Source organism: Glycine max, chromosome 3 (genome assembly GCF_000004515.6).
Source record: "Glycine max cultivar Williams 82 chromosome 3, Glycine_max_v4.0, whole genome shotgun sequence".
Lineage (NCBI taxonomy): Eukaryota > Viridiplantae > Streptophyta > Magnoliopsida > Fabales > Fabaceae > Glycine > Glycine max.
Genome location: NC_016090.4, coordinates 3,556,681 through 3,620,596, shown reverse-complemented (window position 1 = coordinate 3,620,596; position 63,916 = coordinate 3,556,681). Strand labels below are relative to the sequence as shown.

Genomic DNA, 63,916 nt, shown 5'->3' with positions numbered 1-63,916 from the left:
AAAAGAAAAATTAAATAAAAGAGAAAGAAACTTACACAGGTAAAAAACAGCACATCATGATGGACATATTTTTATTTACGTGGGAGAAATTATTTGATACATTTTTTATACATTATTTTTAGCAATTGATACATTTTTAATATTTTTTTATTAATAATAAATTTTAAATTTTAAATAAATTTTATCAAATAAGGAATAAATTTATATAATTTTTTATAAATTTTAACAAATAAAAAAATGCTAAATATATATAATACTAATTGATAAAATAAGTTATGTACTATCATTTAATTATAAATAATAATTTTATTAATTTTTATAATAATTATTTTTATTGATTAACTATAAAAAAAAGTTTTTACGCTAAAAATACATTATCATTAAACTCTTACCTATGTTTTTTCTATATTTTTTAACAAATATATTTTTAATATTTTCTATATAAACAAAATATAATATATTTTTATCTATATTTTATAATTAAAATATAATATATGGTATACAATAGATTAAAAATTAAATATTATCCATAAGGATGGGACCAATTAGTATGATTTTGAATATTAGAGTCAATTCAGTCTCCCACTATTAAGTTTATTTTTCTAAAAAGAAATCATAAAGATGGGAGTGGGACCAGTTAATATGGTCATGATTTTGAACATTGAAATGACGAAATTACCCTTCCATTCGATGCTCTGTATGTAAAATGTAAAATATTTTCCAAAGATCAGAGACAATCAGTGTCCCACGTTGTTGCGATTGCGACTCTCTCTTCCTACGATAACCGTTTCCTCTCGCCGGAAAACCGACATTGATCTCTCTCTCCGGCGATCCCCGCCCATCCCTCCGCCATGAGTTCCGGCGAGCTCCTCCACATACAGCCCCAGGAGCTGCAGTTTCCCTGTGAGCCTATTCAGATTCAATAAAGATTTTCACTTTTCTCTTCAAAATTCAATTTTTCGGTTTTTTTTATTCGGTTTCTGTTTCTGGGTCTTGTTCTAATTTCTTGTTTCTTCCTTTTTTAATTTTTCTGGGTTTTGGGTTTGTGAAAATAGTTGAATTGAGGAAGCAGATCTCGTGCTCTTTGCAGTTGTCTAACAAGACTGACAACTATGTGGCTTTCAAGGTACCAATTTTACTCTTTATGTTTCTTTTCTGATTCACTTTTTTTTTGTTCTGAGTTTTTTTTTGTTTGTTTTATAATTCATTTTTATTCCCTTTTTTTTTTGGTGTAGTCGTTTTTTCCCCCTTCAATTTTTGTGTGTTTTGGAGACTTGTAATTTTGATTTGGGGGTGCACTTCATGGTTTTGCAGGTCAAGACAACAAATCCTAAGAAATATTGTGTTAGACCTAACACTGGAGTTGTGATGCCTAGGTCTACTTGTGATGTCATAGGTTTCTTTTTCTCACTCTATCTTTCTATCTTCCCTCCCTCATTCTCCCTTTTCACACAAAAGCACAATTGCATGCAAAGAGAATCTATCTTTTACTGGATTTGGTGGGTTATATATGGTGAAATATTCTATATTTGTAATTTTTTGAGTTAAGTGTTGCTATAGCTTATAGATTTTTTGTTTTTGTTTTTCCCCCCTTTTTTCTGTGCAATATTTTTTTTTGAATAAATAATATATAAACTGACAGTGGAATTCAATCGCAAACCGCATGGTAAGTTTGTTGAATTTTATAATAACAAACTTAAAGTCATACCGATAGTTATACCTAAAAAATTTTACATTGACAGTGTATGCCTATTGAACTTATATTGTTAAGTAACTTTCTTCTCTATGTATTGACTGTTAGTGTCTTATTTATGCATTCAGTGACAATGCAAGCCCAAAAGGAGGCACCTCCTGACATGCAATGCAAGGATAAGTTTCTCCTTCAAAGTGTAGTTGCTAGCCCTGGGGCAACCACAAAAGATATCACTCCAGAAATGGTATCCATTCAACAAATAATATTGTTTCTTGATAGAATAAATACATGTGTGACATGTTGCTTAAGTTGATGGTTTTCTATGCTCATTTTTACAGTTCAATAAAGAATCTGGTCATGATGTTGAAGAGTGCAAGTTGAGAGTTGTTTATGTTGCTCCTCCTCAACCACCATCCCCAGTTCGAGAAGGATCTGATGAAGATTCATCCCCTCGTGCATCTGTATCTGAGAATGGGCATTCAAGTGCTGCGGAATTTACAGGGGTGAGTGACCAGTGGGTTTCTCAATATATTTTCAAACAAATTTTCATCTTTTTGGTTAATTAATTGTTGTGATAAACATGCATTATAGGCTTCAAAAGCTTTCAATGAGCGGGGTGAACATCAGGATGCTTCCTTTGAGGTGACATACATATATAATTTCTCTTTGATTTGCTTTCTTCGTCAATTAAAAGAAAACCGGCTAACATTATAATTTCTATCATTCTATTCTATGTGACAGAATACTTTTTAATTTTGGAAAAATCTAATGCTTGATGTTGGTTGTTGACCCCTACCTGAGCATGCATGTAATAACATCTCTTAATCCCAACCCAGAAGGACCAGTTTGCATGTCGTTGTAGAGAATTCAAATATCATGATAACTCTAATTTAATTTTTGGAGGTTGGAATTACTTTTCAAATGTTTTTGAAACACATAAATTTCTAAGCTTTCAAGTCTATGCATCGATTTATATTACTGTTTTGGCCTTTTGTCAGTAATTTTTTCTTCATAGCCTCGATGTACTGTGATTTCATTTATTTTTTATTTAAGCATGTTGTTTGGAAATGCTCCTGATGATAAACTGTTTGAAGTGGATTGAGTCGAGTCATTCATTTGCATTGAAAATTTTATTATTTGAAGAAATTTGCTGGTAACCCGATTGAAGCAGTTGTCTCAACTGCCTCAAAGAAGAGCTCATGATCACTCTTAGTGATATATTAATAATAATTAATTAAAGAAAAATGGTGCTCATTTTGAACTTATTTTTGTTTCAGGCAAGAGCTCTTATTTCCAAGGTAACTGAGGAGAGGAATTCTATTGTTGAGCAAAACAGAAGACTTCAGCAAGAACTGGTGTGGAATTCATTCTGAAAAAAAAATCTTTTAAGCATGTTTATACATGTGTTATGTTGAATGTTTCTACTTCCTACTTCCTATAGATCTTGATTGTTCACATGTTATGTTATGCATTTATTAGGATGAACTGAGTTCAATATCCTTCTCATTATGTCTGAATTTACAGTTTGGGAAAGAGGAGTTCATCTTAGTCATGTGTTCATGAATCAAAGTGTATCTGAATATCTTAAAATCTTGGCTGATTTTGAGTGATTAAGGATCAGGAAAATAGAGGCAGGGAAACTGAAAGGAACCTGTTCTGTTTGCTGCTTCTAAACTAATTTTTAATTTTATTTTCAGATCAAAATAAATAGTAAACTGAACGAACATATGCTACTGTGCCGATTCTTGAAAGCTTTTGGTTCAGTTTCATGTTAGCCATATCCATAGGCTTAGTCTACTATTCATTTTGCTAAACTGAGTATATTAGTATGGTTGTTGGATGGTTTGAAAATCAACCCTCACAAACCAATGGACATCCTGAAATTCTCTACATCCTTAATCAATCACCTTATTTTGCATGTAGTTTTATATGCCTAGCTATTTTATCACCTATCATAGAAATAGAAAGGAGAATTGTTTAGATGGCTTGTTGTAGTATTCCTATGGTGACCCTTCCCACTGAAATCATACCAGGAAGGTGGGACTTGTTTGATGCCTAACATGTTTTGAATCTTTTGACTGCTAAATTAGAAGCCATGATAGTCTTGCACTCTAAATTCACACTCTTCTTGGTTCTATGTTCTGCTTTTCTGATCACTTCAGATTCATTTTTACTCCTCAGACTAGATGCCTGTTTGGCTAACACATACAATCAATTCTTTCTACCGTGCCACATGCACCAATGTAAATTTGTGGTTGAAGTTAATCTAGGCACGTATCCCAAATTCCCAATTGTTTTGTCCTGAGTGGATGAGGTGATGAATTCAGGCTAGAATGTTGTCTGGTCCAAACTGATTGTTGACTTGATTGAACTGAATTCTTGATCGTCTGAACTCTAATTTCAATTGAGACTCTGGTTTCTCTAAAGTATACGAGCAATGTATACTTGCAAAAGACATTCTGACCCTTAAGTTAGTAATGACGAGATGTAACAAATGTATATCTTTCATCATGATGGTGGTGGTGTATGTATAGGTGTTAGATCTGAGCAAGAATCCTTAGCATAGGGCCCAAGGCCCCTTATGGGTGAATATACGTTACTTTGGGTGTGTACTCCTAGTGTTGACTTTGGTCAAAACTAGGTGTGTGGGATGAGTAAAGAGATGATGAGTTGGGCTTTAAGACCAATCTGGGTTTAAGCTCAGTTCACATCACCAATTACATTCAACTAATTCTACTCAACTTTAAAACAAACGCATCCTAGATCATTTTTCATTAGAGTACTAGTAGTGCAGTCAAACTTTAGTCATTACTTTTTCTTTTTTGAAGTAAAACTGTAGTCATTACTTGCCATGATGGTTAAATGTTTGATGAAGAAGTCAATAAATACATCACATGCAATTATTATTCTCATGGAAAATAATGGATTGGTTTGGAATCTTTTGTGTGCAGGAGCTTTTGAGGCGTGATGCCGGCAGAAGCCGCGGCGGTGTACCATTCATTTACGTAGTTCTTGTTGGCATCATTGGACTCATCTTGGGTTTCCTGTTGAAGAGGACGTGACCTGAGTGATGGCCAAGTTCTCCAAAATGAGATCAATTGTAGAAAGCAACAAGAAATATGTGCGATGATGTGGAAAAACCAACTTGTTGTCTTATTGTCATGTATTGCTCCTACAAATTTGGAATGTGTGGTCAAAAAATAGGTACTTGTATCAGCCATAGCAATCATAGACAAGTGGACAAATTTGTATCATGGGAAGTGTATTGTTATCTGCTGTGGTACATGTGATCAATTCTTTAGCAGCTCCTATTTCTCACCACGACCCCTTTGGTTGTCTAATTGCTTAATCATGGCACCATGATAGTGCGTTTTTGAAGCTATTAAATTCTTCGTGGTAACACAAAATTATTCTCAAGTAAAATATATAATCAATCAATTGGGACTATTTACTAATCTAAGCACAAACTGGCTACGTGTAAGCTTTTCCTCAATTACTATTTTCTTTTTTATTGAGTATATTATACTTACACCCTCTTAGATTTTTCCAAATAGTACGTAAGCATCCTGTTTTCTTAACGTTTACAACCTTCTTTATTGTGGTATTCGATGTAATATTTTTAAATAATTAAGGTGTTAGTACATGGGTGTTAGTGTAATATTTTTCAAACAATTAAGGATATTGTAGGGATAGAAAAAGGAGAATTGTATGCAATTTGAAAGCCTCTAGTATATGCAATATTGTTGACATTCTTGAAAAAATGGCACAATGTTTTTCCGGTACAAACTGTTTTTGGAGTTAATTTGTAAATGGATAAGAATATTTTTCGCAATAATTGATCACGAAATGAAACTAATAGATTTAGTTGTGATAATTGATGATTAATTCAGGGAAGTTGAATCATTTTATGATTCTCTTTTTAAAAAATTATTCGTCAAAATGAGATTCTAAGTACTAAGTTATGTTTTTCATACATCTGGATTAGTATTTCTTGTAACACAGGGTATCAATTCTAGTTGTTTTAAGGTTTGAGTTAGCTTTTCGATACACAGTTGAATGTTAATAATTAACTCATCGCCTTCCTCCTTTGGTCCTGTGTGTTCGATTTGTAAATGGTTTTCATTCATTATTAAGTACACCAATGGTCAATATATGAATATAATCCGTGCGAAGGCACAAATACTATACTATCTAAGGGTTCAAATTCAAAGATACCATAATGAAATAGTAAGAAACATTAGGAGATTGAAAAGGTATCAAATTACAGGCTGCTGAATTACATTTTACGTTATAAATGAACACATAGCTCATGAAAGTTACAAAGTATACAGAAAAGGAAAAGCAGCACAGTACAATATAAGTTATATATAGTGATAATGGGATACAAGGAATACTAAATCTGTCACTCCATGAAATATATATATATATATATATATATATATATATATATATATATATATATATAACAGTCCTTGTAATATCTTCCAATGTGCTATCATCTCTGTCTAACCATGATTCTATCAAGATTTTCAAGACCCTTTAATCAAGTTGCAACGAACAACAATCTTCCGGAAATCATCAAGGCTTAGCTGCAACAGAGCCAATTATTTTTAACAATAATAATAACAACGACAACAACAATAATCAAACATAGTGCACAAAATTTTTCATGGTAATTTTCCACAATTTTGATGCTAAGGGATCAAATTCACCAATTTTCATATTTCTCAAAAGATGTAAGAAAGAACTATGCTTTCTGACCTTGAAGTTATACTGAAAAATATGAATAAAGTGAAAGAGATTAAACTGCTCAGTAAGTACTTGCAATCAACAAAACATATTTGGACTAGTGTAAGAACTAAGAATCCTAAAGAATACATTCTATAGTTCAAAAGGTTTTAGCAATTATCCGCCAAAATTCAAATTGAAAGTCATAAAAAGCCTATAGGTTTTCTTCCTGACCTCCTGCCAGAAAAACAGAATCAGAAAGACCTTCTGATCCTTACCTTTCCATCTCCATCACTATCAAAGTAGCGAATCATATCAACTAACTCTTTGTCTGTCCATAAAAAATCATGAGCTGTAGCTGCCCTTTGTATATCCCTTACACTTATAGTTCCTTTTCCTGCTTCTGCATGCCACAACTTCCTTGTCAATTACAAGTTTACAACAGCTTGCACATGAATTAAGCAGCAAAGAAAAAGAGGGAAAAGACTTCTTTATTCTCCTATATATCAAACCAGAACTTAATCTAGATAAAATAGCTAGATGTTGTTGATAGCATTATTGAATCTCTTGGCATCTCATTATTTATTAAGAGCTTAAGTAGTGACTTCTCATATTTTAATTTTATTTTTGGTTTAGAAAAGGAGGGAGTATTTGGTGTGATTTGCCATCATATCAAATTTTCAGGTAAGCACTAGTTTGTGCAAATATGAAAAATCCCGAAATAAATAATGGTTAAAAACTTTACATGTAAGTTGTGTTCATCTTAAAGAAAAAAAAAAGGAAAAGGAATCTGAACTGATAAAAGTAACATTGGGTCAAATAAAACTATCAGAAACAAAAACGGATTTTGAAGCTGATCCATACCAATGTCAACTATCTAATACTTTAAACACCAAATATGCAAGCAGTTATACGTTCAAATAATAGAGTCCTTCAAACAATAGTCCTCCTATGTAAGCAAATCAATAGATGCAAATGAAGAGAGCAATTAACTACAACACTATAGGCGCAAGAACGTGGCTTCTTAAACCATGCTGCTTTTTTGTACTTGGTAAAAGTTAAAAAAAATCTCCAAATATTCATAAGTGAAAAGTGAGGACAGATCATTGTTTCCCATTTAAAATTAAATGGATCAAAATGGCTGGCTTACATATAACTCTAATCATCTCAACAAGAGCAGTTTTTTATGTTGGCATGATATACCAAAACGTTAAGGGAAGACAAAGTTCCTATTTGATGAATAATAGATGGAGATTTAAGTATGACTGTTCCAATTAATCTCTTGCCATTGCTGTTTGTTCTTAAACAAATAAAAAGTAGCAAGTACAGATATTATCAAATTACCATCTAGCTGGAAGAAGTGTACAATGAGCTCATCCTCAGTCAGTTGCAGCCGACTAGCAAACTGTTGATGTTGAAACAGTCATATATTAAAATATAAAAAAGATCCAATATAAACTAAAGAGTTATAAACAAGGAAAGAGATAATTTGAATAGTGAATTCAATACAAACCGATTTTTTGTTCTTCTTTCTTCCCTTATCTTCTTGAACATGACCACTTCCCTTTTTCTCGGTCTTGCTGGTGTTCACTACATTCTTGTCAGGCAAATAAGAACCTTCTGCAGAGTCTTGCAAGGAAAGAGCAATTGCCTATGCACAGACATCATACAGTTACAATGCTGCTCAGCATCATGGCAAAAAGCTTAAAATGTATATCAGAAAAAACCAACAGGATGCAAACATCAAAACTACCTGCCTAAGAGCTTCATCATCATCGTAATCAATGTACTCTGAATTACTAGCATGCTTCTTCCCAGAGACTCTGGCTTTCTTTTTCAAACTTTTGATCTTCACCTGGAGTTGGTATTAGGCAAAAGGATCGTGATTGTAAATGTCAAAATAATTCTTAAACCAGAAGTGAAGTGTCTATGCGCCTAACTTACCAAAACAGCACAATGCCAAAACATCTTATTATTCATATCAAACCAAACAATGATTACTGCAAAATACAGAACACTTTTCGTCTTTACCAACAAAAATAACTTAATTTTGCAAAGGAGTACACACAGAGGAAAAAAAAATCCCAATAACTCAGTTTCATTAAAGTCGAAACACTACAAGATTTTTTGTTAATTATCAAACAATTTAGTTAAAGTGCTAACTAACTCATTCACACTTTGCATGAGGTTCTAGGTTCAAACCTCACTGTCTCCATTCTACACCAAAAACAAGTCAAAGTGTCATCTGCCAACTCATATTGTTCTAATGTTTAAACTTTAAACAACTTGGTAAATTAAACAAAATTATAAGCAACTATCAGCATTATCCGATGAAATGGTTTAAGGAGAAATGCAAGTGACACCAACAAATTGTGGCCACAGTACCATAAGTTCAAAATGCAAGTGAGGAGTGCCATAGAATAACATTTTGTAAAACGATTTATTCTAAAAGATACATTGTGTAGGGTGCTTGGGTGAGTTTATCTAAACTTAATTCTTGAGAAAAACACTTATTTTAATAAAATAAGCAGCTTTCCGTTTTCTTAATGTGTTTGTCTAAACTGTTTTTGCTTTAAAAAAACTGTTTTCTACTTATTTTGAGAAGCAAATCCTATTTGCTAATTAAAAAAGTGTGCTTATTTTAAAATTGTTTTTTTTATTTTAAAGTTTGAACAAACCAGCCCCCTATCCATTTATAGAGCTTATTTGTAAGTTGTAACAAACTAATATTCCTAATTAGTTACTCTTAACAGCAACATGTCAAATAGCCTTAAATTTCTAAACTTGTAACTTAGGTAAGCTACACTTGTTAGCAAGTTGACACATTCAGAGACAAATTTGAATAAAAGTGCATAAAACACGCTCAGTTTCAGAACTAAACTATACAATAACTCCACAAAATAAAACATAAAAAAGAGCATTATTTGAAGAATTTTGACGACCCACCTTTCTTTTCCGTGACCCTGAAGCGTTTTCAATTGCAAAGTCCTCGTCTTTACGGTCCTCATTTTCTTCACTTGAAGAACCCGATACTTGTTCTCCCTCGTCTTCTTCGGGTTCATACTCTTCATCATCGTCATCTTTAACCTTCTTCTTCTTCTCTTTGCCCTTCGTGGCTTTGTGAGGCTGCGAAGAACCCTTTAACGAGGAAGCGATTTGGGGCAAACCCAGAGCCTCCAACCTGGCTCTGTTCTCGGCAATTCTCGACATCCTCTGTTTCTCGTACTCCGACAAACCCTTCTTCTTCTTCACACCATTGCCCTCTACCGTTTGTGCATCCTCGTACTCTGAACCTGAACTCGAGGGGTCCTCGGATTCGGAGGTTTCGCGTTCCGCCATTTTCGGATTGTTCTGTGCTTTTTGCTATTCTCTTTCGACTCTGTTTTTCTTTTTCACCACCATCATCATGAGTACTGAGTAGAGTAGCCAATGTTTTTTTTGTTTGGGCTTTTTTTGGAAACTGGGCCTATCACTATAGTGGGCCCAACTTCAAGCACCCATTATGCACACCACCTGTTGGAAAGAAGCAAGCTTCTTTTAAGAAAGAGAAGTAATTTTTTTCACAAATTGTAGTTTTTTTTTTAAGATGAAAAAATAAGCAATCATTTTTTAAATAGAGGAGTCCAATATAAGAGGGTTTACGAGTAATTTACATGAATTAGTTAACTAACCTAACTAAACCGATTAATAAAAAAAATACTCAAAGCCAATAAATGATAAAAGATCATATTCCTTGGATAATTTAATTACAAGACCAAAGCCCAAACCCACTTGTACTTACTTAGTTTAGTTTGAGATCATGTATGTCCCAAGATTAACTTTTACTCCAATTTATCATCTTTAAAATCTCGCCTGCCATAATTTTAACAACAAAAAAAAACAATGTTATAAAGTGACATTTTTTTCTTCGAAATAAAAACTACATTGTGAAAAAACTACTTATTTCTCTTTCCAACAGGTGGTGTGCATTGTGCAACCAATGATTTTAAGTTTTGTTTGTATGTTACTATCATGGACCTAAAATATAAGCAAAAATATATAACTTTACCTGCAATTAATGAGTTCAAGTTTTATTTATATGTTATTATTATTGGTTTAATAAAATTAACCAATTTTCTTAATCTTAACCCTAATGAATTTAATATTGGACCTCATAGTAAGAACAATAATAATAGTATGTAAGATTTTTTGGTTCCTAAACTTTACGACTCGAATTCCTCTTTGTCCATATGCACCAAAGAGACATTTAAAAACTTTGGGCATGTTAACATTTAAAAATGTTCACTCATTAGAAAATAAATTAAGTGTTCAATGATTACCTGAATTGAGTGACAAAGTGGTGTAGGAAAATGGAAGCTTCTCGCTTATCCAAGTGAAGGCCATGTCACAGCCTTTATCCTCCTCCAAAAGGAGTGAAATTGCAACTATTGTTATCTTTGTCATGCATCAGCAACAACAAAAATACTTTTAGACTCAACTATAAATAAATTTTAACAATTTTGATTATATTTAATGATACCATTTTAAAAATATCTAATTGTGATTCTAAATCTAATGACTCATTTTAATTTTTAATCAACGTAAAATTAATTATTTTTGTTTATATTTGGGTCCATAACAGTAATATACAAACAAAATCTAAACATAAGTGATTTTTTATAATTATAGTTTTGATTTCGAATGGCGAAAAATGTCACTTTATAATAATTTCTTTTACATTTTTTCTTCATATTTGATGAAATTTATGTGGATTTCCCTAAATGTATGTCATATTTCCTACTTTTTGATTTTTATTTTCTAAGTAGTCAAACTTACATATATTTTAATTAGCAAAAATAATACATCGAAAAGAAAAGTATTGAAGCATGTTTGAGAGATGTTATAGGATGTTTGATTTAGCTTCACTTTTGTTAAAATCAATTCAGAAGATAAAGAACACAAGATTGTTTCTAATTTTTTTTTTTATGGCGTGACCATAATTTTTTATTCTTGATCACCAATTCAAATACACTATTAAATTAAGGTGAATAGTTACTTATTTTTAAATTTTGGCTTATTAAATTTTTTAGAATTCAACACGATACCCTTACTCAACCAAGTAAATTAAATCCTCCTATAATATAGTCTAATATAGATTCAACTAATGAAAAACTTACAATTTAATAAAATAATATTAAAGTTAGCATCAAAGTCAATGTTAGAATTATTTTAATAGTATTAATTCTACACTTTTAGTTAGTTGTATTTAAAGGATTATATTCATACAATAATTATAATTTGGTGGAGATAAGAATGCTGACATAAGCTATTAATAGAAAAAGCACAATACACTTCAAGTCAAATTAATAAGAAATTGATTATCAGAAAAGAGAACATAGAGTAATATATGAAGGAATAAAAATATGCATCTTGAAGTCATAATAGTAGTGAAGAAAAAAAATAATTATTTTAAAAATATAGTTACCAAATTATAAATTATTTCAACAATATTTTTGTCAAATATACTATAAATTTGTTTAGAAAATTTGCAATCTTATGTATGGCAATGTTTAATTTTTAACTCTTTGAATTGTAAATTTATGCACCATTTTTAATTGTTAACATCGACCCTACCTTTCCTCCATAATTTTGTGGTTATGATAATGACTCCAATTTGCATGATACTTAGGTTCATCACAATTCTAACAATATCAACCAATTTGCATAGTGTTAGGAGCATGCATTTTTAATTCTAAATGTTATAATTACAAGCAAAAAAAATAGTATATCAAAGAAAATAGAGAAAGCATAATTACAAATATATATATATATATATATATATATATATATAATAATTTATTTATTAACTTATATTCTTAATTATTATATATTATACAATATTTTAAATTTAGTTAAATATTTATAATTTTTTTACTTTAAATCATGATTTTTCACGAAATATATTTAAAAGTTACTATTTTTTTATAAACTATCCATGAGTAGTAATATAATATTTAGTATTATTACTTAATATCAAAATTAATATTTAATTATTAAAATTGTATAATAAACAACATGTTATTACTTAATATAAAATATTTTTTAATTATCAAAATCGTATATTAAATCTCATCAATATGATCAATTTAATTCTTCATTAAATACAATTGTTACAAAAATACACACGTATACAATTGCTATCATAAAGTTGAAGTTTTGGACAATATTTATTTATGTCTCCTTTGTTAGGTCAATGATTATGTATTTGTTAATATAATTAAAATGTTGATGATAATTAGTTCAGTTAAATTAATGTAGATTAGATAAATGAATATTGTAAAATTCAGGTATCTAGCAACAAATTACATTACTTTTAAAACATTAATAATTTTAATTACTATTTTTCATAAAATATAGTTAAATAAATACATTAAAATAAAGTATATTCACACACACAGACATATATATAATTATTTATTAACTTATATCCTTAGTTATTGCATATTAGGAATTATTTTAAATTTAACTATGTATTAATAATTTGATATAATATTTACTTTAAATTATTAATTTTCATCATATAGTATTTACTTTAAAATCATTTTTAATTATCAAAACTGAATATTAAATAGTATTAATGTGAGATTTTATTTACTTAATTTTAGGAAAAAAATTCATACACTAGTAAATTTTGGATTGTGTACATATTCAAAATTTTAGTGATGTTGTTAATATTAAAGAGATTATTTAATAGTAAAAAATAGAATTTATTATGACATGCATTAAAAATAATTATGTGAGTGGTTGATTAAAGTATTAAATAAATTTAATTTAATTAAAATTAAGTGATTAAACACAAATAGTTAACATACTAAAAATTAAAATTGAATATTCAAATTTTTTTACAAGAAAGTCGGAAACAATTCTTGAGGGGGAGAAAAAAAAAACTAATTTAATTTAGTTAGAATTTAGAGTTACTTTGGTTTGAAATTAAGTTTCTTTGTCTTTTCTTCATTGGGCTAAAATTCTAGTTAAGTTTTTTGTTTGTCTAGGTGCACCCAGCAATATTGTTGGTGCACCCAGCAATTTTTATGAATGGGCCATTTTGCCCTTTAACAAAAAATTATAAAAAGCCCCCCCTTCTCCAAAAGAAACTCTTCATGCTCTTGCTATTCCTTCCGTGAAGCTTCTTCTCCCTCTCCGCGAACTGCTTTTTCTCCCTCTCTGCGAACTGCTTCTTCTCCGCGAAGCTCGTCTTCTTCTTCTCCGCGAACGAGGTTAGTCTCCCTAACTCCCCTTTGCTTGTATGATACATCATTGTTGTAGTAGTGGAACCTTAGGATATTTACCTTAGGATAGTAACCTTAGGGTAGAAGACGAGAGTAGAAGACGCCGAAAAAAATGGGGAAAGGGGGCTCATGGCGGAGGCTTCCGGAAGACCCGTTAGGGGTTCTTCCAGAAGTTCCGGAAGGAGCTGTTCCGGAAACATTCCGAAAAAAGTGTTCTTCCAAAAGAAACCAAACGTCTTCCGGAAGAATACTTCTTCCGGAAGTCTCCCGGAACACCTCTTTCGAAAATTTTCCAGAAGAAGTGTTCTTCCGGATGACCTTTGAGATTTTCGGAAGAACTTTCCGGAAGAACCACTTCTTCCGGAAATTTTGTTTTTTTTTTTAAATAGTTTTTTTTAAATGAATGATTATTATATTTTTTATTATTATTTTGTTTTTGAGATTTTATAAAAAAAAATGAGGTTTGGCTTTTTGATGTCATGTTTTTTTTTTGTAATTTAAATAGTGTATTTTTACTAAATATTAATTTTTAATTTTTTCTTTGTTTATAAATGAAGTTGTGTTTGTTTTTGTTTATTGTTTATATTTTTAAATTAGTGTATTTTATTTATAAATAAAGTTGGTTATTTTTATAAATTAAGTTTGTTATTCTTGTTAATTGGTTTTGTTTATTTTTTATATCATTTTAGTTTAGTATTTTACAAATTATTTATTTTTAAATTATTTATGTTTTTTGTTTATAAATGAAGTTGTTTATTTTTATAAATAAAGTTGTGTGTGTTTTGGAAATTTTTAAAAAATACTAATTTTTTTTTATAAATGATATAAATTAAGTTGTTTATATTATTATAAATGAAGTGTTTTTTTAAAAATAAAGTTGTGGATGTTTACTAATTAATTATTTTTACATTAGTTGTGTTTTTTTTATAAATGAAGTTGTTTATTTTTTTTAAAATTAAGTTGTGGATATTTTTTAATTTATTATTTTTACATTAGTTGTTTTTTTTAAATGAAGTTGTTTATTTTGTTTGTGGATGTTTACTAATTAATTATTTTGACATTAGTTGTGTTTTTTTTTATAAATGAAGTTGTTTATTTTTTAAAAAATTAACTTGTGGATATTTACTAATTAATTATTTTGGCATTAGTTGTGTTTTTTTTATAAATGAAGTTGTTTATTTTTTTTAAATTAACTTGTGGATGTTTACTAATTAATTATTTTTACATTAGTTGTGTTTTTTTATAAATGAAGTTGTTTATTTTTTTTAAAAAAATTAACTTGTGGATGTTTTCTAATTAATTATTTTTACATTAGTTGTGTTTTTTTTATAAATGAAGTTGTTTAGTTTTTTTTTAAAAAAATTAACTTGTGGATGTTTACTAATTAATTATTTTTACATTAGTTGTGTTTTTTTTATAAATGAAGTTGTTTAGTTTTTTTTTAAATTATGTTGTATATGTTTTAAAATAATTTGATTTAAATTAGTCTTATTTGTTTATAAATAAACTTGTTTTATTTTTATAAAGAAAGTTGTGTATATTTTGACCGAAAAAAAATACGTGTTCCACATGATTTGCAGATCATGACTAGAACACGAGGTTTAGGTCGTGTCATAGGTAGACTTGTAGGCGGAGATAGACATGATGATCATGATGTAGCTGATGTTCCCGAGAGACGTATGCCTATTGTCTCTGCCCGTAGGCAACGAGTTCATCAGATGACTGCGGATACACGTGATTTGGCTGAGGACGTTGCTGACATGGCTGACGATGTCCCTGATCTAGCTAAGGAGGCACCTGAGATGCGTGCGGACATAGATGGTGCTGATGGTGCTGAGGGGTCAGATGCTGATGATGCTGAGGGATTCCCTGGTGGACCACGTGACCCGTCAGTGCTGACATCATTTGCAGACCATGTTGCACACGCTGTTTGGAGTGGACATGTATTTTAATTTGTTAATTATTTATCATTGTTGATTTGTTTGTCATTAATTTTTTTTAATAATTGTATAATCTGTACTTCAAATCAGGAACGTCCTGATTTGAAGTTGGTGTCACATGGGAGGAAGGTGACACTGATTGGGAGGCCAGTGCCTCAGATCGAAGGACTGGTTGCTGCCACAGGATTAAGTCCACTGATCGATTTTTCAGTTGTTACTGGCGATCCTGGACTGATATTCGCATTTGTGGAGAGGTGACACGGCGAGACCAGCACCTTCCACCTTCCGGTAGGAGAGTTGACGATCACTTTGGATGATGTGTCGTCACTCCTTCATTTGCCTATCACTGGCGCGTTGCACAGTTTTCATGCTCTTTCTACGGAGGAGGCGAGATTTTTGCTGACAGAGTTGCTTGAGGTGTCTGCCGAAGAGGCTAGAGCCGAGACAGCACTGACACGTGGGGCATATGTACGACTAGGATGGGTTCGAGACATTTATGAGATGAGATGTCAGGCCCAGCGGTGGATTGTAGCAGCTCGTGCTTATCTGCTGCACCTGGTCGGTTGCACTCTTTTTGCTAATAAGAGTGCAACATACGTGCATGTGGTTCACCTAGACGCTTTCCGTGACCTCGCTCAGAGTGGTGGTTATGCTTGGGGAGTTGCCGGGCTGGTTCATATGTATGACCAGTTAGATGAGGCTTCTAGGACCACCACATGACAGCTTGCGGGGTACCTGACTCTATTACAGGTAAATTTTTGTTTTTTAATATGTTACATTCGATTATGATTTAAATATGTTATTATGTTATGTTAACCTCATTTATTGTGTAGTGCTGGATCTATGAGCACTTCCCTAGTGTGCATTAGTGCGTGACAGATGATACATACCAGGAGACGTCCCTACGTGCTTCCTGGTGGTTGACGTCGAAGGCGCACATGAAGGGAATCACAGGAGCACCTTACAGGGCACATTGTGATGTTTTGACCGTCACAGATGTGTCCTGGTTGCCGTACACAGAGCATCGAGGGGTTAGGGCCTTTGAGCTGATTTCATCATTCCAGGGTCAGCTGAGATGGGGTCCTATGGTGGTCATAGCTCGACCAGAGAGGGTGGTACGACAGTTTGGTTACATCCCAAGCATCCCTCCGCCACCTGTTAGTGCTCGATTGTCACACGATGATATAGATGACAGGTAGATGTATTTTGCGGAGCACGTACTACCTGCGGGTGAGCTTTGTCTAGTGTCTGGCAAGTATCTGCGAATTACATGGAGTGGTTTTTCTGCATATCTCACCTATTCATGATACCGACCTAGGCAGGTGACCAGCCGAGAGATGCACCAGCTGCAGACCCTGAGGAGTACATACAACCGCCCAACCCCCAGGTTCCAGTGGCATTTGACCCCCCTCCACATGTGGTAAGATTTTTTGCGCGTTTAATGTTTGATGAGTTGTTATTTATTTTAAATTTTATAATAAATTTTTTTAATGACTGTGACAGGATGATTACGAGGGATATGAGGCGATTGCACAGAGGTTGGAGCGTGTGCTCAAACCTTAGGATGGTCACTGCAGGCACAAAGTTATATGAGATTATGCAGGACTGCCTGACGATTGTCAGAGGGGGAGCCAGTGCTGATGGAAGTGTCAGGGCTCGTCAGAGACGCTGCACGGAGCATTGATTATTGTATTTATTTTTTGTCTTGTAGTTGACATGAATATTTGTAATTATTACAGTTTTTTGTTTAATATAGTTGGCCTTTTTTGCACAGTTTATTATTTTATGATATTAACTGACGTATAGATTCTGATTCCTACTCCCAGTGTCTTTTCTAACGAATTCTTTATTCCTACACTTGTGCGTACCACTCCTTTCACACCCAATTAAGACAAATGAACTTCTTTCTCTGCTACCGGTATCTGTGTCAGACCTCATAATCACTGCAACAAATTCATTTTCATGGACAACTGTTTGAGCCCATTGCAAAACATCATCTCGAGTACCGAATACCTACAACGCAACCCAAACATATTAATTTTTTTACAAAACATCCATTCAACCAAATGACTCAAATTATCTATGATTACCTGAGACGTATTAAAAGCATTTGAACAATTGACATGTGGTTCATTCACCCCACATTCTTCTTCATTATCATAATCATAATCCATATGAACTTCTTGTGACATCGCATAGTCATACCTCCATTGATCTTCGTCCATCTTAAGGACATATGCATCATACACAAGTACATTCAAATTATCATATAACCACATCCAAAAATTTACTACATATTAACTAACAAACATATTAACAGGACATATGCATCATACACAAGTATATTCAAATTATCATATAACCACATCCACAATTTCACTACATATTGACTAACAAACATATTAACAACTAATACAAATATATTCTAAATTTATAACTACATTATTTACTTAAACTAAACTTAACACTATATTAAACAACTAATAAAACATTTTTTTACTACAACAAAATACAATTATGTTACCTAAATCATTTAATATTATACCAAAATCATTATACCTAATTAAATCAATTATATCCATAATACAGATATTATAAATGATAATATTCATATATATATATATAAATTTTAAAGCAGAATTAAAAAAATTTGTTAATAAACTGAATTTCCAGAAGAACTTCTTCCGGAAGTCACTATGTTCAATTCCGGAAGAAGTTGTTCCGGAATACACTTCCGGAAGCACTTCTTCCAGAATTGAACATGGTAACTTCCGGAAGAACTTCTACTAGAAATTCAACATTCTCATTCCGGAACTACTTTCTTCTGCAGTAAAAAGTAATTCTGGAAATAGTTTTTTACTGTTCATCTTCTCTAAAGAACATCCAGAAAACGCAAAAAAAAAAAACCGATAAATGCGTACCTCTGACGAAATACGAACAGTAACGACCAAAACAACTTCAAACACGGAACAACTGCTTCAGGGGACCACCAAATCGCTTGTTACGGAACTTCTACTTCACGGGACCACCAGAAAAACTTTTTACGGAAAAGGATAACAATAGCAAGAAGACGGGGATGAAGGTGAAAGCACAATAAATTTAAAGGAAACAACCAGGGGCAAAATCATCATTACATATACATTAAATATTATTTTATTTTTAGTTATTATTATAAAATGAAATTTATTTTACTTCACGTTGTTATAAAATTATAATTATTTTTTTATTATATATTAAGTTTTGTAATACAAATTATAATTATTTTTTTATAAAATATACGAATTAATAAATTTCTATGATTTAAATTATACTAAATTGTCACACAAATTATTATTTACATTTACATGCGCGTAAAAAAGAAATTACAAATATTACTCATAATTATGTTCACTAATAATAATTTATGTAAAATAATATTATTTATTTTATAACTTAATTTATTTATTAAAATCAAATAATTAGGAAAATACAACATTTTAAAAAAACAAAAAAAAAAAACTTCCGGAGCAACCTTCTTCCGGAAGAAGAAGGAAGTATTCCGGAAGATCCTTTTTCCGGAAACTTCCGAAAGACACTTCTTCCGAAAGTTCACCTTCTTCTTCCAGAAGAAGTGTCTTCTGGAAGTTTTCCGGAAAAATAGTCTTCCGAAAGTTTTTCGAAAGAAAGGTCTTTCGGAAATAGCCTTCTCAGAAGGACATAATTGCCCATTCACTGTTTGCTGGGTGCCCCAGCAATTTTGCTGGGTGCACGTAGCAACTCCCTTGTCCTTTCTGTTCTTGTTGGGTTGCTAATGCTATCGCTGTTCGGCTCGTTGCAGCACTCAAACTCCTTCATTGCAGCTACACTCAACACCGTGTTTAGATGGAAGCCTAAGTTTTGCGGCAACTTTGGAAAATACTTCAAAAGTGCGTTCAAGTCTCACAAAACGGTGCATTGGAACACGTGTCAATGGATTAAAACGGTAAAACGAACACACCCTTGTTACTTGGACGTGGAAATTCACGTTCGCGCTCCTTTTTATCTTGGCATTGCGTTTGTGTGTGTGTGCAATATCACACAACCCAACCTTATTCGTTCTTCTGTTGTTCTGAGGCGAGCCATGACGGACGGTCATCTCTTCAACAACATCACCCTCGGTGGCCGTGGAGGCACCGTAAGCTCTCTCTCTCTCTCTTCTAAACCCTAATTTTTAGTTTGCCACATTCAACCATGCCTTTTGATTTCATTTTACATGTACCACTGAGAGTTTTGCTAGCGAACGAATCTTAGGGTTTTGCTCTTCGTATTTTCTTCTCATTTGATTTAATCCCTAATTATTATCATTATTATCGTAGAAGAGTACCTATTTATGTATTTTATAAATGTGTTGAAATTTTACTTGGCTGTTTTAGTTAGTACTGACTAGTGCGGGATATTTGTGCATTAGTGGTTCTTGTTTCGTTCTTAAAACCCTAAGGGAGTGCTTTGTTTATTAGATGAAATTTGGGTCGCGGTAGAAAACAAGGTTTTAAATTGTGGTCATGGTTGGGGTTTTGTTGGGGTAAATACTGTCACAGAGACCCCGAAAACCTTGATGATGCGGTGGCAGACAGTTTCTTAAAACCTTAGTAGAAAATAGACAGTTGAATAAGTTGTTTTCTTTGGGATCATATTTCTAGTTGTACAAAGCAAGTGCAAAGTATTTTTGTTCCAATTTTTCTACCTTCTGTACCAGTAAGTGATATTTCATTTGGTGTTATGTACCATTTATTTAATATTCTGTAGGAACAAGCGGGATATGCATAGCCCCTACTCAGAGTTGCATTGCTTGTTGTTCCATCTCAACTGTCGAGTTTTTATCAGCTTCATTGCTTTTTGATAAAAATATAATGATAATTAGAGAGTCAAAAAATTGATTTTTTTCTAGTGATTTGTGCATAGGAGACTGGAATTAGCAGTTGAATTAAGATGTGTGACACTTCTTTTCATGTAATTGAGATTGCAGAATCCAGGGCAGATAAAAATATATCCTGGAGGAATTGTATGGAAGAGACAGGGTGGTGGTAAATTAATTGAAGTTGATAAATCTGACATAATGGGGGTGACATGGATGAAGGTACCAAGGAGTAACCAACTTGGTGTTCAAATCAAAGATGGGTTGTACTACAAGTTCACGGGATTTCGTGACCAGGTTACTTTCTCTGCCACTCCCGAATGTGTATTTTCATACATTTGATGTGGTAAAAGGAATTCAAACTTTTGTTCCTTTTATTAACTGTGACAAATCTAAATATTGAGGACTTGGACTTGTACTGCTAGCAAATGCTGGATGTTAATTTCTAATATTGTTATTTTATTCATATTTTTGCAGGATGTTGTAACTTTGACCAATTTTTTCCAAAACACCTGTGGAATATCAGTAGAAGAGAAGCAACTTTCTGTTAGCGGACGTAATTGGGGAGAAGTTGATCTAAATGGTTGGTGAAATTACTTGAACTGACTTATGTGTTGTTATTGATATTCTCCACATGGCATGTCACATGTATCTTAAACATCTCTCTGTCATCCTTACGTGCTAGTTTTTGTAAATTTGATTTTTGAGGAAAAATGTTAGTTTGGCAATATGTTCTGTTTGATATAGCAGCACTCATGAGGAAAGGGCCGGCAATATTTTTAGCAAAGGGTGGAGCTCTCCTATTTTCAAAGAAATTCAGTTGATATCACCCAGTTTGTTCTTGGAGAGCATTGGTTTTTCTTGATAGTGCATGATGATTTTCATATATGAAGAAAGGCTGCGATCTTATGTGCTGCTACTTTTTCCCTCCCCAATTTGCAGTTGCTTCTTTTCTTTTGTCATACTCTTAAGTGTTGAATGCATTTAGGCATCACTACCTCCACTTTGGTAATCACATGAAGTGCAATTTTAAGCTAAAAACACTTGTTAAGATAGGAAAGTGGTCTTTATTTGTGTATGTGTTTTTTGGGGGTGGGGGTGGTGGACTTCTCAAAGAGGAACTTTATGTCATTCTTGTTTTTCTTTGGTGAAGCTTGTTTGATAAAATTTGACTTGACTGCTTTTATAAGTAGTTATACTAGTAGATTAGTGGGTGTTCTTATTTTCTATTTCCATTTCAGGAAATATGCTGGCTTTCATGGTTGGTTCAAAGCAAGCTTTTGAAGTATCTTTAGCAGATGTCTCTCAAACACAGCTTCAAGGGAAGAATGATGTGATCTTGGAGTTTCATGTGGATGACACAACTGGAGCTAATGAGGTATATCTATATTTTTATGCACTTATATAGTCTTATATGTTTTAGTAAATTCATGCCAAACTGGCAGCTTTTTGCTAGAAAATTGTTCTCATTCAAGTTTGGGCTTGTGCAATACTGAAGACTCTAGTTATTTGGTTTAATTTTTTATGGCCTAATATTGTTTTATGTTATGATCTCAGAAAGATTCACTGATGGAGATAAGTTTCCACATACCAAATTCCAACACCCAGTTTGTTGGTGATGAAAATCGTCCCCCTGCTCAGGTGAGTTTGTTTCAGACTATAAAAAAGATCTCATGTTATAATAACTTCTAGGTTAACTGACATTTAATTTTTTCTGCATCAGGTTTTCCGTGACAAAATTATGTCTATGGCTGATGTTGGTGCTGGAGGTGAAGATGCCATTGTTACATTTGAGGGTATTGCTATCCTTACGCCAAGGTAGTGTCTTTAAATGCATAGACATGTATCATTCAAGTATTTTTAGCTTCTTATTGTAGTTTTTTTTGTATTTCTTGTATTTGTGTCCTTCCAATAAATATATCAAGTATCAATATTTGTTAATTAAAATTTGCACTTTTTTGTAGAGGACGATACAGTGTTGAGTTACACATGTCATTCTTGCGGCTTCAAGGACAGGCTAATGATTTCAAAATCCAATATAGCAGTGTGGTTCGCCTATTTTTACTTCCTAAGGTTCATTTCCTGATCCTGTACTTTCATTTAAGTTGACTGATATTTGTTTTCATATTAAGTGATTAAGTGACGAGTAAAATTTCAATGCGATTAGCCAGCCATGTCTTTAAATTGATGCTTTTCTTTGGACTTGTTAAGTGTACTGACAATTTTACTATGTTTCTGTAGTCTAATCAACCACATACCTTTGTCATTATTAGTCTTGATCCCCCTATTCGAAAGGGACAAACTTTGTACCCTCATATTGTGATGCAGGTAAGTGCTCAATAGTTCATGATTTGCCAATTTATGTGATGTGTATTTTACTTGTTTCTGAACCTAACATTGTTTTGCTCATTTCTGTATAGTTTGAAACTGATTATGTTGTTGAAAGTGAATTGGCAATAAATGAAGATCTTTATAACACAAAGTTCAAGGACAAGTTGGAGCTGTCTTATAAGGTATTTTGCTTAAACTGTTAATAATTGATCCATGTCATTATATAACCCGAGATACTGCCTTTCAAGGACTGTTTGGGGAAAATAGAAAAGAACATCTTGCCCATTTTAGATGATTGAGTGATGCATGAATTTGTTAACTGTTGGTCATGCATATCACATGATGCAATATCTGATGTGTTTCATTTTCAATTCAATAATCAGGGTCTTATTCATGAAGTGTTCACCACAATATTACGTGGTTTGTCTGGTGCCAAAGTGACCAAGCCCGGAAAATTTAGGAGTTGTCAAGATGGTTATGCAGTGAAATCATCTTTGAAAGCTGAAGATGGAATTCTGTATCCCCTTGAGAAGAGCTTCTTCTTTCTACCTAAACCTCCCACTCTTATTCTTCATGAAGAGGTAAAATCTGATTGTTCTTACAGACAACCAAATGTCAATTACTGGTTGATATAGCATATGATATTTACATGATGGAGGTTTTAATTTTTTTTCCCTTTCCTATTAGATTGACTATGTGGAATTTGAGCGGCATGCTGCTGGTGGCTCCAATATGCATTATTTTGACCTTCTTATCAGACTAAAATCTGAACAAGAGCATCTCTTCCGTAATATTCAGAGAAATGAGTACCACAATTTGTATGAATTTATCAGGTAAATGTTAGCCCATTGCCAAATTCTACATACAACTAATTGTTATATAAACAATTTGTTTATGGTCTGCACATCCAGTTCAAAGGGCTTGAAAATTATGAACTTAGGAGATGCCCAACCTACTGTTGGTATAAAGAAGGTTCTTGAGAATGATGATGATGATGCTGTTGATCCACATCTTGAGCGCATAAAAAATGAAGCTGGTGAAGATGAAAGTGATGAGGAGGTGATCAAACAGATATTTTATATAACTTTCACCCTTATCTTTAGCTCATAAGTAGCATTTAGTAAAATTGCATTCTTTGTTTTAAAAATCAAGTAGACAACATTTATTTATGTTGACCAACAAAACCTGAAAATAGTCGGGCATGAAAAATTTAAGTGAACTCAAAGCTTACATTTCAGTTTTTGCAATTATTGGAATAAGTATGTGGTTGACCTTCTGCTATTTTAAGTGTCTAATCCATTTTTGTTTTTTGTGTTTTCTGTTTTGCTTGCTATTTTGTTTGTGGGCATTTGTTCTGTGCTTCTGTAAGGCTGGACTTGACAAAAGTTGATCCACTTTGGTCTTGGGGGGGGGGGGGGGGGTCAGTGTTGCAGGATTTTCCTATTCTTGTTTGTTTCTATATACATTAAATGGTGGTAAATGTATGTAGGATTCTGATTTTGTTGCTGACAAGGATGATGAAGGTTCTCCTACTGATGATTCTGGGGCAGACGATTCTGATGCCACTGATAGTGGTGATGAGAAAGAGGCAAGTTATTTTCATTTATATTTGTAATCTGTGATACTCTCTACTCTTTATATCTTTGGTGTGTCTGACACCTTAATGGTGACCAATTTTCAGAAGCCTGCCAAAAAGGAATCAAAGAAGGATCTGCCTTCTAAGGCATCTACTTCTAAAAAGAAATCAAAAGATGATGAAGATGGAAAGAAGAAAAAACAGAAGAAGAAAAAGGACCCAAATGCACCCAAAAGGGCAATGTCCGGTTTCATGTTCTTTTCTAAATTGGAAAGAGAGGTGCGTTCTATTCTATGTCATATTGGTTGTATGGTTTTGGATTTGGGTGTGTAAGCTGTGGGTACTGTTCCAATGTGTCTGGACACTGGACTCATTGTAGCCAAAAATGACCTTTAGCAACATTTTTAATAGCTATTTTGATTGTAAGATATTAAAAAATCTACCTGAAGTCAAGTAGGGGTTTATGTAAGTTAAGTTCTATTTACTTTATTTCCTGATTTTTTTGACAGAATCTAAAGAAAACTAATCCTGGAATTTCATTTACGGATGTGGGAAGAGTACTTGGAGAGAAATGGAAAAAGTTGTCTGGTATGGCTGGTTGCCAATTGTTTCATTTCATGCAGTTCCACCTTATAATCTGAGTTTATGTTTAGGGACTAAATCACTAAATGTACTTTGTTTTACCTATTGAATGCACAGCGGAAGAGAAGGAACCATACGAGGCCAAGGCGCGTGAAGATAAAAAACGTTACATGGATGAGATTAGTGGCTACAAGAATCCACAACCCATGAATATTGATTCAGGAAATGAATCTGACAGTGCCTAAGGCTGTGAAAAAAAATCTTGCAGTTTTATAAATACTTATGCAGCAAGCTAATGTAAGCCATGAGCCGTATATTTCTTACTGGTGATGGCATCTACTCATATGCTTCGTAAATTGACACAAGTTTATGGCCAACTGATGTAGGATTTGTAACAATTTTTTGCTTCAACTGTTGCACGAATATGATTTAAAATATTGGATCAAGCCTACTTTTTTTTATTGTTTTTTGTTCCAGATTTGCAGATTGGTACTTGATCTGGGACATGCATCCTTTTAAATGTGATAGTAGCTAAAACTAAATGTTTTTTTACGTTTGGAAAATCAGTTTTGTAAATGTTCATTCTCAGAACTGCCCACTTAGAACTCGTTATCTAATATACTTCTATAATTGATTGAAATTTATTGAAAATTATGTTGGTTTAATTTATTTTAATACATTGCACTTCTAATTTGTAGTTTTTGGCAAAGTGTTGGAATGAGTTATAGAAAGTGTTATTAGGAAGAAATATTCTCCAGTGAAAAGAAAAACTGAAATGTTAAATTTGAGAGATACAAGCGTTTTTTTGTTTACTTGTTCATCTACTCATTTTATAGTGTTTGACTGAGACACATTATATCCCGTACCATCAAGGAAAAAGAAAGGGGAGAAATCAATTGTACAAATAATCCTAAAATTAATAAGGTTTTCCTTAGATATTTTCGAAATTCAGGAATTTGATTCATAGGCAAACGAGAATAGAACTAAGCAGCAAGGAAATCATTGTCAATTGTTCAAGTAACCCCTTCAATTTCATGTTTCTAGCTCCTTCAATGGTCACATTGCCTTTCTGATTTTTTTCTATATGGAACACCTCTCCCAATTCTCTCTCTCTCTCTTATTTTTTTATCAATATTATTATTAAGAAAAGTTTAGATAAGTTGGATTTTGAAAACTCAAAAGAGTCATGACAAGTCTCATGACTCATAGTGCTTATAAATGTTTATAAATTAGTCACTAAGAAATTCTTTGAAAATTAAATCTACGTCCTCTTCAAATGAGTTTGTTTTTTATCGATTGGATTAACCTTTATTGATGTGATAACATCTTCTCTACTACATTTAAAATAAAATAAGTTTAATAATTATGTATGATAAGTCTAAGTCTATAAGTGTAAGATTTTATATAATTTTTACATAATCAACCAAACAAAAATTATCACTGAAGATGTGACTTTAAAATAATTATGACAAAGCTAATAGAATTATATATGCTTAATTATGTTTTTATACTTGAAATTTAAAGTGAATTTGATTTTGGTCCTCCAAATTATATATATATATATATGTCTCAAATTAAAAATGTTTTAAATTTAAGGGATGTGTACATTAAATAAAAAAATATGATATTTTTTTATATTTATAAAAATTATGTTATTTGTTTAATTAAATAAAACATATCATTTATATCATTTTCTTATGACATTATATGTTTATTTTTATGTAATATGTTTATATTTTTAAATACTTAAATATAAAATGACTTTATTAACTGTTTTGCCTTGAACCCATAAAATTTCAGCACCGGCACGCTTTTCATCACCTTAGAAACACAGCGATTTGTTTGAGACTACCATTTCTCCCTTTCACACTAAGAAATCACTAACTTATATTGACACTTTAAACCATGGTTGGATTATATGACAATTGACAAGTTAAACTATACACATCTTTATGGATCTATGTCATGTTTGGAGAATAAACTTTAATTCCTCGCCTGCTTCGTATCAGAAGACCCAAAACTCCAAACATACGCGCATTATTCAATGCTTAACTCCTAATTTTAGTTAACTACAATAATATGTTTACTATCATGTTGATCCATTAACCCTAATCTATGTAGCCTCTATGAATATGACAACTGAACAATCCCTATTGCCCCTATATTGTTCAACTTTTTAATAATTCACTTAATATTAAATAAGATGTTGAAATTGAAATTTAAAATGCAAAAAAACATTCTATCTATTCTATACTTGATTCTTAAAAATTATTGGGAGAAACTAGCAGAAAAATTTTAAAGTATTCCTTTGTTACTGGTATTGTGAATGAAATTGGAGTCTACACATAAAACTTTATAGCGTAATTGTCAAGAGAATATGGAATTAAAAAACACATTAATATTTTTTTATCAATAAATATTATTTATTAGTTTTGTTAGAAATGTTAGTAAAAAGATATTTGAATCTGCAATGTTTTTCTTCTCTTTTTTCCTTCGGCTTTAAATCCTCCTTTTCAACCATGAATCAATCTTATATTTTCCTGAAATTAATTATTGAATTATGAGATTATTCATTATCAAATTATAAATCATTTCGAAAGTAGGTCTTACAATATTTAAGTTAGACTCATATTTTAAACAAAAGGCCTAATATTATCTACTTATGTAAATATATAATTTCATTATATTATAAAATTTTAATGCAGTAATAATAACAATGTTATATTATTTTTATGTATTTATCAATTTAAATTAATCAACATATTAAGTCTAAAAGATTTATAAATTACTAAAACCCGAACTAAACTTAATTTAAACAAGAAAACAACTTAACTAACTCATTCAATGAAGAAGCCTAAGCTACCCATAAAGTCCTAACGAATAATTTAATCTATTTATACATCTCTAGAAAAAAAGAATACAAAACCTGACATAATACTAGCTGCCTAACAATATTCCAGAAAATATTTTAACCATGTGTGCTTGTATAACTTTGCTTGCATTACATACATTAAGATGGTATATAACTTGGTAGACATACGCTGCATTTATGTGCCAAAATTTCATGTATTGTATTTTTATATACACCGTGACCCTTAAAGTATATAGCAGTAAAATTTATTTTACCCAAAAATATATTAAAAAAAGATAAAAAAAAAATAATGATAATTTAAGAAACCCCCCTGTGCTCCCTCTTCCAGTTATTACAACTAATTAAATTAAATACTATTCATTGTCTAGAACGGTGATGCTCTTGCAGGACCACATACCGCTGGCATGCCTTTATATCGAGGTTATGATTACGAATTTCCATAGCATATTTCTCATCCTAATATATATATATATATATATATATATATATATATATATATATATATATATATATATGGAATATTAGTTACTAATTAAAACTGCACGTGTATTTTCAAGAGAGTCAATATTAAATATAATATTTTCTCATTCTTAAAAAAATACATATAATTTTAATTAACAATTAAATTTAAACTTTCTATTTTAATTTAATAATTATTATTTAATCCTCTCATCTCTCGTAATAAAATATTTTTCTCACTTGATATACCTATCTATCTATATCTATATATATATATATATATATAATGTGATTGTGTCAGTTCATGTATTAAAGAATTGAGTAATTGATATTTATATATCAATAAAAAGTTTCAAATCTTTTTACATGGCCAGCAGTGTACGATGTTGTCCATAGAGCTTAAGCTAGATTTTGGCATTCTCTGGTTTCTGAGTTCATGGAAAAAATATATAGGTATAAGAATAGATATCATTGTAGTTATGTATTCCCAATGTAAAGTTTGTTTTTTTACATGAGAATAAACAACTCTTTGGTTTTTAGCTATAATTATAAAATAGAGTTTCTTTGTCCTTAACTTTTTTTTAGTTAGTCTATGGCATTATTGTTTTAGCTTCAATAAAATTGTAAAATTTTAAAATAAGTTCCTTTAAAAAATGTTGCAATCGAGACCATAAGGGGACGATGAACCAAAGAAACTATGTCTATGAAAAACAAGGACTTGTCACCAAGGATAATTTTGATAAAGCTTGAAAAAAAAATTTCAAAAGAAAATAGTCCTCAAAGTCAAAATATTTGGGTTTGATAGTTGATTATGCTTAGAGAAGCTGTTAGCATCTTACAACATATCCATCATAAAGAAGTCCGACTCTAATTAAATAATGTCTAGAATTAAAATGACTATAATTTTTTTTTCCATTTGAATATTTTCTACTAACTATAAAAATATTTACTTCACCCCTTTGAAAAAAAAATAAGAATCAAATTTAATCGAATGGATAACATTTATTTAGAATATATATTAAATTATGAAAAGGTTAATATATACTGTCATAATTTGATTCTCACCCTTGTGTATCATTCAATGAGGAACTCAAAGAATCTAAGTCATGTAGTTCTTAAAATAATTTTTAGTGTCGATTGATTTTAACTAAAATACTGTGTTAGCTCAAAATGGTTAAGTCACGTAGTGTGTTAAAAAAAAATCAAAAATTCTCAAGAACCTATTAATTATTTATTAAAACTTATAAAATCAAATTAAAAGAACGAAAATTTGATTAGGAGGTTCAGCATTTGTTTTATATTTTAAAATATTGAAAGGTTTTCCAGATGAATTTATTTACAGGCAAAAAATAGAATAAAATAAAATAAGCTTATTGCAATGTTTTTGTTCAGTTAGCAAGCTTTTGTGTAGCTACAATATGTAGAAAATGAAAGAAAAAAAATGTTTTGGGGTACTATATAGAAAATGCAGCCCTACAACTCCTCATTTTCATTAATATATAGAAAAGGCATAGTTTTGTTTTAAAAAAGCCTTTGTGTCGGTTATGTATTTTCTGGCAGTCTGCAGTGATTTGTTTTCTTCGTAAATTCTTGATTTGTAGAAGTTATATTAAATTTTGATTATTAAAATTCTGACAGCTTTTTTAAAAAATAATTATTTTTCCTGAAAACAGATTCAAACATAAATAAATAATACATACGTAGACAGTGTAAATGTTTTTTTTTAGCACTATCCTCTCTTTTTGGTGAAATTTAACACTATCCTGTAATCATAAACAACAATATAATAAGTGTTTTAATAGTCATATTAAAAGTTATTTCTGATTTTTTGACAAAGTAAAATTTTGTATTATTAGTACTATCTATTAAACTCTAAACATTTATGAGTCTTAAATTTTTCGTATATATATGAAAAATAAATTTCTTGTCAACTAGACAAATGAGCATTACTAGCATGCTAACTAACTAATTTAATTACTAATTTTTTATTAAAGTACATAATTGATAATAGAGATCAAATCACCAAAAAACTTAAATACACGTTGTAAACTAATTTTTAACCACTTACCTTACTAAGGTGCCAGTTTTATAATTTACTTTAATCATTGATCTCGAATTCGAATTCGGGTTAAGAATCCAAGAATATTTTTAAGTTTGAACTTTTAATATGTAAGTGTATTAAATATTCTGAGAGAATTTTATCTTTAAAAAAATAATAAATTTTGTAAGTAGTTACTTTAAGAAAAACTCATAAATTTAAAACTGTAATATAAATAGAAATTATTATTTTTAAAATTGATGTTTATTTTTTATTTTTTATTTTTTATGATAAGTAGTACTCATACTTGGGCGTTATAATTTAATGATCAAAAGCTCAATCTATAATAGACGCCCAGGAGTGAGATCTTTTCCATTATTTGTTGTCACCATGTTATAAATTTGAAATGTTTTTTTTTATATATATAAAACTTGAAATCAAAATTTTATTTAAAAAATTTAAACTTAGTTCCACTCGAAACTTTGCTTGACATGTTAAACTTTTAGTACTTATTTTTGTTTGATTTAAAAATTTAGAATATATTTAGACTTTGTTTTTAGTTTAGCCAGTCAATGGAAAATTTAGAATATATTTATTCATTTTCAAATATGCATGTGTTTATTTGTACATTGAAAATGTGCATATTGTCATATTTTCACGTCAAATTGATGGAATAACGCAAAAGCTATGGTATATATAGCTTGTAATCAAATATTGTTAGACGTAGAATCAAATATGTAGATAAAATATGTTTAGTTTATTTTTTTTTCGAAGATATTTGTTTTGTTTAATTAAAATTTAAAAATATTTTTTTAAAAAGAAAAGTAAACCAAACACTTATTAAGTGAGATTATTAATAACAGTTCGGTGATAATTTAAAAACCGTAGTGTTTGAAATACCCCTTTTTTTATGATGACATCAATATATTTTTTTTTTATAAAATATCAACATTAGAATATGAATATAAATTTTTTAAGGACTCTTTTGAAAAGTATTTGATAGTTTTTTTAATTATTTAATAAAGTGTTGAATATTGTATTTTTTGGGGAAAGAAACGACAGTAACATGAGTTGATCAAATAATTGGTCAAATATTTTAAACATGAGTCATTTTTAAAACATGATTCACGAATGTCAGTGTTCGTCTCGTTGAAAGTTCAGTCATACACAATTACATTATCAATACCAAATAATTGATGTTATATTTAAAATTACATATAATCAAATTAAATTATTTTATACTTACCAAATGTATGGATCAAATAGCTTGCGGTAGTTACAAATTAATTTCATGTTTGAATTCAAAGTATTCGGTTGTATTAAATACTCCAAAGAAAAATTTTATAATATATAATAATCATACTCCGCTCAAATAATATTTAACTTTAATAGATAATATTTGTGTTTTATGTCAAAAAAATAAAAAACAAATATTTATTTACACTTATTTTTTAATCTTTTATATAAAATCTTTTTCAAATTAAGTAGGATAATAAATTTCTCCATACATTGTTGGTTTTCTTATTTTATAAAATCTGAATTTTTGGTCCCTATTTTAAACTACGAGACATTTTGTCTTTTTATTTTATTTTAAAATTATTATTTTTTTAAAATAGAAATATTTAGTTTTTCAATTTTATAAAATCTATAACTTTAGTTCTTCTATCAAATTTGAAGGGTTAACCAAGAGATTATTAATTTGATGTGGTCCAAATTTAATAATATGATATTATTTGTTTAATTCATGTTTTATAACATTAATTTTTTAACGGCCAACGTTTTTAATTCGATGAAATGATGAAAATCATAAATTTAAAAAAATTAAAGATTAAATATTTTTATTTTAAAATAAAAAACAAAAAAAATATAGGATTGAAAAAATAGAGGACCAAAATTTTTAAAACTAAGTGTTTAATGTATTTCTTTTCAACACATGCGTACACCTAAAATGTCCCTATTATTATTTTTATTACTTAAATAGAATTACAAAAATGTCCAATTCTAGTTATTATTATTACTATTATTAAAATAGAACTACAAAAATATCCAATTCTAGTTGCAAAGCTGTTCGTCCCTTCCGCCCCGCCACCAATCTGAGGTTGAGGAGGTGAATTGACCTGCTTTTTAAAACTTGTCGGAAAAGCCAACCCATTTTATTTTTATTTTATAAGTTGGTGAGTCAAATTAGTTGAATAATAGAAATGAAATAAAATATTCTTTTTGAAAAAGAGTAAATGAAATGATAAGTAAAATACGGATGTATATAAAGATTGACATAAAAAAATAAAATTGGGAAATTAATTAAAAAAATTGAGTGTCTGGCAAGCTATTTTTAACTAGTTTAGTTTATGAACTTATATGGCCAAAATAGAGTCGTTAAAAAAATCATAATACCTTTTTTCTGAATGACGATAAATTAATTCCTTTTAACTAAAGAAGTTAACATTTAGGTTTTAACTAAATTTTTAATTAATTCTGCGAAACATAAAATTTAACTTTTGTTTTACATATATGATTGTAAGAAATATCTCCAATCGTTAAGCAAAAGACTAATCTCTTTCAAGAGTTTTGAAGGGGCACAAAAATGAGATGTCACTTCTTACCTATATGTTTTTTTTTTGTTCTATATACAAAAGTCCAAATTCAAATCCCTGATCACTATTTGTAACTCAATCTGTCAAAAGATAATGAATTGACCTCGCAAATCAAACGTGATTTGCCAATACTAGCCAAAAATTTATTGGCTATTTCAAAACGTGAAATATTTATAACCATTATATCTGTACGTGACTGATTTCATAATTTGATCACTAACAAATTCTTGTGCAAAGTAACACCATTATTGCCAAGTTAAAATCAGTCAAAGAACAACAATTTTTCCTGCATAGATGGGAGCAAATCCAACATTTTTTTGATGATTCATTATATGTTCTGATCTTGACATTAAAGTCATTGTAGTGTAACTAAGATAAAATGGATTCCTTAGGTTGTATTTTTATCATACTTCAAAAGTTCTTTTAAAAATATGGTACCTTATAGAACACGAGAACATCAAAATAATTAATAACAATCATTAAATTATAATTAAAATTAATAAATGTTCAAAATTAAAATATTTAAAAAATTTAAATTAAAATATAATATAATTATTAAATCTTTAAAAAAATCATTAAATAAATCACGTCCTAAAATATTTTAATTATCATTATTAAGTCATCATCATCACCATGACTGTCACTACCTTTATCATCATCACCACCACCAACAATGATGGTGGTGGTGATAGAAGTGGTGGTGGTGGTTGATGATGGTGATGGTGATGACAACAATCATGATAATGACGACTATAATGGTGGTCATGGTGGTGACAGTGACAACGAAAAAAGTCATGATGACTGCAACGATGGTGACAGTTGATGATAATGGTGATCATGGTTATCAAACTCTCGAGTTAACTCGCTAACTCTTACGAGTTTACGAGTCCATTTGTACTTTGCAAGTTGACTCTTGAATAAACTGACTCTGGGTAAACTCATGGTGATGGTTGCAACATTAATCATAGTAATGACAACGACTATCATGATAGTGATATGTTAATTAACTGAAATATTTTAGGGAGATAATTGATATTTTTATAGATTTGTTTGTTGTATGACTAATCTTTTAGAAATTTGATCATATATTATTTTAATTTGAAATTTTAAACACTTTAATTTTAACCGTTTAATTTTGATCTAATAATTATTATTAATTATTCTCATATTCTCATGCAATATAGTATTCTCACAAGAGTCATATTATATATATATATATATATATAATTTCATCGGTAAGATAATGAGTAAATCACCAATATTGTCCATTTTCTTAAGTGGTTCTTGAAGTAATTAAACTATCTAAGAAATTCTTGAAACATTGAACATCCATCACATTACACGATAGGATTGGTAATACTTCTATGATCACCAACATACATATATAGTGCATAAAATTGGCACAAGACACTCATGCTACATATTAAAACCATCATGTATGCCAAATTCAGCCCCTAATTAATACAGTAATCAACAATCAAGACAAAACTAAAGCATAAACATAAATATAGAGCAATCATTCTTGGCTCTAAGAAATTTTCTTTTCCTTCAACATAACAACAAGACACTCACCAATCCTTAGATAATAGAAATGGGAAAAAGGCATACATATACCCTTATTAAATGTACACATTAGTAATAACTGTAGAATCTAGATGTCAACCCACAAATGAAGAACATTTGGGTGGTGAATCTTGTTAACAGATTGACAAGTGTACCAATTTTATCACAAGTAATAAAGATTAAAACGGAAGACCGAGTGTCGAGTCCACAAGAACTTTGTTTGTACTAGCGTTGGTAAATACCCAATTTGTAAGCAAAAGAAGAAGTAAAAGAAAAAGGAATTGTAAGTGTGAAAATTGGGGGTAAAAGGAAAAAAGAAAAAGATAGCAAGAAAAATAAACAATAATTTAAATGCAAAAGATGAAGTCAAAATGCGATAATATTGGGGCCTAACATGTCTAATTACCCTTGATGGAATATTAATGTTTTTCTCTATTAACTACTTTCCCAATTTTCACTCACATCTACTAATATGCTCAACCCTGATCCCTCATGATGAAAAGCTTAATTTATGTATTCTCTCTCCCAAATTTCTTTGCAAAGATTGAATCATAAACCGCATTAAGTATGAAGATGTATGCAGAGGCACAACAAAGTCACTCTATCCCTAGTAATGCAATGTTGAGATGTCTTTTCCCAATTCTTTAGACATTACCATTTCCCAATGTATAATCCCTAAAAACAGATGCATGGATGACCAAACCACACAATAGAGATGAAGAGCAGAAAAGAAACAATAGAAATTGAAATTGCATTAATAGATAAGAAGAACAGTTATATTACAAGGGCATTGGCTGCTAGGCTCCCAACAGAGGGGGGTTTAGCCTCTCATAGCCATGAGAGACTTTATACTTCAAAGGCTAATAGAAGAAAGGGATGGATGACTAGTAGTAAGAAAATAGGGAATGACTAAGAAAGAGGATTTCCTCAAAAGGATAGACCCAGGCCTTGGATAGATTTGAGCCTCAGTATATTTTTCTTTTGCTTCCTCCTCCTTATATAGGCACTAGGAAGCTTAATTTTCATGCTAACTTCGTGCTTAGCGTCGGCTTTTGCACTAAGCGCGCCTTTGGGCTTCATTATGAGCTTTTCCGCGCGCTAAGCTTGAGCTGTGCGCTAAGTGCGGGCACGCGCTAAGCGAGCTGTCCACTTCTTCAATTTCTCTTCAAGGCTTTTTCTTCTACTTTTTGCCTCAATTTTTCTTCAAAGCACTTGAATTCCTCTTCTCTTGACTTCTGCTGATAAAAAATAACAAAGATGTTAATTTCTTCATTATTTCATTAAAAACAATAATAAAGTGAAGAAATTATTATCATTATTAGCCAAAAATGACTATCAATTTAGCTCAAATTTCACAGTTATCAAATCTCATTAAAAAAAGCCTAAATACATAAACTAGGCAATAAGTTATGAAACACCTTTAAATATATAAGGTAATAATTAGTTGTTGCTGCTACTCAGCATCTCCAAGTTGAAACTGTGATTAGTTCTTTCCTCTGCCAACATAGAGAAAGAGATGAGTGCTTGCTCTCCAATTGAAATCCCTTTACAAGTGCCTTATGCAGTAAACCCTCAGCTTGAGCTTCTGTGAAGTTGCTAAATGTGAATGGAGAGAAGCCATATTACAGAAGCATGCTTCTCCAAGTAGATAATTTTTCCTTCAAACAGAGGGGACTTAATATGATCTTCTTAATGGCTGAAAGGATGAAATGCTGAGACAAAACTTGCTGCTCTTGCAAATGAGGGTACACCATTGGCACAAAGAAAGAAGGGTTATCAGAGAATTAAACTTGATTCTGGTTCAACACAAACTGGGGGTTAATGACCTAAGGCTTTTCATCAACCTCTCAAACCACTTGATGTTGCTGCTGAGAATTAAACCCACCAAGAGATGTTGAAAACAACAAAGGACTGTTACCAGAAACAAAAAACATTGATTCTCCAATAGACAAGAAACCAGCCTTAACATTGCGGCCACCTATATTCTCAGTAATGAAAGGGAAACCAGGGTAAGTATTGTTCCCTGAAGGGTCAACAACACTTATCATATTCAACCCTTGATCCACAACACCAAACCCTGCATTGAAATCGACACTTTGTTGAGAGCTACCCCAAAAGAGCTTGTTCAACCCTACATAAGGGTCCTCAACATCTCCTATGATTAGTCTCAGAATGGATTGATCTTGACCCTCTCATTCCCCATCACTCTCACAACACCATCACCACATTTTTCTGGTGAAGTTTCCCACCGTGGAAAAGTTATGGCTTCTCTGGTGTCAAGAACTGAGGTGGGCTCAGTACTTCTTCCCACATAACAATAGTCCTCTTTGTCTATGGTCCACTTTGGTTGTGGATTATGCAAAAGCACTGAAAATGAATTTGAAGCTGAAGAGAACTCCAACACTCCTTTCCCTTGAAAATCCTTATCAGAAGGAAAAGGCATGGCCCTAATCTAAGAAAGTTAACTAATATGGGCATCCAGTGCCCCAACAAAACCACTCCAGTTTCTTCAAAAAAGTTAGCACCTTTGGCTCAAAATCGATTTATGAACAAATAGGTTGGGTCACAAAAACCAGAAACAAACAAGACTTGGGAAAAAGGAAGCTCTAACGTGTAATTTCTCTTATCTTTCTCATGGATTGAACACAATTCCTTCAACTATTGATAAAAGACCAAATTGTTAGTTTATTGTGAATTGAATTATTACGGGAATACAACTAGTGTTTTGGGTGCGATATCCAGACTTAGGTCCACTGTTACTTCGCTTAGGGTACTCTTGCCCTTAATGGTCATATTTTACACATCAAAGTGAGAGAGAAAAAAATAATTTGATATTATTTTGTTAAATAGAGAAATAGAAAATAATAAAAATATGTCTAGATAAAAATAATTGAAAGCTATCAAAAATTATAATTTTAACTTTTTTATTTCTTCTCTATCCCACATAATGTAGATATAGTAACAATAAATATGTATTTATAAGAAAAAATCATTTTCTTTCTCTTCAATATTCAATCAAACAAGTGGGAAAAAACTTAATTTTCTATTGTCATTTTTTATCAGTAAATGTTAATTTATTAGAATTAGTTTTGTTAGCATAGGATATTAAATCCAATATATTTTTCATCATTCTTTCTCTCTTTTAACCATCCAACACACACTATATTTTCATTGTAACTTTATTGTATAATACTACTATATTAAATCTACAAAGTAGAAAATGTTTATTATTATTTTTTGTGTACGATAAATTAATGTTCATAATTATAATTAAACTTTAGTAATAGATCTCCAATACCAAAGAAACTTTAGAAATATATATTTTGATAAAATAATTGGAAACTATTTTTAATGATGCAAGTTAACTTGACAGGAAAATCTAGTGACTAAGTTATGACTTATGGCGAGGTCATCACGTTATATAAATCCTTGATAAGCATAAGCCTAACTTGTTTCCGAAAACAAAAACAATAAACACCCACTGTTAGGATGCATGCATCCTCTCTTATTTCTTAATCTAAATTTATTTTACTTTATTATCTAAACATTTCACTTACGTGTCGAACTTGAATCGTCATTCTAATATATATTGTGCCATAAAAAAAAAAGTGTGGAAACACCAATGGAAGCCCAATAAAAAATTGCAAGACATGTAATAATGTCAAAGACACAATTATATCAGACAAACCTTCACTAAATTAAATTCAAATATTAAAATCTCAATTGTTATCTATAAAAACTAAAAGAATGTGTGTTGACACACTCATATACCAAATGAGGACTATTTTTTTTATTACGATTGTATACGCTTGCGCCACAAACTAATATTGTCCTTCTAACAAACATAAATTAATATGATTTATAATTACCTAAGTTTACCCATCCATAATTTTATTTATTAAAAATTTAAATATATGAATTAAAAATTGTATAGATTTTACTAAATGTTATTTAATAATTTATTGAGAAATAAACTATTATGTTTAGGATTACCTTATTTTCTCTGTATATATATATTACAAAAATTGAATTATCCATATAGATATTTGAATTATAGTATAATATATTATAATATTTGATGTATTAGTAATAATATATCATATTGTTAGTTTAACTAATAATATTTATATTGGCAACTTAGTTTCTCCTAAATGAAAGTTATATCTTTTTAATGTCAAATTATTAATATATGTTAGATTATTAGTACATGATAATTTTTTACTTAAATTTGTTGGTGCCATTTTGCTTCATTAATTCAGCTTGCCCTAATAATATCTATGAGGTGGTTGCTATCAAATCATCCCGTGATCTAAAAGTGGCGGTCTCTACGTCACGGAGGCACCGATTAGTCCATTTTCTAGTCCAAACCTTCTTTCACCATCCCATGTGGTCCAAATGCAACTGAATATTATTTTTTTCGTATTTATTTTAATCGTAACATGCTTGCTTTCTCTATTTTCAGAAGAAAAAAAAACCAAAAGAAAAAGGGAAATAGAAAACTCTGATGTCGAACCGAAAAAATGAAATTAAAATAAAATAATAAAGTTATGATCACGTTATAAGGAAAGGCACTAATTATATATATATATATATATATATATATATATATATATATCTTGTATAAATATATTAAAAAGTGTTGTTGAGGTCGGCTATGGATATTAGAGATGATGGTTTTTATTATACTATACATATCGATGACTTGCATGTTGCCCTCTAATCATGGGGATGTCAACTATAAGATTGTTAACTATATAAATATATAAATTCTTGCAATAAAATGACGTTTCGGCTTAAAAAAAATATTACCATTATATTGAATGTGTAGAAGTAGGCCTTTTTTTTTTTATGAAATTGCTTGAGGTGTGAGGTGTCTTGAGAAGAGAGAAAAGAACATAACAGAAACACATACGTACCCTTTAGCCAACAAACAACAAAGAAAAAAGAAAAAAAGAAAATACGAGAGAGAAGGAAAAAAATATTTGAAAGTAATGAATTAAAAATTCAAGTAGGGAAAGAGTGGGAAGCAAAGGGTTTTAGGCAACTTTACACTTCATAGGGGAGAAGTTAGAAGTAGGAGTTGTTATTGTTATGTAATGTAATGTTATTAGGCTTCACATGGGGGAACGTAGATTATATAAATTAAATAAATTACTATAAGGCTTGTCTCTGACATGTCCAAATCATAGTTTCCATAAAGAATTCACAAGAAGCCTAAGCATGTCCCCCTTCTTTCCTGCCACATTGATATGTGAGCAATTTCAATTTTGTCTAAGACAACGAAAGTACTCGATTTTTTTTTCTTTTGTAAGTTCCTATCATGCCATAGCGTTTTCCATTATTGTTGCCCCACCCTTCAAAGATCAAACATGTTCATGTTCATGTTCATGTTCATGTTCAATTATTCATGGGGGAAGTACATTGGATGGAAAGTGATGGACATTGACTGTGCAATTGGGGTTTGGCCCTTTGCACTTTTAGATAAAATCCCTTTGAGCTCCCAATTGAGTGTGGTGAAAATTATGCCCCATGCATGATGAGAGAGTAACTTACTTGGACAATAGAACACGTCAAATAATAAGGCTGTGAGGTAAGGGTGTTGAAGCATGATAGTGGAAAAAAAGTGTGTATAAATAGCTGAACAAAGCAAAAGTTCAGAAAGTATGTCTCACTTGTAAAGGAATTGGGTTTCTATCTCCCGCAATATTATTTTCAGATATTAACTAACTACTACATGATATATGGTGTTTCTTTCAAGTAATGTAAAACAAAACTATTATATAGAAACCTTGACAATTAAGTCAGTCACGTTCCTTTATGGGAAACCATTGTTTAATTTAGGTCCTTCATTGATTGCTTCCATATTCTATTACTGGTTACATACCTAATTATTATTCTACTTAAATAAAAGTAAAACAAACTAATTAATTTGTGAAAAGTATTGCTGCATCAGGGAATTACTTACTTTTTTTATTTATTTTTTGCTACGGCGTTTTTTATATAATTAACATGAATATTGTACTTTTTTCCTAAACATATCATGTTCATAACATTAATTTTGCATAGTTCAAGATTCTTTTTCATCAACTCCTACTAAACTTAATAAGATATAATAAATTTAGAGTTTAATTTGTATGTAACGTGAGTGTAAACCAATAAAAAAATCATACTTGCTATGATTTTTAAGATTAAATATAAAAATCAATAAACTTATTTTACATATTAATTTATAATTGATTAATAATATAAATAAATTTTACAGTACTGTAATAGGGGCGAGTCGAGGAACCTATTAGAGGGTGTTAAATTTTTCTTTTTCCTTTGTAATTATTTAAACGTCTAATTTTTAAGGTTTAAATATGTTTTTGATATCTATAAATTAGTACTTTTTTATTTTTGGTCTTTGTAAATTCATTTTTTTTAACTTTTAGTCATTGTAAGTTAACTTTTTTTTTAATTTTGGTTTTGTAAATTATTTTGTTTATTTTTAGTTCTTATAAGTGTGTGTTTTTTTAATTTTTGTTTCTATAAGATTTTAAATTTTTTATTTATAATTCTCATAAATTAGCGCTTACAGAAATTAAAATTGAAAAAAAATATAAATTTGCATGAACTAAAAATAAGTAAAGAAAAAATTAAAAAGATGCAAACTTATAGGGACTACAATTAGATAAATAAACTTATATAGGGACCAAAAATAAATAAAAAAGACTAACTTACAAGGTTCAAAAACATATTACAGGGACCAAAAATGAAAAAAATACATTAACTTACAAAGTTTAAAAATACATTTAAATCAAATTTTAATAAATAATAATTTTTAAAAAATATTTATTATTTTTATACATAAAATTAAATCTAATTTTTATTTTAAATGATAATATCTTTACTGTTATTATAAACATAATAAACACACAATTTTATTGTAATTATCACCTTAATCATTACGATAATAATAACAAACACAATTAATTTTATATAATTTTATTATAACTAACATTAATCAATATTATAATTATTATAATAATAACATAAAAAAAATTAATTTTAGATTAATTAATTTAAAAATAAATGTATAAGAGAAGTGGAGGGGGAACTCGGGTTCTGCCGGCCCTCTCTCCATCTGTCCTGTATATAGATTATTCTTTTCATAAGTATTTATCATTTAATTAAGTAAATAATTGTAACTATTTAAACGTTATAAAACTTAAAGTGCAAAATCAATAAATAACTTCTTTATACCCCCCCCCCCCCCTCTCTCTCTCTCTGTATATAATATGTACATACAATTTTAAAAAATAAAAATAAAAACGTTTAGGCGTGTCTTATTTTAACTATATGTTGCATAAAATGTCTCTTATGGCAAATACCAGTATCACACAAATTTCGTTAAATGTTAATTATTATAACAATGTTTAAAAACTATCTATTTTTGCATTGCACATAATATGTATTAATGTACGCTGTAAATAACACATAAGGACTAATGTCTTCAAAAAAAATCATGAGTGGAGCGAGGACAGTGTTTGAGAGAGGAGAGTATTCGATTTTCGATTTTCGGATGCATAAGGGAGCAAGATCTCTTGAAGGTGTTTTGACAATGGGGTAAGGTCTGTGAAGTTACTATAGCCAAGAAGAAGAAGAAATGGGGGCATAGATTTGGATTTGCTTGCTTCAAGAAGAAATGGATTTGAACAACCCAAGGTACAAGAGATATTAGCAAGGAGGAGGGGAGAACAAGTATGTGGGAGATAGCAATAAGGGGAAACAAATTAGCCATGGAGAACATGCCTTTGGTTACCAACTCAGAGATAAGAGACAATATGCCAAAGTGGTAAAAGGAGGGAAGCAACAATGAAATCAAAGCATGGCAACGGAAAAAGGAGGACAAACAGATGCAGGATGTAGATTGGAAGGGATGTTGGGTGGGAACCCTAAAGAACGTGACCTTAATTGACAAAAATCCATTAGGAAAGTTTCCTAACTTATACGGGGGAAATTGGACTAAAATGTCTTGGGGGATGACTTGGTTTTAGTGGAGGTGATCATACAGACTGGAACAAGGGAGAAGAAGAGGGGCTATGGTCCATATTTCAATCATTGGAGAAATGGAACCCGAAACTTGTCCCTGGTAATCGATTGACTTGGATTTGTTGTATGAGGGAAATTGATGTACATAAAGAAGGCTGTTGTGAAGGAAAATGGTGCAATTTGTGTGTATTCAAGAGACCAAAAAAGAAACAATAAAAAGGGAGATGTGTCAAGCAATATGGGGGAGTGTGAAATTGAATGGATTATGCAACCAACTATTAACATTGCGGGAGCGCTCTAGCTTATGTCTTTGGAACAACAATTTATTTGTTTCTAGAAATTTGTTTCAAGGATGTGGGTTTATTGGAGTAGAGGGAACTTGGAAGGAAGGGGGACATGATGTTATTATCATCAACATTTACTCTCCTTGTGACTTGGAAGCAAAGAAGAGGCAATGGGAAGCTTTGAAAAGTGTAAGGGCAACTAGTAGGGAGTCTTTATGGTTTATCATTGGAGATTACAATTGCATTAGGAGGTCTTGTGAGAGACAAGGGGAGAGCTTAGTAGACTATGGTAGTGGTGAAAGGATGGAACTTGACAAATTTATAGTTGACATGGAGTTAAAAGACATTTCATTGGTGGGTTGAAAATTTACTTGGTACCAACCAAATGGAAAAGCAAGGTGTAGGATTGATAGATGTTTGGTGTCAAGAGATTGGATTGCTATGTGGCCCGGGAGTTCCCAATATGTGTTGGATAAAAACATATCGGACCATTGCCCAATGTTGTTGAAGGATGTTAATGTAGTTTGAGGACTTAAACCTTTTAGATCCCTAGATTGTTGGTTTGAAGACAAACAATTTGGAAAATTGGTGGTGGATACTTGGTCAAATCTTCATAGGCATGGGAAAGGGGATTTCATCCTTAAGGAGAAATTGAAGGGGCTAAAAGGAAGCTTCAAAGAGTGGAACCAAATTCACTTTGGAAATATCAACAATAACATTGCTAGAATTTAAATAGAGTTGAATGATTCGGAGAAAAAAGAGTGGATTGTTTGAAGAGGAGAGAAATACTTGGAGGGGCTTTCAAGATGAATCTTGGAAGAATGCGATGTATAATGATTCATTACTAAAACAAAAATCAAGATCTAAGTGGTTCAAGAAGGGGGATAGCAACTCATAGTATTTTCACATCACGGTGAATTAGAGGATAACAACTTCATCTTATTAACTTTTTCAAAACTCATTCAATTCCAAAATTTTAACTTATCCAAACATTGTCGAGTATAAAATTTATTTTGTTGGAAGAGACAATATCTACTCCTATGATCTCTTTGTCTCATAGGAATTATACTTTTACTGTCGATTGAGAAATATTCTCGGTGAAAAAAAATATATAAAATTTTTATTTATACCAAAAAGTTAAATGCCTATTCAAATGTAATATTTTGAATTAATTTGTATGTATTTATAAGTAAAAAAATGTCTAGTATGTAATAAAATATATCATTATAATAAAATTGTGTATTTTTTAATGTATTATATGTTTATAATACTTCTATATAAAGTGTCCCTATCGGCCTTTTTGTCTTTGGCCCATAATATATAAACCAAAATCTAATAAGGCATAAATCTCTCTTCTATCTATTATATGCTCCGCCTTCAAAACCCTAGCCACAATATTCAATTGTCATCCATTGAAGATGAGATTTTGAATCTTCACAAAAACTCACTCTCGTCTCAATCTCACCCACAATTACTCATTCATTCTATATTATGGAAAGAAGCGCCCAACGATTTCTTATCTCTTAGTCATCACTCAACTTTAGGTTCTACACCATTTATCTCTTTTCATTTTTTTCTCAACTTGAATTCTTATTTTTCTTGGTGTTATTTGAACTCATCGATTATTATTTAATTTATTGAATTCAAATTGGTTTTGAGGTTCGATATATTTTCAATTATTACAACATCCGATTCCATAACATATTCACAGTTTCTTTTTTAAAAATAAAAAAATCGTGGTACTGAAATAGAGAACAAACTTAGCTGGTTATTGCTACCTTTTTTAATGTTAGAGAATAACTTAGTTAAGTTTCATTTGTTGCGAGCCTTGTTAAATAAATGCATTGATCTTTTGAATATTGACGTTAGCGATGAATAGTTTTATGAATTTGAATAATTCTAGTTATTTTAGTTGTGATTTTTCTCTATTTTTTTAACGACCTTTTTTATTTGGTGAATATGTGTTTAAGCATTTAGGATCCAACTATGCTTTAGCTACACATAATTTTTAGTCTCTATCTTGTTAATGACTTTTTTTGTGATTGTGTTTAGACAGTGAGGATCCTGTTATGTTCAGCTGCATAAATGAGACATGTTAGAGACTTCAATTAAATTTTTTGGACTTTCATGAAGCTTTTCTTTCTCCTACAAGAGAGATATTGATTTTATATTCTTATGAATGTGAAGCATTTGATTACATGTGCAAATGCATTAGCTTTTTACTTGCAAGAGAGTTACATTCCAATGGTGATGAAGATGACTCATGTCAGGTAATCAAATGGTTTACATTGTGAATGATTTTTTCTATTAAAACTTTTATTTTGTTTGGGTGTTTGATATTGATTTAGATGGAGAAAGTAGTGTCAATAATCAATTTTTTTTATTATCTTTGGATAGTTTAAAACTAATTGGAAATATGGTTTGTAATTAGGTAAAAGTAACATAAAGTAAAAACTTAATATTACTCCATTAAATTGCTTTGTGACTAGAGAAGTTGATTTAAGTTTTGGAGGAAAAGTAAGGCTTTCAAGGGATAACATATGAATTGTCATTTCATTATGTGTGGAAATCTAATGACTTTTTTTTTTTTTTTTACAAATACCTCAATAATGTAGATTTTTTGTGCATTAACAACAACTTGGAGTGAAACATCAATAAGGATAATTTAATTGTTGAATATAGGTTACATATCTAAATTCTTTTCCTTTGTTATTATTATTATTTTATTATTGCTTTGAGCTCACATGGTTATACTATCTGCTTGGGATGAATTAGGATTGGTTAATGGTTCTACTATGCCCATATTTGTCACTTTTGGGTGAGTTTTATTCTTCTAACAAATAATTAATTGCTCATAATTATTTTTTACTAATTGGTGTGACTTATTTTTTTTTATTAATGTTATAATATCACAGGTGTCAAGTGTGACCCCATGATATTATAAAATAATATTAAGGTTATAATATCAAGGATGTCAAGTGTCACAACCCATGCATTTGGTTGTTGTAGCCTTAATAGCCTTAACAGAAAACATTCATGACATGTCAATCAATAAGAGACAATTAGAGTAGTCAATCACTTACCCGAATGATGAAGAATAAAGCCCACAAAAGGTTGACAACAATGAGAATTATAGAACCATAATGAATCCTAATCCCCCAAGAAAAGCAATACCATGTTAGCTAAAAGTAATGGGAAAAATAAATAAGATAACTAATTATGTATTTAAAAGTTAAATTACCTTTATTAATGCTTCATCCAAAGTTGTTTTAAGCACACAAAGGATCTACAACATTGATGTATTTGCAAACAACAGGTTTCTTTGAGTAATTCATTGTTAGGCATAAGATCATAGTAGGACTCACAAGCATTAATAAATTGTTCATTATGTAACTAGTATGATGTCATGTTTAGCAACCAATAACTTAGAGAAACCTTTTGTTTACAAATACCTCAATATTGTAGATCCTTGTGTCCTAACAACAACTTGGGACAAAACATCAATAAGGATAATTTAAATTTTAAACATAGGTTACATATCTTAATTCTTTTCCTCTGCTACTATTATTTCTTTTTTTTTATTTTTCTATTGCTTTGAGTTGATATGGTTATACTCTATGCTTGGGATGAATTAGGACCAGTTAAGAGTTCTATTGTGCTCATATTTGTCATTTTTGGGTGAGCTTTCATTCTCCAGGCAACTAATTAACTGCTCATAATTGTCTTTTACTAATTGATGTGTCTTATTTTCTATTAATGTTATAATGTCATGGATGCCAAGTGTGACCTCCATGATATTACAATATAATATTAAGGCTATAATATCAAGGATGTCAAGTGTCACAACACATGCATTTGATTGTTGTAACCTTAATAGTCTTAATAGGAAACATGATATATCAGTCAATAAGAGATAATTACTTACCAAAAGGATGAAGAATAAAACCCACAAAAGGTTGGCAACAATGAGAATAAAGAACCACAACGAATCTTAATTCTTCTGAAGCAATGTGTAATATCATGTAAGCTAAAAGTAATAGAAAAATACATAAGTAATAATAATAACATGAAACATAATTAAGATGATTAATTATGTATTTAAAAGTTAAATTACCCTTATTGATGTTTTGTCCTAAGTTGTTAGCACGCAAAGGATCTACAATATTGAGGTATTTGCAAACAAAATATTTCTCTAAGTTATTGATTGTTAGGCATAACACCATAGTAGGATTTATAAGCATTAAGAAATTGTTCATTAACTAATTGCTATGGTTTCATGCTTAGAAACCAAGAACTTAGATAAATATTTTGTTTAAAAATAACTCAATATAAGATCCTTTGTGTGCTAACAATAACTTGGGCTGAAACATTAATAAGGGTAATTTCAATTTCAAATATACGTTATATATCTTAATTCTTTTCCTCTGCTACTATTATTTCTTTTTTATTTTTCTATTTCTTTGAGTTGATATGGTTATACTCTATGCTTGGGATGGATTAGGATTGGGTAAGGAGTTCTATTGTGCTCACATTTGCCACTTTTCGGTGAGCTTCATTCTTCAGGCAAGTAATTAACTACTCATAATTGTCTTTTACTAATTGGTATGCCTTATTTTATATTAATGCTATAATATCACAAATGTCAAGTGTGACCTCCATGATATTACAATATAATATTAAGGTTATAATATCAAGGATTCCAAGTATCATAACTCATGCATTTGGTTGTTGTAGCCTTAATAGGAAACATGGCATGCTAATCAATAAGAGATAGTTATGACTAGTTAATTACTTACCCAAAGGATGACGAATAAAACCCACAAAAGGGTGGCTACAATGAGAATAAGAGAACCCTAACCAATCATACTCCATTCCCAACAAAGTGTAATACCATGTAAGCTAAAAGTAATACAAAAATAAGAAGTAATAATAGTAACATGAAAAATATTTAATTATGTATTTAAAAGTTAAATTACCCGAATTGACGTTTTGTCCCAAGTTGTTGTTAGCACACAAAGGATTTATAATATTGAGGTATTTGAAAACAAAAGGTTTATCTAAGTTATATGTTGTTAGATATAGTGTTATAGTAGGACTCACAAGCATTAAGAAATTATTCATTGAGCATTTGTTATGGTGCAATGCTTAGCAATAAAGAACTTAGAGAAAACTTTTGTTTACAAATATCTTAATAATGTAGATCCTTTGGGTGCTAACAACAACTTGGGGTGAAGCATCAATAAGGGTAATTTAATTTTTAAATACATTGTTAGTTATCTTATTTCTTTAACTTTGTTACTATTATTTCTTTTTTATTTTTTTGTTGCTTTGAGTTGACATGGTTATACTCTATGTTTGGGATGAATCAACTGGCTCGAATACCCTTGGTTCTAGAAGGCACATGAGTCTGAACACTATGTTGTGAAGGGTTCTATTATGCTCATACCTACCACTCTTTTGTGGCTTTATTCTCCATGTTTCAGGTAAGTAATTAACTACTCATAATTGTGTTTTATTGATTGGTGTGCATTTTTTTTCCTATGAAGGCTATAATATCAAGGATGCCAAGTGTGACCCTTATGATATTGCAATATAATATTAAGGCTATTATATCAAGGGTGCCAAGTAGTAGTAGTTTGTGTGGTTTTTGCGATTCCCTTTGTCTTCCTTTATCTATTTGTTTGTATGGTTTTCCCTTCCCCTTTTGAACCCTAGGTTAGGAGATTTAGGGATTTTAATTATTATACTTTATTAAGGGGTTTATTGTGTAAATTAACTAGTTAAAATGTAATAAAAGTGATTAGGAATTTATTGGTATGCTTTGGGATTGTTTAGAGGCCATGCATGGCCATTTAAAGTGTGGATTTGTGATTTTTGCAAAAGTTTGTATGTTTGCAAAGCCTGTTGATGCATGCTTAGCACCATGAATTTCTTGGATTCAGGTTTGATGACTTGTGCTAAGCATAAGCTATGCATGCTAAGTGTGAGTGCTCTTTGGGATAAGCATTTCCTTTGCATGCTAAGTGTAGGGACCTCTAGAGGGCAAGTTTGGAGCCCTTGCACTGGTGCGCTAAGCACGGGCAAGTGTGCTTAGCCTGAAGGTTTTGTGTGATAAGCACCCCATGGTTGTGCTAAGCATGAGACTCCTGGAACAACATAATAAGTTTAATTCATTTTCATTCATATATAACCAATGTTCATAAATTATAAGTGATTGTTTGGGATAATATATAATTGTTGTGGAGTTTTCTAACATATATTTAGTTAAAAAAAAAATCATCTAATAGCTCTAATATATTTATTATAAAATAATTTCTTGAGATTGTTTTGAGATAAACTTTTGATGGATTTCATGCAATATCATAAAGGGATCCAATAATTTTATAGTTGTCTCACCTGTTTAGAGTTAATTCCAAATGATAAAGAAAAGATCTCACAATATCTAGTTAAGAAAAATATTTTCTAACACACTTTCTTAAAATAGTGTTTATGATTAATTAAACTTTTTAGAAAATTATAAATGATTTTAGATTTCACTTCTTGTTGAATATCCCTTATCATCAAAATAAGTGTATTAGAAAATATATTATTAACACTTCAATTAATGTTTTTTCTTATGAGGAACCCATTGTCTTATAATAGTAGGAATTATTAGGTATAGCCATAAAAGAAGACAATGATGACTAACCTTTCTAGGAATTCATAATATCTCAAGACTCTAATATTGGAGCACTGATTGACTTGCATTGGAAAGAATAATATATATCCCTCATTTCACTTATTAAAACTTGAAGGCAATAAGGAAATTGAAACTCAACTGTAAAGAAAAAGAATAAAAATCAAAACTCCAGAACTTGAAGATTATAGACCGTGTGCTAAACATCCCAAGCCTATTTCGGGTCATATTAGGCCAAAGCTTCTCTCTTGGAAGGCCTCTCTCCTCTTAATCATAGGACACATTCAATTGGTTAAGTCCATTGTCAATGGCATGCTTTTATACTCCTTCCACATATATTCTTTGGAAGAGGCCATTCAAAATACCATATTTGCTCCTTCTCTCCATCAAGACAACCTTGTTTGATGTGATGCTAGTAATGGTGATCTCACTTTCAAGATTGCTTATAACGATTTTTGTTCCCCTTCCGGTCCTACTCCCTGGGCAAAGTTAATCTAGTCTCCAGCTCTTCTGCCATTTAGATCCTTTTTGGCTTGGAGAATTCTTCATGATAGGATGCCTATAGACAAAAAGTTAAGGCAACATGGCTTTGTTGTGGTATCATGTTGTTCTCTACGTGGTTGCATTGAAGAAACCACTAGACATCTCTTCTTTGATTGCACCTTTGCTCGTCGTATATGGTTCTGGCTAAAAAAATAAGATTTCCAAAACTCTAAATCTGTAGGATTGACAATCTCTTCTCAACATTCTTCTTCTTAGATAGAGTGGTCAAGCTAGGGATGCCATCCTATCTCTCAAGCTTAATTCTCTTTGTGCAATATGGACCTGCCACAATTAGCTAAGGTTTGACAACAAAGCTACTTCTTTCAATGAGGCTATCATTTCCATATCTATATTGTCACCTTCATAGCAAGTTCTTCTTTGAGGGGCAAGCTAAAGCATTATGTTGAAGAATTCTCTATCCTTAAATCCTTCTTTGTCCCCATTCACCCCTCAACTCGAAGTGGGTTAAGTAGATTGATTGGTTCCCTCTGGTGCTTAATAACATTAAGTGCAATACAAATGGTTCAGCTAAGGGTAATCCCGAGCGCAACATGGGTTTGTTTGATTGGTTGCTTCTCTTCTTACATTGGCATTCAAAGTGTTTTTTTTTTTTTTTTTAATTTTTTATGATGGAACTTTTGCAATTATTTTGGTTATAGAGGTTGCTCTTGCTCACAACTAGAGGAACCTTGGGATTGAATGTGACTCCAACTTAGTGATTCAAGCATTCAAGAAATCTTTAGTCTCATGGCAGCTCCGTTGTCACTAGGAAAATGGTTTTTTTTTTTTTTTTTGTAAAGATATAGTTTTGGTTTACTCTTGTATCTTTAGGGAGGGAAACTTTTGCGCTGACCTTATAACGAATTATGATACTGATTTTGGGCTTAGTTATTCTTGGTGGGATCATATCCCCATGTTTTATTAGGCGTGAATTTCTTCATAATAGGACAATTTTCCCAATTACATATTATGTTAGCTTCTTGATTAGGTTTTAGTGTGATATCTTGGTGGGTTTGTATGGATGTCAACTTAATTGCCATGCATACACATCCTTCATAAATCCTACACTAACTTTATATATATATATATATATAAGAACTTGAAGATTATATATCCATCCTTTCACTTATTAATATCAGGTGTTAAGCTAATCCCTCGTACAAATCCATATTGTACAATACTCAATAACATACAATGTTTAACTTTTTATTAATTATTAGTTTGATCCTAAATTATTTTATAAGAGTCAATTTGATCTCCAAATTAGGATACAAATTTTGACAATTTTATTCGTAAATAGTGGCAGCTAAGAATAACGTAATAAAAAAATTGATCATAAGTTCCAATTTTTATACCCACGTCTCTTTGTCTTTAACTTATGTAAATCAATCTTAAATTGTAACTAAAATTTGTTGATTTTCTATTTTATAATCATTCCCATGCTTAGTGTAAATTACACCGGAAGATAATAAATCATTTATATTACAATAAAAGTTAATATATAATTATTATTATTATTATTTAACTTATTTTTTAAAAACCTAAATTTATTTAAATAAAATATTATATAAATTATACATATTTTGCATTATTAGATTAGCTTCAATACTTGTTAGGCTCCATTTAAGGATAAAATAATTAAAATTTATATTTTAAGTTCATCAGTAAAAAAATATTTATTATTAATATTTATAATTTTTTTATATATAGGAATTAAATAGGATTTATAATACTTATATATTTCTATTTAACTAATTAAATTAAATATTTTGATATTCATGTTTATAATTTACTAAAGGCCATATAAGTCAAATATTTTTTTATGAAAAAAAGCCTATAACTTATTAAAGTAAAAAATCATATTAAAATTTATTTTACATCTGGCATATCGTTGGATGAATAGTGTCACTTGTGCCAACTTTTTTCTCCGATACTATTTACTAATACGTAAATGCATAACAAATGAGTATTTTGAATTGAATTTAGTCGATTGTAATGAGATAAAATTTTCGTACACTGTCACGAGCCTTTATTGCATTAAATTAGAAATATTAGTAGAAATACATTTAACATTGGAAACTGAAGTTCACGCGCGAGATGCTGGAGTGGTTGAAATCAAGGGTGGCGACAGCAACCCTACCAACCAGAGGGGAAAACTACGTATGCAGACAAGCTGCACAAAAATAAATTAAAAAACAATAAAATATCAATTTTTTTTATTTAAAAAAGTAGAAACAGTGAGAGAGAGAGAGAGAGCACTTTACCACTTTTATACGCTGCACGCATCTACCTTACAAAACACAAGCAACAAAGAGTGTTCCACACAGAAAACACAAAGAAGAATCACATTCATTCATCTCATGGCTTTCTTCTTCTTCCCTCATCACACCTTCTTCAACTGTTTCAATCTCAACACGCCACAGAAGTATCAGATAGAAGAAGAAAAAAACAAGCTTTATTTTTAGAGGGTGCCCAAGTTGTTTGTTCTTTTGTTTTTCCTGCAGCACTCTATGTGTTTGTTCAGTGTTCCTCGAAGATTTGTATTGTCCCCAAAACAAAAACAAAAATTCAGCCTTTTTAGCTCTTCCAACCCGAAATTTCTTGTTTTTTTTATGTGTTCTTCATTTGGGGTGGTTTAAATTTGCTTAATTTGTAATCTTTTTTTTCTGGGGTGGGTTGTGGGGAAATAAAGGTGGTACCTTTTGAAAAACTGGAGTCTTTTGGGTGGTGGGTTTTGTGGTCACCAATTTTATTGTTCTTCCCCCCCCTAGGCAACTTTCTTAGATGAAGGTCATGCCCTTGCCTTTTGAGGAATTTCAAGGGAAGGGAGTGTTGGATTTCTCTTCAGCCTCAGATTCATTTTCAGTGCTTTTGCATAACCCACAACCAAAGTGGACCATAGACAAAGAGGACTATTGCTATGTGGGCAGCATCACTGAGCCCACCTCAGTTCTTGGCTCCAGAAGAAGCCTTAGCCCTCCCACTTCCTCCTCCACAATGTCTTCTTCTCTTGGCAGCAGCAACAACAGCACTAGCAAGGGTGGTGGTGGCACCTCAGCCAACACCACCAACAACCCAACACCACCCTCAGACTACAACAACAACAACCCTCCTCAGGAATCCAGCCCCGAAAAATGTGGCATCAGGATGGAGGACTGGGAGTGCCAAGATCAATCCATCCTGAGGCTAATCATGGGGGATGTTGAAGACCCTTCTGCTGGATTGAGCAAGCTTCTGCAAAGCACTGCCTGTGGCTCTCAAAGTGCTGATTTCAATGCTGGATTTGGTGTTGTGGATCAACAAGGATTGAATATGAATATGAATATGAATATGGTGGGTGGTAATATTGACCCAAATTACCCTGCTGGTTTCCCTTTCATTGCTGAGAATATGGATGGCCAGAATGCCAAGGCTGGTTCTGGGACTGGCCAGGTTTCAGAATCTGTTGTTTTCTCTGCCAACAATCCTCTCATGGTGTCATCATCTGTTTCCCCTGGTGTGTTCACTTCTCAGCAGCAGCAGCAAGAGTTTGGAGTGGTGGATGAGAAGCCTCAGGTTATTAATCCACAGTTTATGTTGAACCAGAACCAAGTTCAGTTCTCAGATAACCCTTCTTTCTTTTTGCCATTGATGTACCCTCAGGTGCAGGAACAGCAGGTTTTCTCTCAGCATCAGGCGAAACACCATCTCTTTGACACCATTGGGCACAATTTTCAAGCTCCAAGGTTGTCCCTTTTGGATTCAGGGCAAGAAGTGTTTGGTAGGAGGCAGCAAACACAGCTTCCATTGTTTCCTCACCATATGCAGCAACAACAACAACAACAATCAATGGTTATGCCTTCTACTAAACAGCAGAAGGTGAGTTCCACCGGAGACGATGCAAGCCACCAGCTTCAGCAGGCTATATTTGATCAGTTATACAAAACTGCTGAGCTGATAGAAGCTGGTAATCCGGTTCATGCGCAAGGGATATTGGCGCGGCTCAATCACCAGCTCTCCCCTATTGGTAGGCCTTTTCAGAGGGCTGCTTTCTACATGAAGGAGGCCTTGATGTCACTGCTTCATTCAAATGCTCACAGTTTCATGGCTTTTTCGCCAATTAGTTTCATTTTTAAAATTGGAGCTTATAAGTCCTTTTCTGAGATATCACCTGTTCTTCAGTTTGCCAATTTTACTTGCAACCAAGCCCTCATTGAAGCTGTGGAAAGGTCTGACAGAATTCATGTTATCGATTTCGATATTGGGTTTGGAGTGCAGTGGTCATCTTTTATGCAAGAGATTGCCTTGAGAAGTAGTGGTGCACCTTCACTCAAAGTCACTGCCATTGTGTCACCCTCCACTTGTGATGAGGTTGAGCTCAATTTCACTAGAGAGAATTTGATTCAATACGCGAAAGACATCAATGTGTCATTTGAATTCAATGTTTTGAGCATTGAATCCTTGAACTCTCCTTCCTGTCCACTGCTTGGTAAATTCTTTGATAATGAGGCAATTGTGGTGAATATGCCAGTCTCAAGTTTCACAAACTATCCATCATTGTTCCCTTCCGTTCTTCACTTTGTGAAGCAACTCAGGCCAAAAGTTGTGGTCACTTTGGACAGAATTTGTGATCAAATGGATGTACCACTTCCTACCAACGTAGTCCATGTTCTCCAATGTTATTCGGCCCTGCTTGAATCGTTGGATGCGGTGAATGTGAATCTTGATGTCCTCCAAAAGATTGAGAGGCATTTCATCCAGCCAGCTATCAAGAAAATTATACTTGGCCACCACCATTTTCAAGAAAAATTACCCCCATGGAGGAACCTCTTTATGCAATCTGGATTCTCTCCATTCACATTTAGCAACTTCACAGAAGCTCAAGCTGAGTGTCTAGTTCAGAGGGCACCTGTGAGGGGATTTCATGTGGAGAGAAAGCCTTCATCACTTGTTCTATGCTGGCAGAAGAAAGAACTCATCTCAGTTTCTACTTGGAGATGCTGAGGACTGAGGAGCAGCAGCAGAAGCTAATTACCTTATATTTTTAAAGGTGCATGGTAACTTACATTGCAGTTTATGTAATTGTTTGTGTAATTTAGGCTTATTGATGAGATCCACACCCAAATGTTTTCTTAACTGCATGGGTTGGAATCTACCATTCTGTAGTTCTAATATTTACTAGTATGTCACTTTGAACATGGGTAGTAATTATGCCTTTCCCCATTCCCATCATCTAAAGATGGGTAACTGTTTCTTTGTTATCTTGAACACAAAGCAAATTGCTTAGTAAGAAACGAACAATTTAGCTAAGAATGCAGCCTCTATTTTCTTCTTCATGGTTTAGTCTATTCTTTCTTGATTAATGTATGATGACCTGAATTTGGGATACATGATTTAAATCTGTAGCATGAAAATCTTGTGCCAATTCAATTATCCAAATAGGTTGCTTGGTTTGAGTGAAAAAGTGGAAGGAATATAATGATTCATTTGTAGTCTTTAAGGAAAGATACCCAAAACAAATTCATGTATAATAGTACTTTTGTTTGTAATTTAAGAATTTGACATAAATATAAAACTGGGTGTTGATTTAATAACAATTCACCAATGTGTTTGAAAATTGAAATGTTGGCAGACAAAAGACATAAAACAGTTTTTGAATCTGGACATGTTTTGATACAAGTCCTCGTGCATTGGATTCATACTTTGATATACGAAAAACGTTTTCTTAAACTACCCTCAAAATACAACCTAAAGAGCACATTAATTGCACTTGCGTTGACTCTTTTTTTTTGTTATAATTTGTAAATTAGAACATGAAATCAATGATCAGAAAATGTTGAATTTTCTCTTGGTCTACAGAGGAAAATTTGGTGATGTCAACGTAGCAATTATGTTACATAAGAGCGACCTAAGTCTGCACGTTGCGCCATACAATTGGGCGTTACTTATGGGTCTGTTTTTCAGGACATAATAATGACATAGCAGTTAATAAAAGTCTAATACAAGCAAATTGGATCAATCCTACTATACCATTACCTTGCATTTTCTCAACGAATTTATTTGAGACGGAAAACTTAAATGGATATTTGAGTTTTCAACTCTTAAATTTGAATAATTTTACTAACATGTTAGGTCCCAATGAAGTTGAGTTGTTGAGTTTGGTATCTTCAAGCGTTTATTTGGATTACAATGGGAGAAACGAACTCGCATTAAGTGAACTCTTAGTTTTGAGTCTTATATACAAAATTTGGGTGGTTAATTAGGCTTTCTAACATAAATGGATACACAATTCTTAATTTTGAATAAATTTATTAACATGTTGGTAAGTTTGATATTCTGGATAAGGTTTAAATTTCGTGTTTTATATATGAAAAGAATAATTAAGAGGGGAGATTCATTATGGGTGATCAGTTAGTTTTTTTTTTTAATCAAAGATTAATCATTGGTAAAATTATTTGTAGATACATGTTACAAATATCATGCGACCCAAAATTTGAATAAATTCAAATAATAATATATTAATTTGATCTCTCTTTCCCTCTATATATTATTAATATTTTTTTATTTAACAATTTGATGAAGAGATGACAATGCAATGGTAGACTATTCTATCCAGTTCCTTCCATAAAATGTTTGTATAATTATTATTTTTTGACAGCAAACTAAAGAAGTAACACAGCCTTGGATAATTTTTTCCTAGAGAAAATTTCCTTCCTTAAAATTATTGTTTGGACTGCTGTTGGACTTTGCTAACTAAATCACTTGACATATTTTAAGCAACTTACAATTTATAAAAGTTTGTTTATTTTTTAATGGTTAAAGGAAGAGAAAAGTTGGTCGATGGATGATTGAGCTTCTGACGTAAGCATCATAATGAATTTTTGAAGATTTCAGCGAATGATAATTATTGCCAACGCTTAATTTATCATGAGATAAATGATATTATTATGTATGCCAAAGGTTTAAAGGAAACATTCTTTTTTTGTCTTCTTTCTTTTTGCCATGAGACTGCTATTTTCGGTTTTTTTTTTTATTGGTAAGAATAGAATATAGGTATTAGTATATGCGAAACAGCATTTAATTCACATTATAAAAAAGAGAATATTTAATATATTTTATTAAATACTTTTAATCATTCAAAACTAGTACTAATTTTTATATTTTAATATATGAAATATTTTTTTAATTAAATACTTTATATTTTTATTTTCTTAATAAGTGACTTCAAACAAACATATTTAAAGTAAGTATTAAAGCAACCTGAAATAATTAGTTAAACATATATGTGAGTTGTTATAAATCTTTTTCGTATTTAAGTTTTTAAATAAAAAATAATAATGAAAGAATAAGTTAGACTTTGACATTGTCTAATAAACATACACCATCAATGTTTTTGTAATCACTATTTACCATGTAACTATCACTATGGGTAGAATGCCACACCATCTGTTCCTCTAGGATATCCTCAACAACTTGGGGAGGAAGAAATGCCTTGCCTCCTCTTCTTTCCAAAGCCAAGTATTCTGACCTATCTATGCAAGGAACCACGTCCTGAATGAAGACCAAAATAAACATTACTAGCTTTAGTACATATGACACAACCGATAAACATTCACTATCCATTGGATCCATTTTTGGGAAAACCACTCTCTCTCTCTCTCTCTCTCTCTCTCTCTCTCTCTCTCTCTCTCTCTCTATATATATATATATATATATATATATATATATATATATATATATATATAACAATTGCTTTGTTGAGAAGTTCTCCTTTACTAGGCTTTGCTCATATTAGTTTTGAAAGTCATGCCTGAAGATGATATAAATCATTACATTTGTAAGTAGCTGCACTGCTGCACAAATTACCTTCAACAAAATTGGAGATTGACGTTATAAAATATTTTAAGGTTATTTAATTTATAATATAAAATATTTTATATGATTATTTAATCACAAATTATTATTTATATAACTTTTAATGTATTCATTGTAAAAGTTAATAAATTTATCATATATGATAACTTGTGATTGAATAATCATATAAAATTATTTTAGATTATTATTATACAGTCATTTTTCTCTTATAAAAATGAATTTTCCACTTAATATTACATCACATATATTTTTTATATCATTTTGATATGTGACAAAGTATATTAAACTTATACATTATATATAAGATTTAATTTGTTTCCTTACTTGTAAATATGTTAATTTTTTATTTTATTTTTCAATCATGTATTATCTTTTCATTTTTATCTTTAAATTTATTTTGTTTCGTTTTTATTTCTTTGTGATTATGATAACGTGACATTTTTTGTTGATGTGAGTCATTAATAACATCACATGTGATAATGCGATAACATAGTGTACACTATGTTGATGTCTTTTTTTTAAAAAAAATGTGATGTGTGTTAATGTCAATATGATATTAACAATTTAACGTTTTTTTTTTAATTTTAACGGTAGAGATCAAAAGTAAAAAGTTTAAAACTTATAGAAAATATTTTGGAAAAAAAATTACAGAGGCAAATATTAAAGAAACACTAAAGTATATGTATGAAAAACTAAAGCCTAAATTTTATCTAAAAGCCATTTGGTATCTACAAGAATGAAATTGAAGTTCTTTCATACTTTCTGTGGCTTCGTTGTTATATCCCTATACTATATATAGTACACCTTCTACCATCTCTATCATATATTAATTATGGAAAATGGTAATAAGTGTTTTTGGGTAGTGTTTAAGGAACTATAAAGATAAATGTTTTTATTAGAATGCATAAAATTATATTGTCTGATAAATATTTTATTATTTTTGTTTTTTAACCAATGTCCTAAGAATATTAGTTAGTAAGACTCATTGATTATTGATCTATCTCATCCTTTCTTAAGTTGTGTTTGATTTAGGGAAGAAAAAGAGAAATATGAGAGAAATTTTATGGATTCCATATGAAACTCCCACCTTTTATATTTTATTTTAATCATAAAATTTTTTTCTATTTTTATCTTTTTTATATTTTTATCCTCTTAATCAAAGACAAACTTACTATAATAAAAATGACAATGAGTGAGATTGGATGCGGATAAGGGACAATCCATTACCCGCATGTTGAAAAAACCCTACCCACTATTCACTCATCACTCGATGGATACCCATTTGAAAAATATTCACGGATTTTCTTGATATCACAAATAGATGGGTACCCATGGATATTTCAAATTTAAAATAAATTATTTTTTCCCATAAAAAAGGATTGTGGTTCGTGCTCTGTGGTCGAAGAAGAGAGAAATGGAACAAAGGATTACACGTAACAGATATTAACGGATCCATTCACAAATAGATAAAAAAAATGTTCATATTCATAAGTAATTAATATCTATTTAAAGTATTTATCATTTATTCATAGTGAATTTTATCCACGAATATATGTGGGTACAAATTTTTTTTGTTATCCCTATACTATGTTATAGGCCTCACTTTTTCCTATCAATTAGACCATGTAAAACATTGGCCATAAAAGTCAAAATTCATTAAAGTAAGGTTTCGTAAATGATTTGTGGAGGAATAGAAGAAAACTCTGTCGCGTTGTTATTCTGCTTGTGATAATGCCTTGTTGAAATCTCACCAAATCGATCAATCTTCAATATATTTGCTCGTAAAACATGGCCCTAGTAGCAGCTAATAATAATACACTGCGTCACATAATGATTATCAATGTATACTTATATCTCCCTATATTTATTAGTATAACATTCCTTGATCAAACAGTCATGGAAAGAATAAGAAATTGACTCATCATAAGGAAGTATGAACTATATATCGTCAATCAAGGAATGATGACGTTGGATGAATGGATGCCATTAACAATTACAGTAATGTGGGTTTAACAAGAGTGTTGCTATCAATATTCTTAATACATTATTTAAGAAACTTGAAAAAATAGTTATTATAAAAGTTATAAAAAAAATATAAAAATGATACACAACACAATTTTATACATTCTAATCAAAAAATTATATTTTAATTCTTTAACTAATATTTTAATAATATTGATAATTGTAAATATATACCAAAAATCATTAGTATAAGTGATGCAATACTTATATTATTTAAGGATAAGGGATTAATCTTTTGAGCATAGAGTTATGACTCAAAAGCAATACTTTAAAAATGGACAACTTAGAGCATTTTCAATGCAAGAAACTCATATGGATTTCTTAATCATCTTTTTATGGTTTCCGTATTATTTTTTGTGATTCATGCAGTGCCATGTCATTCATAAGAAACGCATATAGAATTTTACTTCAATGCAAGAAATCGCAAAAAATCCAAACATTAGAATTTCTTATATAAGAAACTATTCTTAGTAATGAAGAAACTCATTTTGTCACGTAACTATACTCCATTGCAGAAGAACTCACAAAAAATTGTTTCTTAGCCTAAGAAATTATGAAAGCACCTCCTATTAAAGATGCTCTTATAAGAAAAAGAGTAATTGGATGTAAACATAAAAACTCCAAATATAATTCATAGTTATAAAAATGTAAATAATAATAATAATACTTTTTAGAAGATGTTTTTTTGTTTTTCTTTTCTATTTTCACCTTTAATAATAAAAAAATATCATTATATTTTTACTTTTTTATTTTCAAAAGTTTATATAGGAAATAGTAAAAGCAACATTTTATTATTTTCTATTTTATTTTTTATATAAACTTTTTAAAATTGGAAATAAAGTGTCACCCAAAATAATTAGAAATAAAGTAAAATAAACGATATTTTTGTAATTAAAAAAGAAAATAAAAACTAAAATAATTTTCTTAAACTAAACATTGCACTTTAATTCTTAAAAAAAGATTTAAAATATATTTTTTGTTCTTGTAAAAATTTTAAACTTTATTTTTTTGTTTTTATATATTTTTTATTTTTGTAAAATTATAATATGATATTTTGATTCGGAGTTAGATTTAGACAAATTCAAATATTAACGTACTTGACATGAAATTCAGCTTTCATCGTATATGATTTTAGGATTTTGGCTCATAATCCTGATTTTCATTCTAAGCATATATAAAGCTAGTTTTTAGAATCAATCCTCGAGCATAGAATGTGATCAATTTATAAATGATTAAAAAACATTCATATATAGTCACATAATTTTCTCCAAAGCTCAACCCGCGCGAGAAAAACAATTTATTAAAATTTTGAACTCAGGTTCTTGAAACGTGAATTATTTTCAGGCCATCTTGATAATCATTATCCTAATCTTTAATAGGGATAGATTGTGACTTTGTGGCATAATCTTCTAAGGAATGATGACGTTCATCCTTGAGTTAATTTATTGATGTCCTACATATATAACTCCTCATAATGTACAACAAAATATACATTAACATACCCAAACTTCTCCCATGAGAACCCAAAATCAAGAAAGTGTCTCATCTCGTAAAAGAAAAAAGAAAGCTTATCAATTATCATTCGACAACAACCTAGAACTAGGTCATACCCTATGCCTTTGCTTTTAAAAATGACTAGAAGTAGAAGGGCAATGTGCTGTACATAGGTAAAGGGCAAGGTTCCTGGTGCCATGGAGTTAGTTAGTGAGAGCCTTTTATTCTTCATGAAAAGAACACTGTTTTTGTGCTTAGTGAAGGAAGATATTGGGAGCTTGGTGTAGGTAAAGTAGCACTGAGGAAGAAGGACAAAGATAAATATAAAAAAAAAAGTTCAAGTTTTAAAAATCAAATCAAGTTAATTATTTTTTAAAAGATCAATTTGGATCTTTATTTGACATTTTTAAAAACATTTCAGGATAATTTTTTTTTACTACTCCCCCTTTTTAATTTCTAGCTTTGGTTCTTAATCTAAATTTTGATCAATCAAAATTTTAATTTTTTTTATGTTACCACTTTTAGTATTTGTTATTAAATATTAAGTTAGCTGATAACATAATATCAACGTTGATAGTCTAATGACTTACCACATTATTAAAGAGTTTGATGGTGGATGGCTATGTATGTTTTTTTGGAAAATTATTTTTAATCCCTCATCTCACCAATTCAAAATAGTTGATTAGGAATTAAAAATATATTTTACAAAAAATAATAAGTATTATGTTACCGATTAATATTGTTACTTGATGATAGGATTAAAAGCGATAAAAAAAAAAAAGAAAAAATCAATCAATCAAAAATTTGATTTTAATTAGAGAGTAAAAATAAAAATAAATAAAGATTAATAAGAAAGTAAATCCAAAAAATCAAGTAGAGTTTTTTTTTGTTAAAGAAAAAAAACTACATTATTTTTTGTGTTTACTATCTTATTAATATTTATTTATATTTTGGTAAAAAAATATAATGTAATATTATCTCAAGAAGTCAAATATTCCGTAAATACTTATATTTAAGCCAAATAAATAAAGATCTGTTAATGAAGGAACTAATGTATCTTATCTTATCTTTTATATAAAAACAAAACAATCTTATAATTATGAAGATCTGATGTAGAAATAAAACTTTAAAAATAAAATTGAGTATATGTTTGAAAATAAGTGAAAAAATATGTTATAGGCAAAAGTACTTTTGAAAAACAATAAAGACTCTTACTTTTATTTTTATTCATTGAATTGCATTGGAATGAGCACTATAATCATTATAATTAAAAACAAACTTGTAGATTTAATATTTTGAAAGTGTATTGTAGAACACATTGCCAAGCATCTCAGCCATACGTTTTCACGTTCCAACTGAAAATCTTGTCCGTCCAAATCTGCCTCGATATCTACGAACCTCTAAAAAGCTTTCATTATGTCGTGTCGTCAGATTCAGCTCCGAAAAACAGATCAATGTTGCATATGGTTATTAAATTACCATAATGTTCCTGTTTTCATCTCGCTTTACTCGAGGGAACAGCGAAAGAGGGTAAGGGTAGAAACGGAAACTAAATAATCATGAAAAAACAGTGAGCCCAATTCACCTTTTCTCTGTCTCGTTGGTCTCCGTTAAAAGGAAAATCAGATATAAAAAAGAAAATAGCTCTCAAAGCTGTTAATCGCGTTTGGAGAGCGTGTGAGCACTTGCGTTTAAGGTAAAAAAAGACAAATTTTACTATGAGTAGTATATGGTAATTTTCTTTTTGTTGTGATTTTATTTTATAACTGTATCAGAAAGCAACTTTATTAAAATGATAGGTAATTCAATAAGTAAGAGGAGAAATGTGACCGGCTAGGTCCCTAACAAAATTAATAATTCCAATCATTAATATTTATCTGCAAAAAAAATTACAGCTTTATCTTAGACCCATTAATAAAAAAAAAGTTATTAATTATATATAGATATACGTTTAAAACTCTATAAATTAATAATACCAGGATCGAAGAAATTTATTAATTTAGAGAGTTATTAATTTATTGATAAATTAATAATTATTAATTTAAAGAGTTTTTAAGTAATTATACTGTGTGTATTATCATTGAGAAACATGTTCGGAGATTCAGAGTTTAGAAGATATTATAGGTACTGTCATTGAGAATAATGCAGAGGATGACGGTGGAGATGATTTGGAGCCTGTTACGCGAAAGGAAACATTTATGGTGTCAAACACTTTTCACAATTTTATGATACAATACAAAAATACAACACCTAAGCTATTGGACGCAATAAGAAAAGTTAGAGATGAACTTCAAATAGACTTGAACTTTAAAGAAAAACAGACAACTATGGAATCATATTTCAATAAAGTGTAATATATTTTTTTTTTCAGTTTCTATGAATTATTAATTTATGATTTTCTTAGAACCGAAAATTATAAAGGGATCTCACGAAAAATGCTTATCTTATCATGTGATCAAAATTGTGAAGTCTTTTACATTCGTGACCGAACAAAT

The 63,916-nt window shown here is 30.6% G+C and overlaps 4 protein-coding genes across 4 annotated transcripts; 3 read left to right on the top strand and 1 right to left on the bottom strand.

Annotated features, from left to right (window-relative positions):
- Window positions 1–697: 697 nt before the first annotated feature.
- On the top strand, window positions 698–5,067 carry LOC100305725 (uncharacterized). Its single transcript, NM_001248905.2, has 8 exons — window positions 698–903; window positions 1,056–1,126; window positions 1,315–1,396; window positions 1,822–1,937; window positions 2,032–2,196; window positions 2,285–2,335; window positions 2,971–3,048; window positions 4,645–5,067. Exons 1-8 carry the CDS (start codon window positions 852–854, stop codon window positions 4,753–4,755), a joined length of 726 nt encoding a protein of 241 aa, NP_001235834.2. The 5' UTR covers window positions 698–851; the 3' UTR covers window positions 4,756–5,067.
- An 878-nt stretch (window positions 5,068–5,945) lies between these two features.
- Window positions 5,946–9,840, bottom strand: LOC100806103 (uncharacterized). The gene is made up of 6 exons (XM_003521933.4): window positions 9,368–9,840; window positions 8,175–8,276; window positions 7,935–8,072; window positions 7,766–7,826; window positions 6,700–6,824; window positions 5,946–6,282 (listed from the first exon to the last, which is right to left on the bottom strand). The coding sequence occupies exons 1-6, from the start codon at window positions 9,758–9,760 to the stop codon at window positions 6,223–6,225; spliced, it is 879 nt and encodes a 292-aa protein (XP_003521981.1). The 5' UTR covers window positions 9,761–9,840; the 3' UTR covers window positions 5,946–6,222.
- Window positions 9,841–19,439: 9,599 nt separating this feature from the next.
- On the top strand, window positions 19,440–25,426 carry LOC100805034 (FACT complex subunit SSRP1). Its single transcript, XM_041014478.1, has 16 exons — window positions 19,440–19,782; window positions 20,614–20,799; window positions 20,980–21,085; window positions 21,744–21,880; window positions 22,060–22,143; window positions 22,226–22,320; window positions 22,467–22,575; window positions 22,744–22,830; window positions 22,923–23,015; window positions 23,217–23,414; window positions 23,521–23,666; window positions 23,745–23,892; window positions 24,323–24,421; window positions 24,515–24,688; window positions 24,919–24,997; window positions 25,109–25,426. The coding sequence occupies exons 1-16, from the start codon at window positions 19,729–19,731 to the stop codon at window positions 25,234–25,236; spliced, it is 1,923 nt and encodes a 640-aa protein (XP_040870412.1). The 5' UTR covers window positions 19,440–19,728; the 3' UTR covers window positions 25,237–25,426.
- A 26,879-nt stretch (window positions 25,427–52,305) lies between these two features.
- LOC100794596 (scarecrow-like protein 6) lies at window positions 52,306–55,340 on the top strand. The gene is made up of 2 exons (XM_006576371.4): window positions 52,306–53,606; window positions 53,694–55,340. The coding sequence occupies exons 1-2, from the start codon at window positions 52,836–52,838 to the stop codon at window positions 55,032–55,034; spliced, it is 2,112 nt and encodes a 703-aa protein (XP_006576434.1). The 5' UTR covers window positions 52,306–52,835; the 3' UTR covers window positions 55,035–55,340.
- Window positions 55,341–63,916: the final 8,576 nt, after the last annotated feature.

Bases quoted from the DNA above. Each gene is read 5' to 3' on its own strand.
- LOC100305725 (NM_001248905.2), top strand. From the start codon at position 852: ATGAGTTCCGGCGAGCTCCTCCACATACAGCCCCAGGAGCTGCAGTTT. The intron at 904-1,055 runs GTGAGCCTATTC...TTGTGAAAATAG, and splicing joins CCAGGAGCTGCAGTTTCCCT to TTGAATTGAGGAAGCAGATC. The intron at 2,336-2,970 runs GTGACATACATA...TTTTTGTTTCAG, and splicing joins ATCAGGATGCTTCCTTTGAG to GCAAGAGCTCTTATTTCCAA.
- LOC100806103 (XM_003521933.4), bottom strand. From the start codon at position 9,760: ATGGCGGAACGCGAAACCTCCGAATCCGAGGACCCCTCGAGTTCAGGT. The intron at 8,277-9,367 runs GTGGGTCGTCAA...TACCAACTCCAG, and splicing joins CAGGGTCACGGAAAAGAAAG to GTGAAGATCAAAAGTTTGAA. The intron at 8,073-8,174 runs GTAGTTTTGATG...GTCTGTGCATAG, and splicing joins ATGATGAAGCTCTTAGGCAG to GCAATTGCTCTTTCCTTGCA.
- LOC100805034 (XM_041014478.1), top strand. From the start codon at position 19,729: ATGACGGACGGTCATCTCTTCAACAACATCACCCTCGGTGGCCGTGGA. The intron at 22,831-22,922 runs GTAAGTGCTCAA...ATTTCTGTATAG, and splicing joins ACCCTCATATTGTGATGCAG to TTTGAAACTGATTATGTTGT. The intron at 23,415-23,520 runs GTAAAATCTGAT...CTTTCCTATTAG, and splicing joins CTCTTATTCTTCATGAAGAG to ATTGACTATGTGGAATTTGA.
- LOC100794596 (XM_006576371.4), top strand. From the start codon at position 52,836: ATGAAGGTCATGCCCTTGCCTTTTGAGGAATTTCAAGGGAAGGGAGTG. The intron at 53,607-53,693 runs GTTATTAATCCA...ATGTACCCTCAG, and splicing joins TGGTGGATGAGAAGCCTCAG to GTGCAGGAACAGCAGGTTTT.